This window comes from Pantherophis guttatus, chromosome 4 (genome assembly GCF_059756535.1).
Source record: "Pantherophis guttatus breed Tessera chromosome 4, ASM5975653v1, whole genome shotgun sequence".
NCBI classification, from domain to species: Eukaryota; Metazoa; Chordata; class Lepidosauria; order Squamata; family Colubridae; genus Pantherophis; species Pantherophis guttatus.
The window spans coordinates 33,432,896-33,504,497 of NC_142066.1; the positions used below are offsets into that span (position 1 = coordinate 33,432,896).

Genomic DNA, 71,602 nt, shown 5'->3' on the forward strand with positions numbered 1-71,602 from the left:
TCCCCAGCAGTGTTGTTGAAAGCAACACTTCTCAAAAAATATTGGAACTAAATTGAAAATAAAAATGCAAGAATTTGGGATTACAGACTCCATGGAGATAGAGAACTGAAATGCAGATATTTAGTCACATTTTACTTCTTTTTCATGGTATTGCAATTAAAGAAAAGATATAGTCAAGGGTATGAATTAAAATAATTTGTTTATTTAAAACAAGGCTAGTAGGATAGAGACCTTTCAAACATCAGGGCAGAGAATGTTCCAAAGGACAGGAACTGCCATGGAAAAGGCAAGCTTCCTAGCTTCCAAAAGATGGCAATATTTAGGGGAAGGAACTAGGAGTGTCCCCACCCTATGTGACCTGGTAGGATGAATAGATGTCCTCAGGGAAAGCGGCTCTGCAGATAACCTGACCCTGTACCATATTGGGCTTTACCTGATGACCAGTTTTAGTGCATCTGGAAGGAAACTGGAAGCTAGTCTTAAATGGCCAAACCTAAAGACTCTCAGTACTCTCCATTCAGATTCTTAGAGCCCTAGATACCTGGTCAGCACCACCACAGTATCATTTGTCTGGTTATGGGTGGAAATTCTAAATAGGAGCACATAGCTCATCATTTTTGGTGAAAATGAGATAGAGTTAAGAGAATTGTTTTGTACCTTTCCACAATCTCTTGCTTAATGGAAAGAACAGAAAAAACAAACTAGAGTGATTCTGACTTTTATGCTTATAAAAATATAGCTAAACAGATATATTTCCATGTGAGATTCGTGGGGGATGCAAAATAGGTTTCTAAAGTTACAAGTTGTCTAATATAGGAGGAGACACAATAAAAATCAATGCATAATAGGCATGTAGTAATGAATAATTAAGACCGAGAAAATCAATAATTAAAGAAGCACAACATTTTTATTGAAGCATATTTTCCCCCCAATTCTAGGACATGGGAAATAATCAAAATACAGATTCCAGGCTGCTATCACGCTTACTCATAATACATTTCCAGATGAGGATATTACCTGCCAGAAGTCTTGATGATAAATGTTTCTTTCTACTCTACCCACCATTGATCTCTCAGTATTTCTAGAGGACAAAAGAGCATGTAAAGCATGAGCTATGGCATGAACAGCATTGTAGATGCTGTAGCTGTGGCCAGTCATATCCATTTCAAAAAGAGTCCCAGGAAGGCTTTCCAAATCCTCTGTACCACTGCAAATATTCTCAGGCACATCACTCATAACAACATTTGGGAATACACAGTTAAAGGCTTCTTGCCAGAACTGTCTGATAAATCCATCTCCCTTTGCACGAAAAGGGTTTTGTTTCCCAGCAAATGATCTGAACTCTGGTAGAGCAGTGGAATGCATCATGAAGGAAAGAGCACCATCGATTATTTTTATATCCCAAGTACATTGAAAAGAGATTAAACTGAACTCCATCTGTGCTGTTATTATCCACACAATACTTTTTGGTTTACTTCTCACCTCTTGTATCTTTGGAATATACTGCAGCCATAACAAGTAATTCATAGCAAAGGATTCTCCATTGTAAACCAGTACATTGGTATTACCACCCATGATATGATCATAGATGTTTTCCCCCCGCTGAAGCATGTCATCAAGTCTAGTGAAATCAGTAAGTTTGGGGACTTGTTGAATGAAAGAAACACAAATTCCATTTTTGGATAACAGAGGAACCATTGTTTCTACAAATTTTTCTCCCTGGTCATTGTCCATGATAAGGAATGCAATCCATGTCCAATTAAAATGCAGGAGTAGTGAAAGAATCCCTTTATGCTGAAGAGCTTCTGGAGGAACCATCTGATAAAATGAAAGTCCTGGAGTTTTATCATTCATTATTGGAGCAGAGCCACAAATGAGCTGAGAGGAACAGGAAAAGAAGATAACAGCAGTATCTAGATAAGATTTTCAAGTGTTCAAAACAATCAACATATATTGAATTAATGATCATTATACCAACCCTTCAAAACAGCCTTGAGTACCAGACTGAGATGGGAATTCTGGAAAGGAATTCATTGCCTTCTTGATATGAGAATTCCATTGAGATGGTGGTTCTGAAAAGTTTAATAGCATGGAAGATGTTGTAAGTCTGATGAATGGCATTCAGTGATGCTCCAGATCTGGAGGAATTATTGATATGAATTTATCTAAAACCAAGGAGTAGATTCTTGGTAATTGCTGCTTCATATTTTCAAATATCAAAATAGGATATACTGTATAATCCTTGTTTGTCCATGTTTTGATTACATGCACAGAAGAACAAGTAATTTGTATGTTGATGTAAAATTTTAAAAGGTTAAATTTGTAATGCTGAAGGTGAAACAAAACTTCAAGAATAGTTACAGATCTTTTATATTAGCTGACTTCATGAAAATTTATTTTGTTGCAAAAATTTTCACTATATAAGAATAGAAAATGTAACTGATAAAGAAATGTCTAGCCACATAACCAATCACAGTGCAGTCTTCACAGGCCATAAAAAACAGCTCTGCCATATGTCAAAAACAGTTCAGAAACACTAAGAACTTACTATAAACCTTTGACATCTCTATAAGGCACAAGGCAGCAAAATATATTCAGCGCATCATAAACCTAACCAAAGACCTTTAGTTAGAACAGATAAAGCATTCATTTGGAATATATAATTTAAAGGCTGGTCTATAACTGGAACAAACTTTTGATTTGATTTTGCAGGACAAAGATATACAAGATTTATAGAAACATACCAATGAAGGTTAATTGGCAGTCAAAAGACATGAAATTTCTTTTAATTTCAGAACAGAGATGGTTTCAACTGGGAAGGGATACAAATTTTATATTATACCAGGTTTAAGAAAGTAAAAAAGCGTCTAGAAGAATTTAGTGATTTCTAGAAGACTGGCACTGACAAATTAGCTGTCAGTAAACATGTAGAAATAAATTATATAGCTTATGAAAAATGATGCACTCAGTTAAATGAATCACCTATTTATGGCATTATTCATGCAACTTTCTAAGATGATGATTGGATTTTGAAGAAATCACTGAACCAAAAAAATTGCATACCATTTTTGTTTAATTGTTTAGCTACCCAGTTGGGATCCACTTCATGAAATTATTCTTAATCAGACTGCAATTTATAAATATTAAAAAAAAAACCAAATCAAGATCCAGAGCCAGCAAACCAAGCTTTTTACAATAATTTTCAAAACATTGAATAATTGGGCAATATGAGCCCAAGTTACAGAAGAAAAATAGTTTGACTTGTCTGCAACACAAAGATGTCAAATTTCAGAGGAGAGTTATTTTTCTAGTTAAGAAGTATTTACTATTTGACTCCAAATACTATTTACTATTTGAATATATTTAACTCTGAAAAACAAAATTGCATTGTGAAAGTATGACACTATAGGTAGCATCACATTTGCATGCAAGGATGTCCAATCTACCTGTGGAAGTTTAACAGTTAACAGTCATTAACAGTCAATGAACATCTAAATTATTTACTTGAATAGACTGCACATAACACTAAAAAACAAAACTCAATTGTAAAAGTGGGACAATAAAAATAGGATGATATTTGCATGCAAGGTTGTCCAACCTACCTGTGGAATCTTATAGATATCCAAGAGAGTTGCCATATGAAGGGAGATTTTAGCATCCAGTCCTCCAATAACAGCTATGACTTTATTCTGGATGTTACATAAGTAGTTGGGGACAAGTCTCTCAGTTGCTGATAGGAGTAGCATGGTGGCCTGATAGGTTCTTTGAGCAATGTCATAGCTGTCATAAATATGGAAACCCAGGGTGAGATTGGGTAAGATTTGTGGGTTTTCATTGATCTCCTTTACTGCAAATGCCAAAGCCAGTATGTGCTGGTAATTCTTAGGAATTCCGCTACAATGAGAGTTGCATTACATATCAGAAGGACATTCTAGAGGTTTGTACATTCTAACATAGTCTAACAGGCCAGCCCCTTCTATAACAAGTAATCCTATCCTTCTGACATGGTAAAACTCAGCTATGAGGATGTAGAATTAATCTGTAGATTGTGGAATGCGCTGAGATGGATAGACTTACCAAGGAGATCCAAGAAAAGGAAGAATCTGAATATTATCTGGTCTGGCAAAAATGGTATAAATGGTTAGAGGGAAGTGAAAAAAAAAGAGAAGAAGAAAGAAAGAAAAATTAAATAAAAGAAAAGATATCAATAGAGTAAAATAAATTTTTACATCAAATGAAATTTAAAAAAGAGACACGAGATATCAATAAAATAATATCATTATATAAGGTGAGAGAAATATTGTATATTGAAGAATATAGGATATTGATATTGTAACAATTCAGATATTATAGATAGATGTTATTAAGATGATGCTTGTTGTAAATTGTTTTACTTGCATTTATAAATGTATTATGTGGTTTCTTAAATTAATAAAAGTTTAAAAATTTTTTTAAAAAAGAATTAATCTGTAGGCAAGTGCAGGCATAAAGGATTCAATATCTATTGTCAGAATACAGACATTTCTGCAAGAAATTTGGGCAAATAATTTCAGATATAAATGGAATGTATGGAATGTACATATATAATGTGGCTTTCAAAAAGGTAGACAGTCTTCTGGCCCAGAGCTAGGCTTGTAGACACTCCTGTATTGTTAGTTGGAGTAGAAGAACTTGCAGTGTGTTTGAAGAATGCCATTGTTTTATTAGATACAAGGCAAATTAATATATTTTATTTAGGAGGATTATGTAGAAAAATGAAGAATCAACCTTCCCCAAGCTATCTCCCCAAAGTGGACAATGTGGCAATGGCTCAGAATCATACTGGTAGGTGTGCAAGCCCAGCTCTTTGAAGATTCTCAGTCTTAGGAAATTTGATTTAAAAACTTCATTCATTACCACAGTATATGTTGCTTGGTTGATTTAAAAAGTGGTATTCTTAGCATCTCTTTAAGTTTACCTCAGCTATTATTTTCTGATGGAAATTCTATAATTATTTATTTTGACAGTCATAAATGCAGGAAAAATATAAATAAATAATTACATTCCTTACACAAACTGTCCAGGCAATACTGGAGGAGGATGACCTTCAAAGGTGATTTTTTCAGTGATTGGACCAACTTGAGATGAAATTCCACCAACCATAAGATCTCCTGGATGATGGTACTTGTGATATGGAGGATATGGATGAAAGATGCTACATCTGTGAATTATGCATGCCACATGGGAACTCAGCATTAGCATTAAGACTAGTAAAATTGTCCTCCCCATTACAAGGGCAAATTTCAAAGAATCTCTCTTATTCTTTAGGATAAAGCCATATGCACATCTACAATGTCTACATTTAACAGATCCTGACTCTTTTTAGTCTAAATCTTGGAGTATCCAGAGTCAGACCTGGAGCTCCTTACCCATCCATAAGCCTACCATGTTTCTCTCCAGCTCTAAACGCTATTAATTTTTTAAAAGAAACAGAGGGAAGAAATTTACCACACCTGTCTTTTTAGCTAATAGTAAATGGGCACTAAATTCACTGGGATTTTGCAAAACAGTAGAATTAATAATAGTAATCTAGATGCACAAGCAAGAAGGTGATTATTAAATCAGAGTTCAGTTCCTTAGGGAAGTCCTGAAGAAATTATCTTTTTCAGAGTTGAGCTATTGTTTTCTCTACTATTCTGATAGGAACTAGGATATTATTTGGCAAGGATCCTTAATGGGGAATATTTGAGTGATTAAAAGACAGTCATATTTTGGGAAAAGGTGGATAGTGACGTTGAGCACAGTGACCAAACCAAGAGAGATTTTCATCAGTTTGTGGCAGAATTCTGAAGCTAGTTTGCTATGATATGACTACCTTGGAATAGCAAGACTCAAACTTTACATAAATGGGGGACCACCAAACAATTTACTAAAGGATAAATAGGAAGCATTTCTGTTAAAACTAATAAAAGGTACGAAGTCATAAAACACAGTCAGCTCTAAACATACTGTATACACAGACACAGAGAAGGACCCAAAAGAAATAGATTTCTGATAGAATATTTTGATAGAACTCTTTTTACTGAAGATTTGTCTTAAATTCTACCAGCAGCATTTAATTATTTTCTTGATATAGCACTGCTTTAAACATGAAATGTGGACTATATTTTATAACTCAGTCTGTTTCTCTCCTCTCAGGAACAGCTTCAGTAGTTTAACAGATCCCTTTGTAAATTCAAGATATATATTTTTTCTCTAAGTCACTCTTCTGATTTATCTTTTGTGTGTCTCCTTTAATTATGACATCAGTTGGTTTCACTTGTAAATCTGTTTGGAATCTTTTTCCATATTACTGGTGTAGTCTGGCATTTTAAAATCCATTTTCAAGCCTACCTCAGTCCAAGTCTCTATTTTGCCTGAGGTTTTTTTTTTTTGTACAACATGGGTGCTTTTATGACTTGTGGACTTCAACTCCCAGAATTGGCTGGCTCAGGAATTCTGGGAGTTGAAGTCTACAAGTCATAGAAAGGTTATCATTCCCCAACTCTGTTCTATAACCTCTGTTAAATTCATTTATGCAGTGGCAGACAATCTTAAAAGTAATTTGAGTACATTATTCCTACATAGTCTTAATATCTTCTATTGTCAAAGAATATAGCTCCACTATATTAATGGGTTTCTTCTCCTTTAATTGTAAAATGAATGTTCTAAGTCCTCCTTTTGCAGTTTTGCAAAAAATAAAATATGTCCATGTAATCCTTAAAATTACATGAAATGTCTTTCATCCTGGAAACAAGGAAACAGAATAGCAGGGACCTTGTAGATCATCTACTCCAAACCCACCCACCCCCCACCCTACAGGAGACCCGATACCATTTCTGACAGATGGGAGTCCAGTCTCTTCTTGAAAGCTTCCCGTGATAAAGCTCCCACAACTTCTGAAGGCAAGCTGTTCCATTGGTTGATTGTTCTCACTGTCAAAACATTTCTTCTTATTTCCAGGTTGAATCTTTCCTTGATCAGTTTCCATCCATTATTCTTTGCCTGGTCTTCTTTGGAAAATAGTTTGAACCCTTCTTCTCTGTCACAGCCCCAAAACAATGGAACACTGGTCCTTCTCTTCACTAGACTAGCCATGCCCTGTTCCTGTAACCAATCTTCATATGTTTTAGCCTCCAGTCCTCTAATTATCTTTGTTGCTCTTTGTAACAGGGGGGTCTTAACACATGGGCCTGATGGGCACTTGCCTGTGAGCCTCATGAGCATAGGGGCCCCATACTAATCTGTGTATGTTAACCCTTCAATGCATCTTGTATCATATAAATACAAAAACTGTATGGCTTACTGAGTATTATTGTGTTTTTCAACATGAATTTTGTTGGAAGTGCCAATATGTGTTTAATTTTATTGACCATTTACATTTTTTATTCCTGTGAGTAGTTGTCATAGGGGCCCCAGTACACTGTTTTGCCCAGAGCCCATAATGCTGTTAAGACGGCTCTGCTTTGTACTCTTTCCAGAATCACAACATCTTTTTATAATGTTGTGACCAAAACCAGGACACTTCTGGTTTCATAAACATTATCCTTCATAACACCTTTAATAAGTAATAAGCAATTTCCCAAGTATATTATGAAAGGAAATAAGCAAACCCACTGTCCAAATACAGGCATCCAATTCAGATCCCTCCTAGCTCTGTGGGCGTGGCTTGGTGGGCATGGCTTGGTGGGCATGGCAGGGGAAGGATACTGCAAAATCTTCATTCCCACTACACTCTGGGGCCAGAGGTGACATTTGCAGTTCTCCAAACTACTCAAAATTTCCACTACCGGTTCTCCAGAATCTGTCAGAACCTGCTGGATTTCACCCCTGCTTAGAAGCCTACACCTGCATCCTCCTGCCAGTGCTGCCAATACTGTCTCTGCTATATGTGCCAAGGAATTTTTTTTTAAAAAAAATGAGACTACCCATTCATAATAACCATCTCTACTGGAAGACAAGTGGATGCAAGTCAAGGACAATTGGTACAGGAACATACATTTAAATACAGTTAAGTTGCAGAACAGAAGCCAAACTATGTAGAAAATTTAAAAAAATCATACATAGAAAGACAAAAGTGTACTATCTATGGAATTTTATAGATAGTTGCTACATGTAAATAAATTTGGAAATATCGTTCCCCAACAATAACGATTGCATTATTTCTTGTATTACATACAGTATGTGTTTGGAAGTCAATGTCATTGTAGCCTGATAGGTTTTCTGGGCATTGTCATAGCTGCCTGTCACAGATGTAGAAATGCAATGTGAGATTGGATCTGTAAGTTTTCATTGATCTTCTTTATTGCAAATAACAGCTTCTGATTAACATTTATCTCATTTGGGATTGAAGGCAGAGTCACCCAGCACTTCCAAACTTGTCATTTCGAAAGTTTCTTGCAGTTGAGAAACATTAATGAGAAATTTCTGAAATGATTAGAAAGTGACGTTTGTATAATTAGTGTCCATTAAAAATATATGCCGTGTTTGCAAGTAAAGTGGCTAATCCACTTTTCTCCAGGCATTCAAACCTGCAAAACCACCCCCTGTCTTATGATCTCCTCATGTAGCCATCTGGAGTACTCTCCCTACCTCCTTATTCCAAAGAATTGGTCTATTCACAGGTTGCTGCAGTCACTCGTGTCCTTCACTTCCCCAAATTTCCCCTGGAAGTCCACTAACACAAATTAAGCAGTTAACAGTCTAAGGGTTAACACAGAGTTTTTAGATTACAGTGGCCAATGTCCCAGATAGCACCTGCTAGTGCAGCTGGCTTTTCTAGTGGAATGGGATGGGGGTGGGGTGAGGGTAGGAACTGTTCAGGTGGATGATTTTGACCCATCTGTATAGCTAGATGGTAAACAGTTATAGGCAAGAGATCCATTTGCATTTCTTTCTGAAATGGTAGGAAGTAACCAAGTAACTGATAATGATTGGCAGCCTCTTTGAATGATAGACAAACACTAGGTCTACTGTAAATGGAAAGAGGACATTCTATTGATACTGAACAATTATTTACAAATATTAACGATTATTAAACTGCCAGAGTGCATGGATACAAGGACAAACATGATGAGATCATCCATAATTTAGAATTTAAATCCAGATATAAAACCTTTCCTACTCCTTCAAGTTTTCACTAAGCCTGGAATCTATTGATGAGACATATTTCTTCATATTCTTGGATCTTTGCACTCCTGTTTAAATAATGATCTTCCACATGAACTGACTGCTGAAAATATTAGACCATTTATCCACTAGTCTCATTCAAGATTTACTTACTCATGTAACTTTCTCACCAATTAGTTTCTGAAAAACTCCAGAAAGGAGGTACATAATCCTAGATTAACAATGTAGTCACTGAGATTCCTTCTCATCAGAAAGTAACTAATAATGGGACAACAGTGAATATGCTTCAGAAAAAATGCTGAAAAAGAGGATAAAATCTCAAGAACTGATAAGAAAGGGTAGGATGCATCATCGCCCTTTAGTAAAACCTTAGAATGTTTGGAAAATGCACACACATATAAAACAGTTAAATGCTGGGAGGGAGGGAGGAAACTGGATGCATGGGGTGTTGAGATTGAATTTTAATTCAACAACCACCTCCAGTGTGATCCTGCCCCATTAGGGCTCCAAGCCACCTGACAGAGCCAGATCTTTAGGCTCCCGATCAAAAGAGTGAAAGCCACTCTCTGGGAGTAAAATGTTGCAAAGGGCAGGAGCCTTCCCTGACAGAGAAGGACTTTCTCCTGGACCACATCTGCCAGAATTCCTTGAATGATGGGACCTGCAGCACACCTCCTCTGCTGGCACCGGTTGGGCAGGCCAGTCCCAATGGGTTGAGACAGTTCCATAAGTAACCTGGACCTATGCCATGCAGGGCTTTAAACTAATAACTAATACATTGAAACTAAAAATGTTGACAGAAGAAGAATGAGACGGATTATTAATCAATCTTCTTTCTCATTAGTTGTTCCCTTTTGTTCAACTCAGGCCGAAAGACGATGATGTAACATTTGGGGAAAAAGATACAACCCAGAAGCCCAGCACCCGAAGCTAAGATAGAAAAGATCTCTACAGCCACCATGTACTTCCCCTTGCAGCTCAGGTATGCTGGAACAAACGTCAACCAAACACTACAAAAGACCAACATGCTGAAGGTGATGAATTTGGCTTCATTGAAACTGTCAGGTAATTTCCTGGCAAGAAAAGCTGTGGTGAAGCTGATAAAAGCCAGGAAACCCATGTAGCCAAGGACACAATAAAACATGGTCACAGAGCCTTCATTGCATTGAAGGATAATTTCTTCAGTCACTGAGATCATATCAGCCTCTGGGAATGGAGGGTTAATTGATAGCCAGAGAGTACAAATGCCGGCTTGGATCAGGGAGCAGGAAACAACAATAGAATTAGTTAATTTTTTCCCGATCCATTTTCTCATTCTGGATCCTGGTTTGGTGGCCATAAAAGCCAGAACCACTGTGATGGTCTTTGCCAAGACTGAAGAAACAGCCACTGAGAAGACCACACCAAAAGTTGTTTGTCTCAGGAGACAGGTAAATTTTCCTGGTTGGCCAATAAATAGCAGTGCTGAAAGGAAGCAGAGCAGGAGGGAAATGAGGAGAGTGTAAGTCAGATCCCTGTTGTTGGCTACCACAATGGGAGTTTTGTTGTGGCTCAGAAATGCTCCAAGCACAAGAGCAGTAGTCATTGAAAAAGAAAGTGTAATACAGGCTAAACTGATCCCTAAAGGTTCTTCATAAGTCAAGACACTAATACTTTTGGGAATACAAAAATTGTGTTTCTTGTTTGGATAGTATTTGTCTTTGCATCTGGAACACTCATTTCTATCTGAAAAAGAAGAAATAATGTAACATTATTATGTCACACATATTCTGTATGGCACAATCATATTCTAGTCCTAAAGCTAATTTGTAAGTATTTAATCTTTATATTTTTTATAAAATATGATTATCAAAATTTCTGCTAAATTTAATTGGCACATAATTTTTATTTGTTTTAATTAACATTATCTCTCTCTCTCTTTCTCATCTATCATCTGCCAAAAGGAATTAAAGATCTATAATGCTGGTCAAATCATAGGATAAATGATTGAGAGAATTAGTACAAATAGAATGTTTATAGCTGAGGGATGAACTGTGTATTTATCCATCTGGATTTAGTTGTTTTCTTGCAGATATTTGATTATTAAACTAGGTAACATCCTCAGTGCTAGAAGGGACTTAGGTTTGTTTCAAAATTAGTGAAGGGTACTGAATTTATGACAGATTCTGTTTTGATAGTGTCAGGTAGATATTGGACATAAATGGATTAGGTTGGAAAGGAGTAAAAAGAAAAGTAAAATAAGAACAACTGAAGAATGATTAATACAAATACTATATATCAAACTGACAGAAGAGAGATTATTTTCCAAGCCAATTAATGGGAAGTGGAAGGAAGAAAACATTACCCAGACTGCCACAGAAATATGTGCCTTCGAAAATATGAGAAAGGATGTTTGAGGGAATGATAAGTGAAAAAAAATGTAGATGGAAATAAACACATCCAAGAGATTGTGGGAGGAAAAACAGTTGAAAGGGGGTTACTGCAGATTGTGTACAATGTCATATTCCTTGCACAATGTACAAGGAATACAATGTCAAAAAAATATAGTGAAGGGAGGATAGGAAGAATTAATATTCAACAGAAAAAATGCAGATATATTTTGATGGAAGGAAAACATGCTTTGGATAGTGGGAAAGATGTCCAAACAAGGAATCTCCAGCAATACAAATGGAATTAAACATCAGTGATAAAATGATTTCAGATAAATCTGAATTTAGGGAATGTTTTTGAAAAGTATTTCATAGATTTTTATGGGAATAATAGTGATTTGTTGAAGAATAGACTTGAAATGAATCTAATACAATAGAAGTAAATATATTTTGTGAGAATTTTTTAAAAAGAATGTAGATATTAATATTGATATTATTAAATTAATAATTAATTTAATATTGATATTATTAAATACAGGTGCAGATTGCTTGTGGAATTGTGGCACAGCTTGTTTCCATTAGTGTGTATCTATGAACAACAGTTGGAAGAATGCCATTATTGTTCAGCTACATGGAAAAAAATAAAAGAAAAATGAAGGAAAAATTACAGGATGTAATGGTATGTGAGAATGAATTTGGGAGATTGAACCCAATGGTGGAATTCAGCCGGTTTGGGCTGGTTTGGGCGAATCAGTAGTTAAATTGCTGGCTGGCCTCTCCCCTTCCTGCCCTGCTCCTTCCAGGAATCCCAATGCACCCCATTTTGGCACCCAGGTAAGTGCAGGGAGGCCTATTAGGCCCAAAATGGGGCACGGGGTGTGTGTGACATGCCTCCCACAGCCCGTTTTTGCTCCCAGGCGGCTTCAGGAAGGCCTTCTAGGCCCAAAAGGGGGAGTGGGTGTGGCGCGGCCCCCCGCAGCCCATTTTTGCTCCCAGAGTGGTGCAGGAGGCAGAGTGCTGCCTGTCACACCCCCTGGCTATGCCCACCATAGCTTCACCCACCCAGCTGGTCATTAGGGCAGAGAACTAGTTGTTAAATTATTTGAATCCCACCACTGAGTGAACCCATAGTCTGTACTTAGGATCAGATAAAAGTCAGCATAATTGACAGGGCAATAGGCTCAGAAGAGAATTTCCCTAATTTCTTGGACTGTAAAGATAATGGAGGAAGAACTGTACTTTCAGGCTCATGAGATTCTGTTAATATAGCCTCACAATAAAGTAAAATTAGTTTATCTGACAGAAGATGTTCAAATTGTGAAGTGTGCCTGGGATGGTATTTGGCAGAATTTTGATAAAATGCCAGAAAAATGTTTAAGAACATTTGTGACATATGGAATGGTTTTTTTTTTTTTGGTTTTTTTTGCTTTGCCATTGTACTGCTCTTCAGACCTGCTCTTTAGCCAGTAACTGACTGATCTGTGAATGTATCCTGGATTCTAGATGCAGGAAGAAGAAGTAAGAATAAGTGCTTCATTATAAGAGCTTCTCAAAGACTGGAAAGCAATGACAGTTGTACATGTGGTCTGATCCATTTGCCAGTATATTTATTTATTTAAAGCATTTTGACACTACCCATCTTTAGCCGTGAGACTTTTGGTGACATACAAAAATAGAGGAAATGTCAAAGATAGCAAATCCTCCCCACTACAATAAATAAATAAAATAAAATAATTAAAACCAAGTAAACAATAAATGTCAAACATGGCTAAGAAATACTACAGCATCTAAAATGGGGACTACTTATTCTGGCCCAAGGCCTGGGGAAAAGCTGGATCTTAATCAGTTTCTTTAAGGCCTGTATTTTGGGGGAAGATGATTCCAAAGTTTCATGTTATATTTCCACCCAAGATTTGTTTTCCTTCAAACTCCTGCTTCCTGCTTGGCAGATTTGATCACTAGAAAGAAGAGAATTCTCTCTAGTGAGAATTGCTCCCCACCATGCCCATTTTATAAGTTGGGTTTCAACTCAGGTAGAAGAAGGAGGAAAGTATATTCAGTTGCTTCCCTTTTAGCTTCATTTGTTCTCCTTGTCTTCCTTTGCTGGGGAGAGGTAGGGAATCATTGCTCTCAGTAGGTTTCATAGTGGAGACGAAAGTGAATCGAATGAGGAAGGTAGTGATGACCTCCCAGGATAAACCAGATAGGAATCACAACTTGATGAATTATTTCTACTTTATTGTGAATCTACATTCACAGAATCTTGCAACCCGAGAAACTGGGGAGGGTCTCTTCTGAGTGGCTTGTCCCACCTGTTATCCAGCTGCAGGCTATGCTGTCTCTTATCTGATCATTTCCTTCACAATTACACAATTATTTGTAAATGTTCAGGTCAGAGGTGAGCTTCACATATTGTAGCAACCGGTTCACCCAGCACCAGAAATGTGAGCATGTGCGCATGCTCGCACCATCCATGCATGCATGTGGCATCACAAAACATGGCAATTCACTTTTGCATGCCATCCGTGCATGCGTGTGGCATCACAAAACATGGCAATTCACTCTTGCGTGCCATCCGCGCATGCGTGCCATATCAAACAACACGGCAATTCGCTCTTGCACACCGTTCACACATACATGCGGCATCAAAAATACAGTGATATAGGACGGGATTGTGCCCAGGCGGGTGGGCAGGCCCACCCGCAGGTCTCCACTACCAGTTTGCCCGAACGTTCCAATCCAGCTGAATACCAATTCCGGTTCAGGTGGTGATGAACATCTCTTACCATTCTCAGTTGAAACTCTCCCTTCTGGACAGGGGATGCAGTCATAACAGCAAAATGCCTTTCCTTCCTTCACTTTTTTGCTGGAACCAGGATAACAGCTCTTGCTGCAGACAGAGATGGGTATCACCTGGAAATTAAAGAGGAAACTTATACATCTGGAAGCTTTTTAGTCTATTGTCGTCATTTAAAATGATGAAAGCATATCATGGTCATATCCAGTTTAGATATAGGAATAATAGTTTGAAAAAGATGTTTCCATTGTAAAGCTCAGTTAAATATACTTGTTTTAAGATTAAACAAGTGCAATCATGAATTCTGAAAAGAAAAAACAACAACCCTGGATTTAAGATAGGTGTAGCATAGGCCCACAGTGGGCTGAAACAAATTGTTGTTTCTTTATTATATTATATAATTGTATTGCATCATGGAGACATGATGTCCTACTTTAACCTAAAAGCTGTTAATGGTCATCTTTACAGATGATCAGATATGAAATTGTGCTCTACAAGTTGGTTATAGGGAGATAACTTTATGTAAGAATTTCCTTTTGTCCAATAATATGAATTGATGTATCAAATTAAAAAAAACAGCATGTTTGTTCAGAATGAAGGACAATAATTAAATCCTACCTGGTTAAACCAGCTGTGCCATGTAATCATTTCATCATTGATGGTTAATAGTTTATCTGAAGGAGCTGAATGGTCCACATTTCCAACTTTCACATGAAGAATGGACTTGTTTCGGAAAGCAATCAAGTTGATAATATCAAATCCAGCTGCTACAATCCCATTCTGATCAAAGGAGACCAGTTCCCCAGCAGTGTTGTTAAAAGCAACATTTCTCAAAAAATAGTGGAACTAAATTGAAAAGAAAATGTAATAATTTAGGTTTACCAGACAATCATAAAGATGCAGAAAAACAGATATATTTCCAAATGATATTCATGTAGGCTGTTAAATAAACTTTCTGAAATTATCATTAAGTATTGTACCTTATGATTCTTGATGAATGTATCTTCCTTCCTGTACACTGAGAGCATATGCACCAAGACAAATTCCTTGTGTGTCCAGTCACATTCAGCCAATAAAAAATTCTATTCTATTCTATTCTATTCTATTCTATTCTATTCTATTCTATTCTGTTCTGTTCTGTTCTGTTCTGTTCTGTTCTGTTCTGTTCTGTTCTGTTCTGTTCTGTTCTATTCTATTCTATTCTATTCTATTCTATTCTATTCTATTCCATTCCATTCCATTCCATTCCATTCCATTCCATTCCATTCCATTCTATAAGTTAAGTAGCATAGGTGGAGTCCCAACAGAAATCAATGGGCAATAGTCATATAGCAATCAATACTTAAGATAGTGGAAATAAATAGATACACAGCATTCTAATTGAAGCATTATTCCCCCCCCCCCGAAATCTAGGGCATTGGAAGTCAGTCATAGTACAGATTCAAGGTTTGCATTAAGCTTACTTTAAAAGTATTTTGCTTAACGAGGATATTACCTTCCAGAACTGTTGACTACGAATCTTCCGTCCTACCCTACCTGCCATTGATCTCTCGGTATCTCTTGAAGAGGACACAGCATGTAAAGCATGAGCTATGGCATGTACAGCATTGTAGATACTATAACTGTGGCCAGTCATGTCCATTTGAAAAAGAGTCCCAGGAAGGCTCTCCAGATCCTCTGTACCATTACAATCATTCTCAGGCACATCACTCATAACAACATTTGGGAATACACAGTCAAAGGCATCTTGCCAGAACTGTCTGATAAATCCATCTCCCTTTGCAGTGAATGGGTTTTGTTTTCCAACAAATGATCTGAATTCTGGTAGAGCAGTGGAATGCAGCATAAAGGAAAGGGCACCATCAATTACTTTTATATCCCAAGCACGTTGAAAAGGGATTAAACTGAACTCCACCTGTGCTGTTATTATCCACACAATACCTTTTGGTTTACTTCTCACCTTTTCTATATTTGGAATATACTGCAACCATAACAAATAGCTCATAGCAAGGAATTCTCCATTGTACACCAATGCATTAACCTTACTATTCATGACATGATCATATATTTTTGCCCCCTGTTGAAGCATGCCCTCAAATCCATTGAAAACAGTAAATTTGGGGAATCGGTGAATGAAAGAAACACAAACCCCATTTTTGGGAAAAAGAGAAATCACCGTTTCTACAAATTTTTCTCCCTGGTCACTGTCCATGATAAAAATCCCAATCCATGTCCAATTAAAATGCAGGAGCAGTGAGAGAATCCCTTTATGCTGAAGTTCTTCTGGGGGAACCATTTGATAAAAGGAAAGGCCTGGAGTTTTATCATTCATTATCGGCGCAGAGCCATAAATGAGCTAGAGAGAAACAGGAAAAGGAGATAAGAGCCGCATCTAGGAAACATTTTCAAGTGTTCAAAACAATCAACATACAGTATATTGAATTAATAATTCTTATACCAACCCTTCAAAACAGTGTTGGCTGGCTCATTGAAGTAGGAATTCCAGAAAGGAATTTGTTGCCCCTTGTTGATATGGGTATTCCATTGAGATGGTAGTTCTGGAAAGCATAACTGCATGGAAGGGCTCGGACGTCTGTTGATTGCCATTCAGTGATGCTCCAGATCTGAAGGAATTACTGATATGAATTTATCTAAAACCAAGCTGCAGATTTGTAAGTGATGGATAATTGCTGTTTCATATCTTCTAAATATCAAAAGAGGATATACCATCCCTGTTTGTCTTCATGCATAGGTATACCTAGTAGTTTTGACTACATGCACAGGTAGACAAAGGGATTTGTATGTTGATATCAAATTTCAAATGGTTAAATTTCTACAGCTGAAGGCGAAATAAAGTTACATTTATTACATCAGCAATAGTCACAATTTACATTTGCAGATTTCACCTAAATTCATTTTCTTGCAACATTTTTTGCTATATAAACACAAAAAAAATTATAAAGAAATTACTAGCTGCACAACTAATCATAATTTTGTTATCACAACCATGGGGGAAACATCTCTGCCATACACTAGCACTGATGATGTTACCTAGTTTGGGTAATAAAATGTCTGCAAGAAAACAAGCAAGCTCAGAGAGCATCAAGGACATCATACAACACATTTAAGAAACAATTTGAAGCTTAGCATAATTTACTGCCATCTCAATAATGTACAAGGCAACAAACTGATTCAAAATTTATAAATTCAAAGTTCATAAACCTAATCAAAGACTCTTTAGGTTCAGAAGACAAAGCTTTCATTTACAAAACATAGCTTAAGGATTGATCTATGACAGTAATAAAGTTTTGATTTGGCTTGAAGGTGTAGGACAAAGAAGCGTAAGATTTATAGAACACACCCAATGTCAAGGAATAGTCAAAAGACATGATAAAACTTGCTTAATTTCATAACAGAGATGGTTTTAACTGGGAAGTGGTACACATTTTACATTATCCCAAGTTTAATAAAGTAAGAGAATTTTCAGACTGGAACTGACAAATTAGCCTTGCTGTAGACATGTACAAATAATTTAAAGCATTTGTGAAATATGATACATTCAGATTAATGAGCCACCTAATTATGGCATGCTTCATGTAATATTTATTAATATGAAAACAAAACCAAAAACCAAATTAGGACCCAGAAAAGAGGAAACCCTTCTTCTTTCAATAATTTGCAGTAAATTTAATAGTTGGCCAATGTGAGCTCAAGGCACAAAAACAATCACATCAGTTTTTAATTGAATAAAGTCAAATTTCAGGGAGGCATTTTTCAACTCCTGAACCATTTATTTGAATATACCTAATGCTGCAAAACAAAACTGCATTGTGAAAATAGGATTCTACAGGTCGAATGACATTTGCATATAAGGTTGTCCAACCTACCTGTGGAATCTTAAAGATATCCAAGAGATTTGCGACATGGAGTGAGATTTCAGCATCCAATCCTCCAATAACAGCTATGACTTTATTCTGGAAGTTGCATAGGTAGTTGGGAACCAGTCTCTCAGTTGCTGATAGAAGTAGCATGGTGGCCTGATAGGTCCTTTGAGCATTGCCATAGCTATCATATATGTAGAAGCCCAGGGTGAGATTGGGTAAGATTTGTGGGTTTTCATTGATCTCCTTTACTGCAAATGCCAAAGTCAGGATGTGCTGGTAATTCTTAGGAACTCCGCTACAATGAGAGTTACATTAAACATCAGAAGTATATTCTACTAGTTCTTTTATTATAGTCAGTAGTTACAATATAACATGCCAGCTCCATCAAGCAATTCTACCTTTCTGATATGATAAATCAACACTCATTAGGATGCACAAGTGTATGTGAACAAGAATTCATATTTATTGTCAGAATAGTGGCATGCCTTCAGGAAAATTGGGCAAATAATGTTAGGTATAAAACACAGGGATGTCTGGAATCCACATATATAATATGACTTAAAAAAGAAAAAGAAAAAGAAAAAAAGGAAGACAGTCCTCTAGCAGAGAGCCAGGGTAGCAGACACTCTTGCATTGTTAATTGGAGTAGAAGATCTTGCAGTTTTTTTGAAGGGATAATTGTATTAGATACAAAACAAGTTAATTTATATTATGTAGGAGGACTACGTAGAAAAAAGAGCACTAAATCAGACTTCACCAAGCTACCTTCCCCATAGTAGTGCCCAGGCAGATTAGCAATAATTGAGATTTAGAGGCATGGAAGCCCAGTTATTTGGAGAAAATTTGGTTTTGGAAGTTTGCTTTTATCTCATTATATTCCACACTATATTTTGCCCGGTTGCGAAAAGAATGCTGTTCTTAGCATCTAATTTCAACCCAGTCAATTAACTATTGCTTTGTGATGGAAATGCTATAATTAATTATTTTGGCAATCATAAACACAGGAAAGTATAAGCAAATATAAGTACAGTCCTTACAAAAACTGCCCAGGCAATACTGGTGGAGGATGAACTTGAAAGCTGAGTTTTTCAGAGACTGGACCAACTTGAGATGAAATTCCACCAACCATAAGGTCTCCTGGATGATGGTACTTGTGATATGGAGGATATGGATGAAAGATGCTGCACCTGTGAGTCATGCATACAACATGGGGACTCAGTACTAGCATTAAGATTAGTAAAAATGGTGTCCCCATTACAAGGGCAAGTCGCAAAGAACCCCCCGTATCCCTAGGATAAAGCCATTAGCTGTTCCGCAGTTAACACCTCCTGATTTGTTGTAGCTGAATCTTGGTCTATCTAGGATAGATTTCGGGATGCTAATCGATCCATAAGCCTGCCATGTTTCTCTTGACCTCTAAAAGGAGCTAATATTTTAAGAGAAAGAGGGAGAAGCAATTTCCTACATCAGTACTTTTTAAATCTTTCTAATAGGCACTGAAATTCAGAAGGATTTGAGAAAACAACAGAATTAATAACAGTAATTTAGATGAAGAAAGAAGAAGGTAATTATTAAGTCTGAATTCAGTTCCCTAGGGAATACCTGAAGAAATTATGTTTTCAGAATTGAACTATTGTTTTCTCTCCTATTGTAATATGGACTACTAGGACATCAGGCAAGATCAGGAATAGGGAATATCTGAATGACTGAAAGCCACATACATATTTTGGGGGACAATGGTAATAATGGGCAACTGATGAAACCAAGATAGGTGCTTTAGATTTTCATCAGTTGTTTGTGGTGTTATTCTTGCTCGCTATTCTCATTTGCTAATAATATGAGCCAATTTTGTACGGACACATTTTTTGTAAATTTTATGTAAATTTTATATACATTTTATGTAAATGGGTGTGTGTCACCAAATGATTTGTTGAAATATAAATAAGAAGCATTTCTGTTTAAACAAACATACAGTTTGAGGCTCCTCTTCTTGTTCATAACAAATACCCCAAATACTTAGAAGTTATACTCAACAAGACATTGTCCTTCAAAGAACGTTCCACCCAGAAAGAAATGCCCACAGAGTCATGGAACAATCTGCAAGAGTGCTCTGAAAATGCTCAGGATCCTTCAAGGTAAATTTTGTTAATGAGTGCTTTTCCACAAGATCGTCATATCCCAAAATTCTCCAGAAGTCAGAAATGATCTGCATGCCAAAGTTCATGAAACATAGGCCTAAGGAAAACCTGGATATTGTATATGCACTCTCATATGCGTAGGCCCTTAATAAACTTATTCTATGGCTACCATGCAACCATGACTTAACTGTGTCAGTCCATGGTTGCATGATAGCCACAGAATCCTGGACTAATCCAATCCACTCACCAAGGGAAAGTTGAAGTCTTCCAATTTAACAAAATGGTGGAATATCACCAGCAGCCAGAAAATTGGTTGGAAAGTATGGTAATGATATAGAAACAGCAAACTGATGCCCCAGCTGAGCTGAAGCAGCAAGCCTCAGCAAGCTGAGTGAAAAACTCAGCTCTACAAAGAAGGTTTGTATCTTTTTGCCTGTGGACTAGAAGCATAGGTGATGCCAGCTGACTGAATGTCTAACAGACCCTGGAAATATGGATAAGACAGAAAGAATTACAGAAGAAATTCCTTAGTCCAGGAAGTAGGAAAGATGAGAAGGAGGCTGAGCTACTTTGTGGCCCTTGCTTTTTGACAATATCCTTAATTTTATGAGTTTCACAGCAAAAGGAAGTATGGAATTCCCCAGAGCAACTTGCAAAAGCTACCTAAGTGCATGGCATGGGATATTTTTCCTCAGATGTAATATTGGAGAGTGTTCTCTGCATTTGCAAGTTGGAATGTAGTCTCTTTTATAACTGCAAGATATCTTTAACAAAATATGAGATCCCTTTAATCTGTGAAAAGACAGCAGCTAACCTCTTCCTAGAACATTGCTATAGCTGATGCTACATTTTTCCATTTCTTTAGCGAATGTCATGAATGTCTTTTCTTCAGAGCTCCCTTTGCTTGCTGATGGTGATTTTGACCTAATGTATTGCTGATTTGTGACATATATGGGGCATCCTCATTTGTGGAAGAGGGAATATTGCCTAACTGCTGGTCCCTTGTTGTGTTAAACATTGTTTCCTGACCACTTTTTTTTTTTGTATTTTGACAATTTCCTTAGGCCTAAACTAAATGCATCTGCAATGAACTTGGCATTCTAGCCTGAACAGAGCAATCTTTGTAAGTTCCAGGATTCAGAATTCCTCATTTTTCCCCCAGTTTGGACTTGAAAGGAAGAATAGCCATGAATGACTTGGGAACTTCTAAGACTCATGCACATGATAAGAGTTTCTCATCACACTTCAGTTCTTGCTATTCTTGTCTATGTTTATTTTTTCCTGTTGGGAAACTGAAACAGAGACTCTCTCATTCATTCGCTCGCTCCCCCTCCACCCCAATTTTTCATTAAAAAAGGTAAACTGCTAGCTAGATCCATGGAGTGTTCCTTTTCTTATTCTATATGCCAATTTAAACAAAACATATTTAGGTTGGGTTACATTTTGTATAGAATATTGGTCCAATATCTGTTACCTACAAATAAGTAGTTTTTCTGTTATTGTAGGATAATACTCCCCTTAACTTTGCTTGCAGCTCATGTCTGCCAATTCTCAACGTCAAGTATGAATGGACAAACATATTGCAATCAAATGTATTGTGTCTATTGCCACGAACTAAGGATTTTTAGAGTGGCAGTACAAATAGCATCAAGTGCTATGGATTTTTAAGAAGACATCCATTTGGAGAATCCAAAATGAAACTTCAATTAACATTCAATCAATAGAATTTATTAAATAATAGTTGAAGTTGCTGGTATAAATAAATAGTTGAAGTTGCTGGTATAAATGACAACCAAATAATCTTTTGCTGTTCAATACCTACAATGAGTTTACAAGCTAATGTGGATGCTTTAAGCAATTAACACTCTAAAAATTAACACAGAGCTCCTAGGCTACATGGCTAATGTCCCAGATTGTGGCTCCCATGGTTTCATGTATAGCTTGTTCTCCTACTGAGAGCATGGGGAGGCAGGAGTGGAACTTTATAGATAAATGACTCTGTCCTATTGGTACAGCTAAGTGATATACAGTATTAGGCAAGAAATCCATCTGAATTAGTGTTTATTTCTGAAGTTGTAACAGGTCAGAGAGAAAAACATGACTAGAGAAGCTAATTCTATTTTATTATAAGACTATGTGATTAGAACTTTGCAAATATGAAAATACAATTCTTCTACCATCATTTATTATTTTATTATTTATTTATTTTTATTATTATTTATTAGATTTCTATACCGCCCTACTCCCGAAGGACTCAGGGCGGTGCACAGCCAAACAATAAAAACACATACAATACAAAATTTAAAAAATAGAATAAAATCAAATTAAATAATTTTGGCCCCGACAAATTTAAAACCCCAAACTTTTAAAACCAATTTAAAATTGAATATATAAATACTAAAAATATTTAAAATTTTAAAAATCTTTTATAAAAGAGGGGGAAAATTAGGCCAGGCCGGCCTGGTGAAATAGTAAGGTCTTTAAGGCGCGGCGGAAGGTGCGCAGATCCGGGATTTAAGAAGGGTTCCTTCCTAGCCTCTTGCTCTGCCTACTGTGTAGCTGTGAGCTATGCTATCTCTTATCTGACCATTCCCTAGGCATGTCTTTGCCACGTCAGTCTTTCCACATTCCAATAAAGCTGTAACTAAGTAACTAATAATGATTAGCACCCTCTTTGAATCTGAAAGCAAATTGTCAAGTCCTTCCAGCTACTACATACAGAGAGAAGACAATGTTATTGCTGAGAAATTATCCAGCTGTCAGGCTGTCACTGATACAGCGAGAATCTTGTATTGATTATACTCTCGGCAATAGCCATGTTGATATACTTCATAGTTGATAGTTACAGAATTAGTATAAATGATACATTAGGCTTTAGATCCAGAATTTAAACCATTTGGAACTCCTTTGCACTTCTCAATAAACATCATGCCATCTATTATTGACAGATATTTATTTATTTATTTATTTATTTATTTATTTATTTATTTATTTATTTATTTATTTAATTAGATTTTTATACTGCCCTTCTCCTACTGGACTCAGGGCGGTGAACAGCCAAGAATAAAAACATCACATACAAAATTTAAGATTAATTTTAAAAGAATTAAACAACTTTTGGCCCAATATAAAATTTAAAACACCCCAACTAAAATCAATTAATAATTAAAAATATCTAAGGGGTGGGGGGGGGGTCAAGCCAGCCCAGCTTGATGAAACAAAAAAGTTTTAAGGGCACGGCGAAAAGCACAGAGATCTGGGATCCTACGTATCTCCAGAGGTAGGTTGTTCCAAAGGACAGGTGCTGCCACAGAGAAGACCCTCCCCCTGGGGGTCGCCAGTCGACATTGCCTGGCCGACAGCACCCTGAGGAGTCCCTCTCTGTGGGAGCGTACTGGCCGGTGGGAGGCTATCGGTGGCAGAAGGCGGTCCCGTAAGTATCCAGGCCCTAAGCCTTCTTCACAGTTCTCCTGTTCAAATAGCCCCAGTAACTGAGGTATGATCTTCCAGTCACTAATTGACACTTGAATCTGGTAGACCATTTATCCACTAATCTCATTCAAGGTTTACTAAATCATGTATCTATCTCAGCAATTGGTTTCTGACAAATTCAAGAAAGATGATACATGATTCTATACTGAAATTCTATACTAATACAGTCACTGAAATTCCTTCTTATCAGTAAATGGATGTTTATGAGCTGCACTGGCTCCCAGTGGTCTTACAGGTGCGATTCAAGGTGTTCGTCATTACCTTTAAAGCGCTCCATGGCATAGGACCCGGATACCTTCGAGAATGACTTCTGCCACCAATAGCCTCGCACCGGCCAGTTCGCTCCCACAGAGAGGGTCTCCTCAGGGTGCCATCAGCCAAGTTATGTTGGCTGGCGACACCCAGGGGGAGAGCCTTCTCTGTGGGAGCCCCAGCCCTGTGGAATGAACTGCCCCCTGAAATTCGTAAGATCTCCGACCTCCGGGTATTTTGCTGTGCACTGAAGACCCTGTTGTTCCTCTAGGCCGGGCTATCAATATAAAAATTTTAAATTGGGGTATTTTAAAGTTTTGGGGTTTTAAATGCAGCCGAATTTATTTAATAATTTTAAATTTTTAATTGATGTTTGTCTTGTGTTTTTAAATAGGCTGTACATCGCCCTGAGTCCCTCGGGAGAAGGGCGGTATAGAAATAAAATTATACTATTATATTTATACTAAATAAGTAATACTCGGAGAAAAAGTTATTGTTCTTTAGAACAGATACTGAAAATAAAATAAGGCATAAAAAACAAATAAAAACATTGGGTGCATCATTCTCTTTTAATTAAATGTTAGAATATTTAGAAAATGCAAATAATTATATAAATCACTATCTGAAAGGCACAGTTTATGAATATTCTATATTGTATAAGAATGAAACATTTATATTAAAATTTGAAAGAGAATAAAAGAGTGATTATATTAATCAGTCCTTTTTTCTCATTAGTTGATCCCTGTTGTTCAGGTCAGGTCGAAACACAATGATATAACATTTGGGAAAAAAGATGCAACCCAAAAGCCCAGCACTAGAGGTCAAGATGGAAAAGATCTCCACAGCCACCATGTATTTCCCTTTGGAGCTCAGGTATGCTGGGACAAAAGTCAACCAAACACTACAAAAGACCAACATGCTGAAGGTGATGAACTTGGCTTCATTGAAACTGTCAGGTAATTTCCTGGCAAGAAAAGCTGTAGTGAAGCTGACAAGAGCCAAGAGACCCATGTAGCCAATGACACAATAAAACATGGTCTCAGAGCCTTCATTACATTGCAGGATAATTTCTTCAGTAATTGAGAACATATCAACATCTGGGAATGGAGGAGCGAATATCAGCCAAAGAGTACAAATGCCTGCTTGGATCAGGGAGCAGGAAACAATAATGCAATTAGTTAATTTTTTCCCCACCCATTTCCTCATCCTGGATCCTGGTTTGGTGGCCATAAAAGCCAAAACCACTGTGATTGTTTTTGCCAAAATAGAAGAAACAGCCACTGAGAAGACCACACCAAAAGTTGTTTGTCTTAGGAGACAGGTAAATTTTCCTGGTTTGCCAATGAATAGCAGTGCTGAAAGGAAGCAGAGCAGGAGGGCAATGAGGAGAGTATAAGACAGGTCCCGGTTGTTGGCTACCACAATGGGAGTATCGTGATGCTTTATAAATGCTCCAAGCACAAGAACAGTAGTCAAAGAAAAAGAATGTGCAAGACAGGCTAAACTGATTCCCAATGGCTCTTTGTAGGTCAAGAAACTAATACTTTTGGGAATACAAAAATTGTGTTTCTTGTTTGGATAGAATTTGTCTTCGCATCTGGAACATTCATTTCTGTCTGAAAAAGAAATGATGCGATGTTTTTCTCATACATATTCTGTATATCTATCCTAGATTGCATAATAATAAAGTTAATTTATAATAATTATAATTATATAATCTTTATGTTTAGTAATCTGTGCAATAATCTTATTTATCAAGATATTCTTTAAACGTAATTCTCATACTAGTTTTTTAATATTCTCATAACATAGGAATTCTAATCATTCTAGTTCAATGTCTGGGGATAAGCCAGATCTTTACCACTTTCTTGAAGGCCTGCAGTATCCTGCATCTCTCATATGCTGGAGAAAATGATTCCAAAGTCCCATCTGAAATTTTCTTTAACTGCCCCTTGCCTTGCCAGATTTTGATTATCGGGGAAAAGAGGTTACTTTACTTGCTGCCATATCTCCATCGTATAAGTTTCTGTTTCAAACTCAAGTAGAACAGTCCAGGGATGGGTTCTATTTACCTTTACTACCGGTTTGCAATGGGGCCATGCACGCATGCACAGAAGCTTCCTGATGACATCGGGGTCGGTGCATGGAGCCTCCCACCGGTTTTACTACCGGTTCAATAGAATCTGATTCTCTTGGCTTCTAAGGGTTTGACAGTATGTGAACAAGAGTGTTTATCATCAGTTTGTTGATTGAAAAGAAGTATTTAATAAAAAGGTTGAATAATGGAACACCTATAAAAAATAGAACTTAAAGTTTGCTTGCTAAATGTGAGAACAACAGTGTATGATTGAAGTGAAGCATTTGTGAAAATAAATAGATGTTTCTATTTAGTATTCAAATCCAGCCAGTATTCTTGCAGTAGCAAATTTTTGTGCCACTGCAATGATAATAAGGAAAGAGCAGTTAAAGAACTAAAGATCCTTATTCTTATTAATACTTTGCTTAGTTATTTTCTAATAATTTCTAGAGAACATATATTTTAATGAATTGTAGTATTGTATTAGTTTTATTAGTATTAGATTAATAATCAGGATATTATGTAGTAAATTCATTAGAGTGTATCACATTTGATTTATTTTATAATTTCTAATATATAACTTCACCCACTTCTTTTTCTTGATCCCGATTGCATTTACTATTTTTTATTGCTCATTTTATTATTTAATGTTGCTGGTCATAAATAAATAACTTTAAATTTCAAATTACATTCCAGATCTACTGGACTTCAGTCAGTTTCACAATAATAATTGTGTATGATTATAATTATAGTTCAGCAGATCAGGACTGTAGAAGATGTGGAAAAATGATCTAAAATGGGTTCAGAGATTAATACACAATTGTGGTAATGTTTCATAAAATCCTGGATGACAGCCCATGTGTAAATGAAAAGCTGGTAACCATCATCCTCACTGAAAATTAATGATAATTTTTTAATTGAATATTTCCAAGAACTGAAATGATGAACCCACAGGTTTAGAAAGTATCTTGTGCATATTATAGCAGCTCATGCCATGTTCAATTTCATCAAAATTTATTCCTTTCTTTCTTTAGAAAAAAAAAATCAAGAAGTGATGTATATCTCTTACCATTCTCAGTTGAAACCCTCCCTTCTGGGCATGGCTGGCAGTCATAACAGCAAAATTCTTCTCCTTTCCTCATCTTTTTGCTGGAACCAGGATAACAGCTGTCACTGCAAACAGAGATGGGTATCACCTGGAAATTAAAGAGGAAATTTATACATCTGGAGGCTTTTTATTCCAATGTCCACATTTGAAATGATGAAAGCATGTCATGGGCATCATCCCATATTAGGGATAGGAGTAATCATTTGGAAAACATTTTTACATTGTACAAAATCAGCGGAATATACTTGTTTCTAGATTAAACAAGTGCAATAATGAGTTGGGCAAAGACAAAAAACCCTGGATTCCTAAGTGTGGTAGGGGTACAATTAGGCTGGGAATAAAACATTATCATCTTATTATTACATCATGAAATATGATGTTCCACAAGCTAACACCTAAAACTGTTAAATATTTATTTCACCAATATTCACATATGATAATGAGACCTAGAAGTTGCTTATATGAAAACTTTATATAAGAATTTCCTGAATGACTGAAAAATAAGGAAATAAATTAAAGGAATGTAGAAGGAAAAGAGAAAAGTGTGATAGATCAATTAACATGTTAGTAGACATGAAATATAATAGGAGAAAAAGGCTGAATAAGTTAACATTATAATATCTGTAAGTATTTATATATAGTAAGAAATGGATCACTGTTATGTAGCTGAAAAAGAAATTAAATACAAGAAATTCTTGTATATGTTGTATGTCTACGTATGTCTTTTTAACTATGTTTAAAATAAAAAACTTTAAAAAGTTTTTTGTCCAATAATTGATGTATCAAATTAAAAAACAGCATGTTTTTTCAGAATGAAGGACAATAATTAAATCCTACCTGGTTAAACCAGCTGTGCCATGTAATCATGTCATCATTGATGGTTAATATTTTATCTGGAGATGCTGAATGATCCACATTTCCAACTTTCATGTGAAGAAATGAATTGTTTGGGAAAGCTATTAGGTTTAGAATATCAAATCCAGTTGCTACAATCCCATTCTGATCAAAGGATACTGGTTCCCCAGCACCATTGTTAAAAGCGACATTTCTCAAAAAATAGTGGAACTAAATTGAAAGGAAAAATGCAAATAAGAGCCGAGGTGGTGCAGTGATTAGAATGCAGCACTGTAGGCTACTTCAGCTGACTGCTAGCTGCAGTTCGGCAGTTAAATCTCACCGGCTCAAGGTTGACTCAGCCTTCCATTCTTCCAAGGTGGGTAAAATGAGGAACCAGATTGTTGGGGACAATATGCTGACTCTGTAAACTGCTTAGAGAGGGCTGTAAAAGCACTATGAAGTGGTATACAAGTCTAAGTGCTACTGCTATTTGGAAAGACTAAATTACCAGTCTCCATGTTGATAATTTTCACAATAGATTTAATTGTATTGTAGGTCCTTTTCCCCACCACATTACATTGAAATTGAAGAGAAAATAGAATCAAGGATATGAATTAAAAGAATCAATAGGAAAAAAATCCAAATTATTTTTTGTTTAAAAGTGAGACAGAGCTAAGGGTTATGATTAAAGCTCCCCTGACTTTCCCTTAATATTTTGATTAACGGAAAAAATGTTTGCCACACTAGAGTGATTCTGACTTCTAGATCAGAGAATCCTAAAGACACATAGAAAAACATATATATTTTCAAGAATCATGGGAGTTGGAAAATAAGCTTACTAAAATCTCATATAATTATGAGATAAATAACAGAAGAACAGTCCCAATATAATTCAGTAGAAAATAGTTTTATAGTAATCAATACTCAAGATAGAGAAAATAAATAAAGTTCAGCATGATGAAGGAAGCATAATTTTATTTTTTAATTGGAAAATATGAGACATAAGTCAAAATTAATTTCAGGATTCCCATCAATCATAGTATTTTTCCTAATGAGAATATTACCTTACAGAAGTCTTGACCATGAATCTTCCTTCCTCCTTTACTCATCATTGTTCTGTCAGTATTTCTAGAGGAGGACAGAGCATGTAAAGCATGAGCTATAGCATGAACAGCATTGTAGATGCTGTAGCTGTGGCCAGTCATGTCCATTTCAAAAAGAGTCCCAGGAAGGCTCTCCAAATTCTCTTTACCATTGCAAATATTCTCCTGTACATCACTCATAGTTGTATCTGGGAATACACAATCAAAGGCTTCTTGCCAGAACTGTCTGATAAATATATCTTTATTTGCGCTGAATGGGTTTTGTTTCTTAGCAAATGATCTAAAGTCTGGTAGAGCAGTGGAATGCACTGTGAAGGAAAGGGCACCATCAATTATTTTGAGATCCCAAGCACGTTGAACAGGGATTAAACTGAACTCCATCTGCGTTGTCATAATCCAAACAATACCTTTTGGTTTACTTTTCACCTCTAATATATTTGGAATATGCTGAAACCATAACAAATTTCCCATTGCAAAAGATTCTCCATTATACACCACTGCATTCGCCTTATTATCCATAATAACATCATAGATTTTTCCTGCCTGATTAATCACGTGATCAATACTACTGAAATCAGTTACTTTGGGGAGTCTGTGAGTGAAGGGAACACAAACCCCATTTTTGGAAAAAAGAGGAATCACTGTTTCTACAAATTTTTCTCCCTGGTCATTGTCCATGATAAGAATCCCAATCCACGTCCAATTAAAATGCAGGAGCAGTGAGAGAATGCCTTTATGCTGAAGTTCTTCTGGGGGAACCATCTGATAAAAGGAAAGGCCTGGAGTTTTATCATTCATTATCGGCGCAGAACCATAAATGAGCTAGAGAGAAACAGGAAAAGGAGATAAGAGCAGCATCTACAGATCATTTTCAAGTGTTCAGAACAATCAACATACAGTATATTGAATTAATAAACCTTATACCAACCCTTTTAAAGAGCCTTGCCTGCCTCGTTGAGCTGAAAAATTCCCTGAAATTCTGTTCCTGGAATTTGTAGGTGTGGAAGGCATAAGTGCATGGAAGGTGTTGGAAGTCTGTTGATTGCCATTCAGTGATGCTCCAGAACTGGAAGAATTACTGATATGAATTTATCTAAAACCAAGCAGTAGATTTGTAGGTGATGGGTAATTGCTGTTTCACATTTTCAAAATATCAAAAGAGGATATATTGTTACAATCCTTGTTTGTACACATGCACAGGTATACATGGTAGTTTTGTCTACATGGAGATGGACAAAGGGATTTGTATACTGATGCAAATTTTTAAAAGTGTAAATTTCTGTAGTTGATGGTGAATCAAAACAGTTCAAGTTAGTTTTTTCCAATATCTTTTAGTATATAAGAATAAAAATCAGACTGTACGTGATTATAGATTAAAACATATAGAGTGATAAATGTATAGAGTGTTTTGGTACAACTATGAAAATAATGGTTATAACTATGATGTACAACATTATGTATTTAAAAGAGACTATATTGTATGACTATGGGAATAATTTATTTATTTATTTATTTATATGCCGCCCTTCTCCGGAGACTCAGGGCGGCTTACAGTGCGTTAAGCAATAGCCTTCATACTTTTGTATATTTATACAAAGTCAGCTTATTGCCCCCACAAACTGGGTCCTCAATTTACCTACCTTAGAAAGGATGGAAGGCTGAGTCAACCTTGAGCCTGGTGAGATTCGATCTTACTTTAATTGCAGACAGCTGGTGTTAAATTACAGTGCTTCTGTCTGTTGAGCTAAACCAGGCTCCTGGTTTATGGATATACTCAGGGAGTTTAATACTATCTATACTTAAAGAGGACTTGATACAGCCAGTACACTGTCGTTGCAAAACTGGACATGTGATTATAATATGTATAATGTATAATAAAGGAAAATGTTTAATAAAAATATTTTTTAAAAAAGAATAAAATTTTTAATTTCATAAGGAAATGTCGGAGAGAAAAACGCTCTGTCATACATTTGAAAACATTTGATGAAAACATTTATTTATTTTATTTATTTATTTATTAAATTTATATACCGCCCTATTCCTAAGGGACTCAGGGCGGTGAACAGCGAACGATAAAAATACATGTAATACAAACGTTAATAATAAAAAACCAATTAAAATATACTAAACATTCTGGTCCTAGATAATTCAAGACATCCCAGTTTAAAATAAAATCAAAAAGCAATATAAAGGGAAAGTTAGGCCAGGCCGGCCTGCTGAAACAGGAATGTTTTGAGGGCACGGCGGAAAGTGCGCAGATCCGGAATCTTCTGTATCTCTGGGGGGAGCTCGTTCCAGATGGTGGGTGCCCTCACAGAAAAGGCTCTCCCCCTGGGGGCCGCCAGTCGACATTGTTTGGCTGACGGCACCCTGAGAAGCCCCTCTCTATGGGAGCGTACTGGGCGGTGAGAGGCTATTGGTGGCAGAAGGCGGTCTCGTAAGTACCCTGGTCCTAAGCCATGGAGCGCTCTAAAGGTGGTAACTAAGACCTTGAAGCACACCCGGAAGACCACAGGGAGCCAGTGCAGCTCGCGCAGGAGGGGAGCCACATGGGAGCACCATGCTGCTCCCATAACTACCCGCGCGGCCACATTCTGGACCAACTGGAGCCTCCGGGTGCTCTTCAAGGGGAGCCCCATGTAGAGAGCATTACAGTAGTCCAGGCGTGAAGTGACGAGGGCATGAGTGACCGTTTTTAACGAGTCCCGATCCAGAAAGGGACGCAACTGGCGAATCAGGCGAACCTGATAAAAAGACCTCCCAGCCACAGCCGTCAAGTGTTCTTCTAAAGACAGCTGTGAGTCCAAGAGGACGCCTAAGTTGCGAACCCTCTCCATGGGGGGCAATGACTCATCCCCAATAGTCAGTGATGGCACCAATTGACTATATCGGGACGTCGGAAACCACAGCCACTCGGTCTTGGATGGGTTGAGCCTGAGTCTGTTCCTCCCCATCCAGATCCATACAGCCTCCAGGCACTGGGACATCACTTTAAGGGCATCATTGGGGTGGTCCGGGGTAGAGATGTATAGCTGAGTATCATCAGCATACTGATGATACTTCACCCCAAAACCACGGATGATCTCACCCAGCGGCTTCACATAAATGTTGAACAGAAGGGGTGAGAGAACCGACCCCTGTGGCACCCCACATACAAGGGGCCTCGGGGTCGACCTCTGCCCCCCTGTCAACACAGACTGCGACCGATCAGATAGAAAGGAACAATTGTTAAGAAACAATCAAAAGTTTACTAAAACCTTCTGGCATCTCTATGAATTTATTTATTTATTTATCTCTATTATAGCCTATGAATGTATGTAATAAAGATTGAATCTGATTGATTTGACTTGACCATGTATGACAAAATATGACAAAGCATAAGATTTATAGAACATACTCATGATTGTCAGCTGGTAGTCAAAAACATGAAATTCTTTTAATTTCACAACAGAGATAGTTTCATCTGGGAAATAGTACACATTTTATATTATGCCAAGTGTGAGAAAGCAAGAAAGCTTCTAGAAGAAATTAGTGATAAATAGACATATAGAAATAAATTCTACTTATATACCATTCAAAAACAACAATGGAACGTTAAGATAAAAAAATCAACTTTAAGAATCTCTTCTCTTCGCTTGTTCCTGTTAACCAACATCCAGTTAAGCAACACAGATGAGCAAGGACAACCAATACCAAAAACTGATAGGTCAAACTGCTATATATAAATATCCACTAACTCTCCATACATAGAAACCATACACTGATGGTTCTCTCTGCAAGATCATGTATGTGGATGCTTGAATTACTGAAATGAGGATAATGGCTCTTGCTGCACATAGAAACAGGTATCATCTGGAAATTAGAAGAAAATGCTTTTTTGAACATGTATTAAAACATGTGATTCCTGGGCCAAAAACTCTTTGGTAAGGAGCTACATTTGAAAGGATGAGTGCAAGCCATAGGATTTTTCAAATTTGAAATAAGAATAATAGTTTAGAAAATGCTTTCACACTCTAACATCTTAGCTAAATATAATAGCTTGTAGATTAAACAATGCAATCATCAGTTGAGAAAATAGAAAAAAGTCTGAATTGAATCATGGCAGATCTGTTATCCTCCCTTACATAATGGATATTTGGGATTGGGATTCATGTCCACCAACAAAAACTTTGACATTTTTCTGGATATTTTGTACTTAACTGGATACAATAATTATTTATTAATGTGCAATTAAATTTTACAGATAATGAAAACACTGATAGTTTTCCAAAACATTTGTCTTTAACCATCAAAAATCTTTCTATATGTAGAGCTTGATTCATCTTGTTGGAAGGAAATTTCTCTTTAAGTTATCACTAAAAACATTACAGGTTATACTAATCATTGAATGTTGGTCCTTTTGGTTAGAATAGATCTTAATTTATTAAAGATTAATTTCTGAGATAGATTTTGATTGAATCTTATTGAAATTTAAAGCCTTAACACTAAGACCAGGCTAAAAGGATTGTTATACTGTTTGTGAAAATTGGGGCATCGAAATAAATGAACCAACTGTTTATGGTATGATAGTACCACACACTTTGCTAAGAAAATGGCAGATACTGAATCACAAAAATCTGCATATCATTGTAGTCTAATCCATGCGATTATTTAGAAACAGAAAAGCCAAAGTTTTTTCAATAATTAGAAATAAATGAAATAATTGGGCAAGTTAAGCCCAAACCTAAGCCAAAAACAAATGTTTTTAAATCAAAATTTCCAACTCCTGAACCATTTACTTGAATATACCTAATGCTATAAAGCAAAATTACATTGTGAAAGTAGATCACTATAAGTAGAATGGCATTTGCATGAAAAGTTGTTCTACCTACCTGTGGAATCTTATAGATATCCAAGAGAGTTGCCACGTGAAGGGAGATTTCAGCATCCAGTCCTCCAATAACAGCTATGACTTTATTCTGGATGTTGCATAGGTAGTTGGGGACAAGTCTTTCAGTTGCTGATAGAAGTAGCATGGTGGCCTGATAGGTTCTTTGAGCAATGTCATAGCTATCATAAACATGGAAGCCCAGGGTGAGATTGGGTAAGATTTGTTGGTTTTCATTGATCTCCTTTACTGCATAAGCCAAAGCCAGGATGTGCTGGTAATTCTTAGGAACTCCACTACAATTAGAGTAGTATTGCACATCAGAAGGATATTCTGTTCTTATCAGTACTTTACTATAACAGCCAAACCCCATCAAGTAATTCTGTCTTTCGGATATAGTAAATTAACAGCCATCAGGATACAGAATTGATATATGTACAAGTGTACATTGATAAAGAAGTCAAGATTTATTGTTGGAACTCAGATATTTCTGCAGAGAAATTATGCAAATGATTTCAGACATAAACACAGGGAATGCCTGGAATCCACATATATAATGTCACTTTGTAAAAAAAAAAAATTCAGTCCTCTTACAGACACTTTTGTATTGTTAGTTGAAGATATTGTAATGTGTTTGAAGGAGTTATTTGGTAGAAGACTAATTGATGTATATTTTTTAAGAGGAGTATACAGAAAAATGCAAAAGAGCTTTAAATCAGCCTATCACAAGCTGTCTGTCCCACAATATTGCCCAGAAGGTGTAGCAATCACTGAGGATTATAGGTGTAGAACAGTGGTGGGTTGCTCCCGGTTCTGTCCGGTTCTTTAGAACCAGTAGTAAAAGTGGGAGGCTCTGCCCACCTGCCTGGACGTCATCATTGACAATATGCACATGCGCAGAAGCTTCTGAGCATGCACAGAAATGCACATGTTCCCATTGCAAACTGGTAGTAAAGGTAAGTAGAACCTACCCCTGGTGTGGAAGCTCACCTATTTGGAGGTATTCTGTTTTGGAAGTTTGCTTTAAACAACTGATTATATTCCATACTCTATTTTGCCTGGTTGAGAAAAGAATGCTGTTCTGAGCATCTCCTTAACTTCAACAAAGTCAATTAATTGTGATGGCAATGCTATAATCTATTATTTCAGCAAATACAAATGCAGTAAATCAGAAACAAATAACAATAACATTCCTTACATAAACTGTCCAGGCAATACTGGTGAGGGATGATTTTCAAAGGTAATGTCTTCAGAAACTGGACCAAGTTGAGATGAAATTCCACCTACCATAAGGTCTCCTGCATGATGGTACTTGTGATATGGAGGATATGGATGAAAGATGCTGCACCTATAAGTCAGGCACACCACATGGGCACGCAACACTAGCATTAAAATCAATACAATTTCCATCCCCATTACAAGGGCAAAGCTTAAAGAATCCCTCTTATTCCTAGAATAAAGCCATTAACATTTCTGCAATTTACACATCTTGACTCTTTAAGTCTGAATCTTGATCTATCTAGGATCAAACCTCGGAATCCTTAGCCATCCAGAAGCCAGCCGAGTTTCTCTTGATCTCTAAATAATATAATTATTTTAAGAGAAAGAAAGAGAAGCAACATCTTACATCAGTCTTTTTTTGTTGGTTTCGGGCACTGAATTTCCATGGGATTTTGATATATAGTAATTTAGATGCATAAACAAGAAGGTAATTTTTAAGTCAGTCCCTTAGGGAAGACCTGAAGAAATCATGCTTTTTAGAGTTCAACTATTGTTATTCACTTGAATTCTTAAAGGAACTAGGACATTTGGCAAGGATGAGTGATGAGGAATATTTGAGTGATTTTATAACTCAGCCTTTAAGCCATTAAAATAAATAAATAAAAAATAAATAAACCCCCACCTACTTCAATGTTTCTTTTCTTTTTAAATGAGAAATAATTCATCTATTGTTTCTTTTAAAATATCAGGTATCTGCATTAACATAAATGCAATATATATATATATATACAGGTATTCTCCAAATATAATAGTTCATTTAATGACCATTCAAAGATACAACGGTACTGAAACATGTGACAATTTTTCACACTTATGATCGTTGCAGCATCCCCATGGTCATGTGATCAAAATTCTTGGCAATATACTCACATTTATGATGGTTGCAGTGTCCTGGAATCATATGATCACCTCTGGCAATCTTATGACTAACAAAATTAATGGGGAAGCCAGATTCACTTAGCAACAGTGAACAAATGCAACATTTCACTTAACAACTATGGCAAGAAAGATTGTAAAATGGAACAAAATTCATTTAACAACTCTCTTGCTTAGCCAAATAAATTTTGGGCTCCTTGTAGTCATAAATCGAGGACTACTTATATAGAAAAAAAAAATTAAAAAACATACTCAAAGATATCTATTAGCATTTAAATAAAAAGTCAGGTACTTCACTTGTGAAAATTTATCATATATAAGAAGTATACCAGATTATAATTTATTGATATTAAAATAAATCATAAAATCCAACCATGTTTGATAAAAGTGTGGTTCCTGTTTATATAAATCTTCAATTCCTTAACTTTCTCTGTAATTTTTTCCCCCAATGTGGCAATTGAGGAGGCTTTGTATTATCTAAAGTTTTCCAGTGTTGCACAATTATTATTTTGGCTTCTATAATTAAATAAATAATCATTTTTTTTATTTTTAAGCTTAAGAAAGATAGTAAAAGCCATATCTCTATAGTGTTTTCAAGTATTTATAGGAATGTGCATACATAGCATTAATAAGCCTTATATGAATCCTGTAATGCACATACAGTAAGCAGAAACAAAAGAGCAGACTAAGATAAGCATTGGTCAGGAGTTTTGTTACACCCTTAGATTCCTTAACCTTAAACAAGATTAGTAAGATGTTTTTTTCCTTTACGGACAAAGCTAATTAAAATTATGCTTGAGATGTTAATTCATTTTTCCATGTCTTTTATTTCATAAAACTACATAAAACCCATGAGATAATGCTGCTTTGAACAGAATCTTTGAATTTAATCTGAGAAATCAGAAGTGGGATGGAATTGTGTTCCTTTCAAAATATCTTGAAGATTTGAAAGAATTGCAGATTCAGTGGAATTTATACCTTTGAAGAGAATGAAATGTGTTTGCAATTTTCCTGCATGCATCAGAGACCAGAGAGAAATGTGGCTTTGATGCTTGTAGCTTACTCGTCTGCTGGAGTCTATTTAGGCAGGTTTATTTCAAAGAGCTGTCTATTTTTCTCTTTCTTATCTGATAATTTCACTTTTGACATTCTCATAACAGTCTCGTCTTTTTTTAAACCACGTATCTTTGTTCACAGTTTTTTTCAATTGTCCTTTTCTTTTCTGCTCTCCTATTACTAGTAAAATCCTAATTTGATTGTGTTATTGTCTCTTAATGTTTTGTTTTAGCCTAGATAAATCTTCATTATTTTAGTATAGCAAGCTGTGTGGATTAAATCATGTATTTTAATCCAATTCACAGAAATAAAGAGTTTATAATGGAACTAGCAATTTTATTAAAAAAGAGAACTATAACTGATCTCTTCCATTAACTGGTATCATAAAAATTATCTCTATGTGTGTGTGTGTGTGTGTATGTGTGTGTGTACATACATACATACATGTATGTATGTATGTATGTATGTATGCATGTATATGGATATATATGTATATATACTGCCAAAGAAGTAAAGGGAGACTAGTATAGATCTATTTCAAGCTATTTAGCTCTCATCAGGTAGCTATACTCTTCTGAGATTTAAACCTGGGCTTACTTGCATATTAGGCAGATGTATTAACCTCTAAACCACTGGTTCTCCTTGCTTTGTCAGTTTGTACCAGGGAAGATTAAATTTTATTTATTTCTTTGTCAGTGAATATAAATTTAACACAAAATAGTTTGTCGTGAAAGTGACTGCCTGAGGGCTCCTGGATTGGGGCTGAAAGGCAAAAAGGAAGCAGTATGCTCCTTCCCAAATTTGGGTAGACCAGGTTGCTTCAATAGAACACCCATTTAATCTTCCCTGATACAAACTGACAAAGCAAGGACAACCTGTGGCTTAGAGGTTAATACATCTACCTAATAAGCAAGGAAGCCCATGTTTGAATCCCAGAAGGGTATGGGCTAGCTGATGAGAGCTAAGTAGCTTGAAATAAATCTATACTAGTCTCCCTTTATTTCTTTGTCAGTAAATATAAATTTAACACAAAATAGTTTGTTGTGAAAGTGACTGTTTGAGGGCTCCTGGATTGGAGATGAAAGGCAAAAAGGAAGCAGTATGCTCCTTCCCATATTTGGATAGACCAGGTTGTTTCGATAGAAAACCTGTGTATCTATAGGTATAGATATATAGATATAATTTAATTTGCTAAAAAAAATGAGGTTTATGTCTTTTTAAAGATATAAATTCCATTAGCCTCTACTAAAGGGATATAGTAAAGGAATATACAATCCCAAAATGATATTTTGAGTAACTTCTAGAACTACAGAAATATATTCCTTATGCAGATCCAAGGCTATATTTGGGCACAGTTAGAATGCAGTACAAAATCAAAGGTGAAGGAAGAAATTGAAAGTAGTGTTTTGCCTGGGTGTTGATAGATAATTGAAGGATAATCCAATCTGCAGAATCTTACAAATGTCCAAAATAGTTGCTACATGAAAAGAGATTTTAGAATCTAGTTCACCAACATCAGCTACTATGTAATTGTGCATATTGCATTAGTAGTTGGAAATCAATTTCTTCATTGATGATAAAAGTAACACGGTGGCTTGATAAGTTCTCTGGGCATTGTCAAAACTGTGATAGATGTGGAAATCCAAGGTAAGAATTTTGGGTAATGTTTTTGGGTTTTCGTTTATCTCCTTTACTGCCAAAGTGAAGATGTTCTTGTATTTCTTAGATACTAGATGACAACAAAAGCGACATTCTGTACTAAACAATATTCTACATTTAACTGCTCTATTATCAGGAATAATACAAGGAAGTAAATTCAGCAGGCTAGCTATACTAGATATGCCCATATTTCTTTGAATTGACAGACAATCTTATAGTACATCTGACATGCATACATGTCCATGTGACAATGGGATGTGCAACCATGCAAGCTGGTTGCCAAATTCCTAAAATGAAATCACATGACTGTAGGAACTTCAAGGAGAGGTTATAGGTAGCTTTTTTGAAGTCCGTAGTAAATTTGAATGGTCATTAAGTGAGGTCTAGCTCACTTAGTACCATGTTGGCCCCAGAATGGAGAATAAAAAGTTCCAGTTTAGTTACACTACAGGATATTTCTATTGGTTTTGTTTTTAGGTTTATCCTTTCATACCAATAGCTTTCTAGTTGGCTTATGATTACTCAATTATGATTAATTCTAAACAAGTGCCCTACTGCCCTAACCATGACTGTTATATTTCAGTGTCATTTGTTTCCTTCTACCTAATAGGAAGTGAAGCAGTCTAAAAACTAAATGTGCTTTGGGAAAAGAGTCTGAAAAAAAAAAAAGACCAGTTTCAAGAAATGATCAGAAGAGATGAGATGCATGAAGGTTCATTTCATTTTGTCAAAATCTGATAATATTCTACATTGCGTACAGAGAAAGAAGACTAAATTAAAAACATTGAGAAAAGAGGGAAAGGCTTATTTTTGTCTTACTAATTGTTTTCTGATGTTTAGATCAGACCTGAATACAATGATATAACATTTGGGGGAGAAGATGCAACCCAAAACCCCAGCACCAGAGGCTAAGATGGAAAAGATCTCCACAGCCACCATGTATTTCCCCTTGGAACTCAGGTATGCTGGGATAAAGGACAACCAAACACTGCAAAAGACTAACATGCTGAAGGTGATGAACTTCGCTTCATTGAAATTGTCAGGCAATTTCCTGGCAAGAAAAGCTGTAGTGAAGCTGATGAGAGCCAAGAAACCCATATAGCCAAGGACACAATAAAACATGGTCACAGAGCCTTCATTACACTGAAGAATAATTTCTTCAGTCACTGAGAACATATCAACATCTGGGAATGGAGGAGCCATTGCCAACCACAAAATACATATACTTGCTTGGATCAGAGAACAAGAAGCAACAACGCTATTGGTTAACTTTTTCCCCACCCACTTCCTCATTCTGGATCCTGGTTTGGTGGCCATAAAAGCCATAATAACCATGATAGTTTTTGCCAAGACAGAAGAAACAGCCACTGAGAAGATGATGGCAAAAGTTGTCTGTCGGAGAAGGCACACCACTTTTCCTGGTTTACCAATGAATAGCAATGTTGAAATGAAGCAGAGCAGGAGGGAGATGAGGAGTGTATAGGTCAGGCTCTGGTTGTTGGCTCTGACAATGGGAGTGTTGTGGTTCCTCATAAATGTTCCTAATATAAGAATTGTAGTTAAAGAAAAGGTAAATGCAAGAGATGCTAAACTTATCCCTAGAGGTTCTTCATAAGACAAGAAACTTATAACCTTGGGAATACAGAAATCCTTTTTCTTGTTCGGATAGTATTTGTCTTGGCATCTGAAACATTCATTTTTGTCTGAAATAGAAGAAGTTGTATAACATTAGTATTTCATGCATATCATAAATCTGACCAATATATTATCATATTATTTCCTATACTATTAGAAAGCTACTTTGATTAATGAATATATAGGAAGGTCTATATACTCAGTATAGCCTTCTAACTTTTGCAGATTGTATTTAATATTAAGATTAGAAGCTTGATATACTGTATATGAGATACAAAAGGTGTGATAAAGTTAAACGCTTTAGTAAATTTAATCATTTTGTCACTTTAAAACTATTTGGAATTTTGAAGTTACAACAGTGCCCCCAAAAGGGAGAACTTATGATTCAGTTTCAAAGTTGCATCTGCTACAGCACCCCTGTAATTATTCATCTTTATGACTGAAGTATGTCTCCCTGACTATTTCGCTCTTCATCCTGCCCTGCTAGATCCCTGCTGGTGCTGGGCTTGCTTTGTCACACCACTGGGTTTCACACACTTTTCTCCACCTTGGTCATCAATCACTCAGTTACCTTTTGAAAATTTCCCGTGTGCAAGAGACAAGGGTATGGAAAGAGGACAGGCTGTTTTGTTGTTGGACCACACAGCACAATCTCACATGTGACCATCTTTTTTTCTGAGTACAGCCGCAAATTGCTTCAACCCAGAAACCCATTGCAACATGGCAATGAAGCAGTTTGTGACTGTGTAGCATGACTGCAGAAGCTTGGAAAATGACAGCTGTTTATGGGACTAAAGCAATGGAGCAGTTTGTTTTACTTACTAACACTAGTATTAACGTCACCAGCATTAGTAAGGAAAAACAAACCATTCTGTGTTTGCTTTCTCTTGTTAATGCTAACATTAGCATCCCTGTATTAACTTGTGCCTGTATTAGGCTCCCCATGGTCTCCCCCACTCTTGAAACTCCCTGCCATGTTCCACTTAATGATCCATACTAGTGGTGGATTGCTCCCAGTCCTTGCAAACCAATAGGAAAAGTAGCGAGAGGCTCTGCCCACCCACCCGGATATCATCATGGATGATCTGCGTATGTGCAGAAGCTTCTGTGCATGCATAGAAGCGCATAAACATGCATGAGCAAAGTGAGAAAGCGGCCACGCTCCTGTTGTGAGCTGGTAGTACAGGTAAGTAGAATCCACCCCTGATCCATACATGTGTTTAACAATTGTATTGGGGACAGCAGGGATGGGGGTTGTTAATTGAGGTAGTTCACTTAATGGCCATCTCAATTACCTATATAATGGGCAAGCTCCATTTTAGTCATAACTCAAGGCCTATATATATTATACAGTATATATCTATTTTCCCACCAAGATTGGAAGGCAAGATATGTTGCAGGTCCCATCTATTAAGGAAGTACACCGTACCATATAAATCTGTTTAATAAATGGATTAATAAAATATTTCTTACCATGTTAAAAGATCTCATCATATTATTTTACATTTCTAAAAACTTCTATTTACTTATGTTTTGCAACTTTATAATTTTGAGATTCAGATTTAATATAGAACAAGTGAATCATAATGCAAAATGAACCTATATGAAAGAATGTTATAGTAGTTCCCAATGGATAGCTTCATATGTAAATGATGACTTCATTTGACTATTTATCAGGAAGCTCTTTTATTAAATAAACTATGAATTAACTTTTTCAGGATTTTTTTAAGGATGAAATGTGAATTAAAAGCTGAATAAAATCAGTAATTATGTTCTGATCTTGTCATTTTGCAATCTGCTTGTAATCTGTTTCCTAGATGCCCTTTTGATCTGAGGGATCTTCTGTACCCTTCAAAATTACTTCAGTGATGTTAAAGACTCCAGATGAGAAAAACTTGGAGAAAACTGATCAAAAAAGTGTTTGAGATAAGTTAGCAATAATATTTCATAGATGCTTTGATGGCGCAGTGGTTAGAGTGCAGTACTGCAGGCTACTTCTGCTGACACCGGCTGCCAGCAGTTCGGCAGATAGAATCTCACCAGACTCAAGGTTGACTCAGCCTTCCATCCTTCTGAGGTGGGTAAAATGAGGATTCAGATTTTTGGGGGCAATATGCTGACTCTGTAAACCCCTTAGAGAGGGAGGTAAAGCACTATGAAGCGGTAAATAAGTCTAAGTGCTATTGCTATTGTTAGATCTATAAAAAAAGTTGGCAACTTCTACCCATTGATCTACAGTATGTACATACATACATACAAAATTAGGTAATCTTTGTTGTTAATGCATTGAGACTGCTCAACATTCTGGTAAGTAGAAGTTTTTAATCCTCGCATTTAAAAATGCTTTTTTAAAAAAACTCTACTTCTTACAATACATTATTCTTTTTATTGCCTGAATTTATTTTGAACAAGCAAGGAGATGTTAACCATTCTCAGTTGAAATTCTCCCTTCTGGGCAGGGAATGCAGTCATAGCAGCAAAATGGCTCTCCTTCCTTCACTTTTTTGCTGGAACCAGGATAGCAACTATCACTGCAAACAGAGATGGGTATCACCTGAAATTAAAGAGGAATGTGTTACATTATAGAATGATAAAAGAAAGGCTTTAATTTGATGCCTATTTAAGTTCAAAGGGCCTGCTCAAAATGGCTTACTTGATATGCTAGAAATTGTTGCTACTGATGGATAAATTGCTATTATCTCAGTAGCCATATCACTTTTGCATATCTTCACTCTACACACTAAGGTGAAAAGTTTCCTTGAAATTGTAACTTGTTTCTCCCAAATTTTCACTTCTAAATGTATTTTCACCTACAATTAAGTATGACTTTCTTTAAAAATATATAGATTTTTGTTCCCTTGGAAATGCAAGTTTGAATAACTGCAATCCATAAGAAATAGAGAAGCTTCTCAGCTTTTACATACATATATCCATCTGGGGGAAATTTATAGAATAATCTATGACATGGTGACTCAGTGGCTAAGACACTGAGCTTGTCGATCAAAAGATCAAAAGTTCAGCAGTTCAAATCCCTAGTGCTATGTAATGGGGTGAGCTCCCGTTACTTGTCCCAGCTTCTGCCAACATAGCAGTTCGAAAGCACATAAAAAAAAATGCAAGTAGAAAAAATAGGGACCACCTTTGGTGGGAAGGTAACAGCGTTCCATGCACCTTTGGCATTTAGTCATGCCAGCCACATGACCATGGAGATGTCTTCGGACAGCTCTGGCACTTCAACTTTGAAACAGAAATGAGCACCGCCCCCTAGAGTCGGGAACAACTAGCACATATGTGCTAGGGGAACCTTTACCTTTATAGAATCATAGAATTGAAAGAGGTAATGTAAACCGTCAGCAAAAACTCATGTTTTAAGAATTAGCAGCAAGATCAGGGGTGAAATGCTCCTGGTTCAGACCGGATCACCTGATCTGGTAGCGATGGCGGCAGGTGGTTCGGAGAACCAGTAGCAAAAATCCCTGCCCCCCCAAGTCCAGCTGAGCCGCACGATCATCAGAGGCTTTTTTTTTTACTTTTAAAAGCATTTTTCCTACAACCTCTTCCGAAGAAAAATGCCTTTAAAAGTAAAAAAAAAAAAAAGCCTCTGGTGATCCCACGGCTCAGCTGGAATCATCAGAGGCTTTTCAAAGCATTTTTTTCTGCAACCTCTTGGCCGATGAGATGGTAAAAAAAAATGCTTTGAAAAGTTTCTGGCAACTCCCAGCTCAGCTGCCTGATTGATAGAGAGGTATTTTTTAAAATGTCTCTCTGACGATCCCAGCTGAGTTGCCTGATCGGCAGAGGCTTTTCAAAGCATTAGAAAAAATGCTTTGAAAAGTAAAAAAAAAAAAGTTGCCCACCCCTACCCAGTCACATTAACCACCCCAAGCCACGCCCACAGAACTGGTAGTAGCAAATTTTACATTTCACCCCTGAGCAAGATGCTTACTTGACTTGTTCAAAATACCTCTCTCAACAAGTATGTCTATTTCTGACCCTTATCAATTTGCATATACAAATTCAAAATACCATTCTCTTTTCTTTCTCTGGATTTCAAAGAACCCTGTTAAATTATATGCATCTGTTCATGGAAACTAGGGAAATTGTATTCAACTACAGAAATATGTACCCTTGTATAATTTGATATTCTACATTTCCTTTTAAATTGGGATTTTAATTCATTATGAATATTAATAAAAGAAGACAATGGCCACTGGATGGAACAAATAAATTTATGCCAAAACTTCTCACTAGAAATTAAATCAAATATGCTTTTTAGGTTAAGCAATGCAGCACATTGCTTTCTAAGTTTTATAGCATAATTTTCTAACCAGTGCTGTTGCATTAATATTTGCAGTATGGATGACATGTCACTTTAAACATTAGCCTCAAGATTTCTTCTAGAAATGTCCCATTCATCAACTTAAAATTTTAGCATAAACGTTAGTTACACTTTTTAGTAAATTTAAAGAGATGTAGTTTACAGGAATATCTGATTTATAAGAGAACTATCAATGCTATAACTCTATACTTTGGTCCAATGGTTAATATTATCAATTGCAAAATGTCTACCCTGGCAATTAGGGTAGACATTTGTAATTTAGAGGGGCAGTTATTATATAAATTCATATACTGAAATTAATTCACCTATTTTTTCAAAAGATTGTTTAACATGAGGAATTTCCATATCATAATAGAGACACATAATTCAAAATCATGATAATTAGATCTGATTATTAGGCTGATAATTAGATCCTACCTGATTAAACCAACTATGCCATGTAATGATGTCTTCATTAATGGTTAAAAGTTCATCTGGAGAAGCTAAGTGATTCACCTTCCCAACTTCCACACGAAAAAATGATTTGTTTGGGAAAGCAATCCAGTTGATGATATCAAATCCAGCTGCTACTATTCCATTCTGATCAAAAGAAACCAAATCTCCAGCACTGTTGTTAAAAGAAACACTTCTCAGAAAATAATGGAGCTAAAGCAAAAAAATTAAACACCAATTTTGAGAATATTTTCCTCATCATGATGGTGGCAGATAACCATTCTAGGGTTTTCTCTCTCTCTCTCTTGAGTGGAAATCATTTATAAGGCTCAGTGGGAGAAGCCAGATTGGTATGCATTAGGGAAGAAACAAAATTACACTAGTCCCCTAAATTTACCACAAAATTTGAATAATAGAACTATTAGAAAAATAATCTGATTCTATTACACCAAAAATTATTTAAATTCTAGAGTCAAACATATGTTTATTACAATCATATTAATAGATGTGTCATTAAAATCCTAAACATGGAAAAGTGCCCAGCACAAATCAGTGTACAGTACTGCATTTATATAGTATGCTCAATAATAATTAAAAGGAATTCTGATAAAAATATGAGCTTTTGTTACATTGCTAAGAGATGGGAAAACTGCTGAAATTCAGACCTAGTTTTGCCATCACACTTATGTACATGATGCTCCATTAGATGAGGATGTTGGTGCCATTACCTGCCAGAAGCCTTGATTATGTATCTTTCCTCCTTCTCCCTCTGCCGTAGTTTTGTGTTTATGTTTAAAAGAGGACAAAGCATGTAAAGCATTAGCTATAGCATAAAGAGCATTGTAACTGCTGTAACTGTGACCAGTCATTTTCATTTCAAAAAGAGATCCAGGAAGGCTCTTCAGATCCTCTGTTCCATTGCAAATATTGTCAGACACATCGCTCATTGCCATATTAGGAAAAACACAGTTGAAAGCTTCTTGCCAGAATAGACTGATAAACCCATCTTCTTTTGCACTGAAGGGATTTTTTTTCTGAATAAATGATTTGAATTCTGGTAGATCGGCAGAGTGCATTGACAAGGAGAGGGCACCATGGATTATATCTGTATCCCAATGGAGTTGAAAAGCTGATGAAGTGAATTCCATCTGGGCTGTCATTATCCACACAATACCTTTTGGTTTACTTCTCACTGATTCCAGCTTTGGCATATACTGCAACCATCTCAAGAACATCATGGAGAAAGATTCTCCATAAATTACAACTGCATTAGCTTTACTACTCATGATACTTTCATATACTTTTACTCCCTGCTGAATCATACCTTCAAGTTTAGTAATATCACTAAATTTTGGGATTCTTTCAATAAAAGAAAAACAAATCTCCTTTTTTGAAAGAAGTGGAATCATAGTTTGTGCCATTTTTTCTCCATGATCATTGTCCATGATAAGAAACCCTATCCAGGTCCATCTGAAATGCAGGAGCAATGAGACAATTCCTGCATATTGAAGGGGTTCTGGGGGAACCATCTGGTAGAAAGAAAGGCCTGGAGTTTTATCATTCATGAGGGGAGAGAATCCATAAATCAGCTAAAGAGAAGTGGGTAAAAAATAATGGACATATGTATATAATACTTTCAATTATTCTCTCAATCTGCATAGATTAAATTAACAAACCTCATACTATTTGTTTATTGAATATATGATCACTGTTATATATGATGTTCATTCATATATAACAGCTTTCAACATTGCTACTTGAAATTATGTTTGTGGTTTTACTAAATTTCTTATATACTCAATTTCTACATAAATGCTATGGATGGTCATTGGAACCATTTCTTTAAACTGAGTTGAATCACTCAAGTGATTTAATGTATAAAATCCAGTTATGTTCCCTTGGAGTAATTTGAAGAGATTCCAAATATGGGTTTTCTCTCTCTGTCTCTGTCTCTGTCTCTGTCTCTGTCTCTGTCTCTGTCTGTCAGTCTCTCTCTCTCTCTCTCCCCCTCCCTCCCTCCCTCCCTCCCTCCCTCTCTTTCTCTTTCTTAGATTTCCTGACTTTGTTGCAACTTAAACATTTTATAGATTAAAAGTAAAGGTTCCCCTCACACATATGTCCTAGTCGTTCCTGACTCTACGGGGTGGTGCTCATCTCCATTTCAAAGCCAAAGTGCCAACGCTGTCCGAAGACGTCTCCGTGGTCATGTGGCCAGCATGACTAAATGCCAAAGGCGCACAGAACGCTGTTACCTTCCCACCAAAGGTGGTCCTTATTTTTCTACTTGAATTTTTACGTGCTTTCAAACTGCTAGGTTGGCAGAAGCTGGGACAAGTAATGGAGCTCCCATTACCCTGTTTTGAAGCACTAGGGATTCGAACTGCTGAACTGTCTTAGCCACTGAGCCACCGCATCCCTTTTATAGATTAGAACACTTGAATAAGTAATTCTCCACTATATATAATTTACTGTTTTTTGTAAATGTATCTATCTTCCATTATCTGTTGACTATCCCCTAACCCTGTTATTTGACACAAATAACCTATTACACCTTGTGCTTCTTTTCTGAAAATTAAAAATCAAAGCACAAAAAATAAAAGTAAGTCCAGTGGTGTAATCTCCTGTCCGTGCCCTGTAGAGGAACTCCCTGTAGAGAATTCAGTCTTTTCTCCCTTTTTGGAAGATAACAAATGTCACAAGTGAAAATAAAATAATACTTCATTAAAAAAAGTTAAAATCTTAACTCTCTTCTTAATTATAATATGCACACATATAACATTAAAAATACAGTACAGTTCAGATGATGAGACAGATAAAAGGAATTAGACAAAAAAAAAAGACGCAGACATTACAAATGTCTGTTTCATTAAAAGATATTGGAATAGTTTTAAAAATATTCTTATAGGACTTCATGAACAAGTCTCAGGTTTGAATAAAAAGTTGAAATTAAACAAATAATTTAAACTTCCCCTAAATGTCCATTTCTGTAATTCCTTTCCAAGAATTTCCTATTTTTAGAGGGTGATGGTGGTGGATGATGGCTGGGTAGGAAGGATTCCAAATAATATTCAGAAGCCCAATTCTTCCCGAAACTCAGTTCATAGCTATACATATTTCCCAATAGTATAAGAGATGTAACATATCTCTTATTCATGTTGCAAATTTAATTTATAATAGCAATCAGTAAATCTCTGAATTTTGAATTGAATTGAATCTGGCAGATTTATGCTGTAGTACTAATTAATATTAGCTCTTTATTTTATTCAGAAACTTTATTTTATTCAGAAATCTTAATTAAAGCAGACCTACAAAATGTGTGACTGAATCTGTCCTGAATTCAACAGGGCTATATATTATTTATTTATCAGATTTCCAATCAATAGATTTGCCCTGATAAGATGGTAATTATGTTCAGACTTAAACACAGAATACAATTGTCAAATCAATACATTATCTTTGATGCAACAATTCAGTTTTCTTCTTTAATTAATTAGAAATAAAATGAAACAGTTTTATTATAACACATACAATATATAAACAAACAAAAAAAAGTTATCCAGTACCTGAAAGTACATAACACTATTCCTTCAAAGGTATAAATTCCACTTACATAATGCACTATAAATGGATGGAGGATTGAAACTAAATAGTGATATTTACAAGAATGTGACTCCTGGAATTGCAGGGATAAATTTCTTTTTCCATTCAGGACTTTGTATTCCTGAGTGGAATACAATATTCAAAATATTTTTTAAAAAATAAAAATTGTATTAATTTAGCATACCAGATAGATAAATGTATCTTACCTGTGGTTTCTTATAGGTATCTAAAATAGTTGCCACATGAAGAGAAATTTGTGCATCCAATCCTCCAATAACAGCTACTACATGATTCTGGATGTTACATACATAGTTGGGGACCAATTCCTCCATTGATGATAGAAGTCGCAAGGTGGCTTGGTAAGTTTTCTGGGCGTTATCATAACTATCATAGATGCAGACACCTAAGGTGAGATTGGGTAAGATCTGTGGGTTTTCATTGATCACCTTCACTGCAAATGCCATAGCCAGGATGTGCTGGTAATTCTTAGGAATTAAGCTACAATGAGAGTTGCATTCCATATCAGAAGGCCATTCCGCATTGAACAGCTTTTGTGTTTTAATAGGAATTCAGCAGGCTGATTGTATCATTTCTCTCACATTGCAAACTCATAGCCACCTGCATGTGCTATTAACATGCATGGAGATGATTTGCATTTTTGCAAAAACTTTGCATACTATATTTGTATTTTTTAAAGAATTAAAATATGTTTATGTCAATTCTTTCACTATGCACATTAGGGAAGAAATATGTAAATATTAGGTACTTCAAAAGTTTTTTTTTTTTTTAAGTCATGATATCCAATTTCAAGCTATATTGGAAATAACCTTAGAATTCTGTATGGTATTTTCATATACATTGGTCCAAATAATTTTTACTTGCAAATATTTGCAAATTTGCCCAATATACATAATTTTGAAAAGAATATGCAACTTCACATTCATGTTTACCTTAGTGTTCAGATAAATACAGATATCCCTAATACAAATGTCTTGATTATTCTTGATTTACAAAATGATAGAGATGAGATTATATATGGTGAATTTTGTAAAATAATAGATTTGTAATACTGTAGAATTGAAAGCAATTTTAAAAATTGTGACTTAGATAAAAGTGATACAGATAAAACAGTGGCTATCTTTAACATTTTAAGGATGAAGCAAATAAATTTATTGATAATTCTTTGAAAGAACAGGGATGTTACAATGTTTCAGTGTAATAAAGGAATTATCACAAAATCTGCAAAATAAAAGCATAACAGACCAAACATGATAAAGAGTAAGGAAGGTTGTTAAGGATGAAACTGGTTTAATGAAGAGATTTTGCAGGAAAAAAAAATACTGAAAAGAAGATAGTGAAAGCAAAATAGAAAGAAGTTAGTCTTGAAACCAGCTTTGTCCAGTCTGGGTCCCTGCAGGAATGGGTTCAATTCCCAGGGTTTCTCAGCTGGTTAGATATTTCAAAGAATTATGACAGTCAAAGGCTACATTTTGGAGTGGGGGGGGGGAATTTTGAGGAATGCTGCTTTAAAATTCTGAATATCTTAACGTAATGTATTCTTCCTCAGATGATCTTTCCTCAGTATCTTACTATCACCCAAGTATTGAGATGATATTGCTCATTTTGCTTAGACAAGTGACCAAAATGATTTAAAAATGAAACAATTATCCAGTTTCTTACACAAACTCTCCTGGTAATACTGGTGAAGGGGTTTCAGTGAAGACAACTTCTTTTGGTAGGATGCCAGTCTGAGAAGCAATGCCACCAACAATGATATCTCCTAGTTTTTGGTATTTATGATATGAAGAATATGGATGGGTGATGCTGCATCTACGAGACTTGCAGACTATGTGAGGAAGCAGTACTAGCAGCAAGAGCAATAAAATGATATCCATGCTCCGGATATCAAAGAACTCTTTTACATCTATGGCACATCTATTAGCATTTCTGCGATTAATAGTATCTGGTCTTGAATGGTGGTTGCTAAAGTCTGAATCTTGGACTTTGGAAATGGTATTGGAAAATAACACTCTTCATCAGTCTTCATTTTAAGGTTCACTGAAATCCACAGGGATTTGAAAATCAGCAGAATTAAAAACAGTCATTAAGATAGACAAACAGGAATTTAAGTTATCAAATTAGTTTGATTCCTTAGGGAACTGCTGGAGAAGTAATGTTATCCTGAGTTGAAAAGTTTTTCCTCAGATAGAAAGTGACATTCTAAGTGGGCTTAAATTTGTAACGATGAAATTATTGGTGAATGAGGGCCACATTCATAATTTGGGAGTAGTTTGATGGTGACAATGAGGGAATCATGCAAATGATGGTTGGGATTGCATGGACTAACCATTCTCAAAACATTTAGTGGGGTCAGACATAAACATAACATGAATGAAAGCTAAAACTCTCACTGACATGACATTAACTGTGTGAAATGGGGTATCATAGTGCAACAATTTTTGAACCAAGATACCTCAAATGGCTAACTTACAGAATGTGTCCAAATTCTATGCTCATGACTCCCAAGGGAATGAAATTTGGGGACGCTGTAGTAAATACATTGCTACTGGCTGCTGCTGAGTTGCTGCCACAATTATGTGATTTTTATTTTCAATGTTCCATGCCAGTTTCTCAGCCAGTCTCACAATCCTTCACTTCCTCCTCCACTCAGTAACAGCCACTTATCTGTCTGCGGAAAAGAAGGGGGAAGGAAGGAAGGAAGGAAGGAAGGAAGGAAGGAAGGAAGGAAGGAAGGAAGGAACAACTGGTGTGAAAGAAAGTAAGGAAAGAATGAAGGAAAGAAAAAAGGAAAAAAAGGAATGGAGAATGGAAGGAAGAGAAGAATGAATTAATAAAGGAAGGAAGGAAGGAAAAAGGAAGGAAGGAAGGAAGGAAGGAAGGAAGGAAGGAAGGAAGGAAGGAAGGAAGGGAAAGTGAGAGGGAGGAAGGAAGATTTGTGATAATCCCTGACAGCTTCCTACAAGGAGGAAAGCTGGCAGGTAGTTCAAAGCCCACTTGTTTTTTGCCCACCTGTGGTCATTCTGTTTAGATAAATAAATATCTCTGAAAAGATCAACCAACAGGGCATGGTTGGTCTGGTTTATTTATATACCTGAAGAATAAATCAATCCCTGTTTTAGAGTGGTAGATTCTTATGTATGTTGTTTGTTAACATGTGGATTGACCAGTAGAAAAAACTGGGGATTTATGAATAATTTGGTCAAATGATTTGAAGCTACTTTATTTATGGTAGCTTCTCTAAGTGCTTTAATATTTTTTTTTAAATTTTAATATCATTGCTCACTTCATTCAATAATATATACTGCAGAAACATTTCTCTATCAGCTAGTTTGATCTAAAAAAATTTTCAAGATAAGAATTAAGGGAATGAAGTCACACACAATTCAATTACAATCACTGCTTAGAGCAGATGCATCACATGCTGGCCATACTCACCCTGGGTTTAGCTATGGGAAAAAAAGTCACAATACATCATGTGATGCTGCCGTGACAACATGAGTTTGACCCACCTGGTTTAGAGTTTGACTAAAAATGCACTCACACATGGATGCTCCCAAATTCCAAAAACTCATTTTGTGCTGAGCATTCATTTTTATTCTCCATTAGAAATTAATTATTTTCCCTACATTGGTGCTGCTTTCTCAATGAAAAGTGGGCTACATTTTTTATAAGTACCATATTTTTTTCAAATCATCAATGTCTTATAAAAACTCAGATATATGTTAATTTCTTACCCAATACTGCCCAAACAAGTTGAACTGCCGTACCTGCCAGAAAAATCATATCTACTAACATTATAATTAAGTTTTTGCTAGGATCTTCAAGTTGCTAAATAAGAATGTGCTTTGCTGAACAGATGCTCTGCATGAATGAGATGAGCAATGTTGAGCAAAGACTAGAATCATTTGGATACCAGCAGATGGTCAAAGAAAAAGAAGAACAAAGAAAACCTGGTGCCAAACATTTCAGGAAGATCTGAAAAACATCCTTAAATGGAAGAAAGAAGAGATTGTAGATGTGGACTGAGAACTGTGGAGTATGCTTGTAGCCCAATGTGCTTGGCATAGCATGTGAGAAATAATAATTCCCCAAATGAACTATTAAAATCACATGTCCAATTACATTTTGATCTTAATACTTTTTCTAAAAAAACCAGCAAAAATACATAACCTGAGTGATAACTTTAAAGTGATATACTTTAAAACCAGGTAAATCAAAACTACCATTAACAAAAGGAAAAGCAGATTCTATAAAAGAGAAATCCTAATGGATTAATAAAATTTTCCATTATCTTATCAATTTGCTTAAAACAGTGAAGCAGAACTAACATTGGCAACATATATACTAATCTGGAACCTACATCCATTTTTATTTATTCTTCCTAGCAGACTCATAGGTATCTCCAATCATCCCTCTAGATCTCCTTTTATCTAATATGCCTTAATGGATATATATGTACAGTATAAGAAAAAACATTTTTGTATTTGCAAGACCATTGAGAGCTCACAGGGGAGAGTAAGGAAAGAGCCAGTCCAGATTCTGCAAACCCAAGCAAGAGGGTTTGTAAATCATAGCAAGGCCACTCTGTGCAGTAACCCAAGTGCAGAACTCCACAAACCAACTCCAGAAACAATGGAGAGGAAAAGGGCAGAGAATAGCCTATTTGCCTCAATTTCTGGCAAATAGATGGGGAAGAAATGGAGGTAGTGACAGATTTAATTTTCCTGGGCGCCAAGATCACGGCAGATGGGACCTGCAACCAAGAAATTAAAAGATGCTTGCTCCTGGGGAGGAAAGCTATGGCAAATCTAGATACCTAAAAAGCAGAGACATCACCCTGCCAACAAAAGTGTGTATAGTCAAGGTTATGGTATTCCCAGTTGTAATGTATGACTGTGAAAGTTGGACGATAAGAAAGGCTGAGTGCCAAAGAATTGAGGCCTTTGAACTATGGTGCTGGAGAAGATTCCTGAGAGTCTTACGGGACCGCCTACCACCACAAACAGCCTCCCACCGGCTGGTACGCTCTCATAGAGAGGGGCTCCTACAGGTGCCGTCAGCCAAACAATGTCGACTGGCGGCTCCTAGGGGGAGGGCCTTCTCTGTGGGGGCACCTACTATCTGGAACGAGCTCCCCCCCGGAGATACGGAGGATCCCGGATCTGCGCACTTTCCGCCGTGCTTTGAAGACACTCCTATTCCAGCAGGCCGGCCTGGCCTAATTTTTCCCCCTTCTTTTAAATTTTTAAACTCAAATTTTAATTTGTTTTAAATTATTGGGAGTTTTAAATTGTCTCGGGCAAAAATTATTTAATTAGGTTTTAATCATGTTTTAACTTTCGTATTTATGTGTTTTATTTCGTGCCTGTTCACCGCCCTGAGTCCTTCGGGAGTAGGGCGGTATACAAATTTAATAAAATGAAAAAAAAAATGAAAAATGCCGAAGAGTTTGTAGAAAAAATGCTTTTTAATTTTTTTTTAAAAAGCCTCTGATGATCGCACGGCTCAGCTGGGCATGGGGGGTGGGTGGGGGGGTGCGCAGGGATTTTTGCTACCGGTTCTCCGAACCACCCACCTCCATCGCTACCAGATCAAGCAATCCGGTCTGAACCAGGAGCATTTCATCCTGGATTAACTCCAAGATTAATATCAGTCCAAAGATCAAGTAAGCAATACCCCAATAGAGAAACTGCCAAAGAAGCCAATTAGTAAACAGCCCCACCAACAAATCTCTAAGACCACCCCCACCAACACTGACAAGACAAGCCATTAAAATATAAACTGACAGCAAACATTACTAGCATTGATGATGTTACTTGATTTGGGTAATTAAACGTTTACAAGAAAACTAGCAAGCTCAGAGAGCACCAAGAACCTCTCACAAACTCACCAGGGAGGTCCTAGTTTATATACAAAAGGACAAGCTGTTCTGTAGGAGATTAGTACCATGAGAAGGCCTTACTAAAACAATTACCTGCAAAAACAATTATCTTCAAGTATTTACTAGAACTTTTTAATCTAATAAAAAGATTTTATTAGGGCACTTTTAATGTTGACACAATATTAGACTTAATATTTTTGTATGCATACAATTTTTGTATGCTGAAAGTATTTGCCACGGTACTATACCATTTCCACAAATCTGGGTAAAGATTTTGATAGTAAAAAAGAATAAGATATTTTCAGTGCATGGCAACAATCTATGTTCAGTTTTGCAGCATAAACAACCTAAAGCAACCTAAAGAACAAAGCAGATGAGGGATACTCTTAAGATACTCAGATCACACACTGATTGCGTACTAATTTTAAGGGAGACACAGGTAGTCCTTGATTTACAACTACAATTGAGCCCAAAATTTCTGTTGCTAAATGAGACAGTGAAGTTAAGAGAATTCTGTCCCATTTTATGACCTTTCTTGCCATAGGTGATAAGTGAATCACTGTAGTTGTTAATAACATGATTATTAAGTGAACCTGGCTTCTCCTTGACTTTGCTTGTCAGAAGGTTACAAAGACCCTGGGACATTGTAACTGTCTTAAATGTGATCCTAGAAGCTGTGGTGGTGCAGTGGTTAGAATGCGGTATGCAGCATTGCAGGCTAACTGTGCCCACTGCCAGGAGTTTGATCCTGATTGGCTTTAAGGTTGACTCAATCTTCCATCCTTGCAAGATCGGTAAAATGAGGATTCAGATTGTTGGGCACAATATGCTGACTCTGTAAACTATGTAGAGAGTGCTGCAAAGCATTATGAAGCAATATATAAATCTAAGTACCATTGCTATGAGTCCGTTGCCAAGCATCTAAATTTTGATCAAGTGACCATGAGGATGCTGCAACAGTCATAAGTCACTTTCTTTTTCAGTGCCATTGTAATTTGAACAGTCACTAAATGAACTGTTGTAAGTTGAGAATTACTTGTAATATAATTGATAGTTCTGCAGGCAGAGGATTCAATTTTTTTAAAAAAAATCAATTTTTCTTCATAACTTATTGTAAATAAGTTTACAAGTTTTTACAATTTATAGCAATAGCACTTAGACTTATATACCGTTTCACAGTGCTTTACAGCCCTCTCTAAGCAGTTTACAGAGTCAGGATATTGCCCCCAACAATCTGGTCCCTCATTTTACTAACCTCAGAAGGATGGAAGGCGGAGTCAACTTTGAGCCTGATCAAATTTGAACTGTCAAATTGCAGACAGCCAGCAGGCAGCAGAAGTAGCCTGCAGTACTTCACTCTAATCACTGCACCACCACGGTTCTTATACCATATCAAAAGCTTTCTCTGAATCTAATGAAATTACAATGACTGTTTCATTTTTAGGTATCATGCTGTTATATCTACTGGTGCAATTATGGAAGGCTTGACATCCTTTCATGAAACCAGATTGTTCTGGTTTTATGGCAATAACATATGCAATGTTCATGACAGAGTAGCTGTTCAAATCTTAACATCAAAATTTATTAAGAATATTGAGGAATGACACAACTTTTTTTTTTATTTTCAAAATAATGATTATACAAGACTTATGGTGTTCTACCAATAGTAAAACAAGAGTCAGATCTAATGAATTACTACTATGTATGATAAGGTGGTTAATTAAAAAATACTATACTCCTACTTATTTAGGTATCACAATATGTCCACTAAAAATGAAGAATACTCCAAGTCTATGAATTTTTTAAAAATATCTTATTATAAATTTTAATTTAATTTCTGTAACCAAATTAAAGTCCCTAGTTAAAATAATCCAGCTCTCCTATCAACCAAATATGTTGGTTTATCTGTTACTTACAATTTGATTCAGTTTTTTAAATAAAAAATGAGTGGTTTTGGAGAATAGAGGAAATTTATATAAATCAGAAGCTAAAAGAGACATTTTTGTAAATAATTTACAGTGCCTACAAAGAAATATAGATTTAAAATGTTGAGAAAGTACATAGACACTTATTTTTGTCAGTCTTTTCTTCTTATTAGTTGTTCCCTATTATTCAGTTCAGCCCTGACCACAATGATATAACATTTTGGGGAAAATATGCAACCTAGAAGCCCAGCACCAGATGCTAAAATGGAGAATATCTCCACAGCCACTATGTATTTCCCCTTGGAACTCAGGTATGCTGGGATAAAGGACAACCAAACACTGCAAAAGACCAACATGCTGAAGGTGATGAACTTGGCTTCATTGAAGCTGTCAGGTAATTTCCTGGCAAGAAAAGCTGTTGTAAAACTGATAAGAGCAAGGAAACCCATATAGCCAAGGACACAATAAAACATGGTCACAGAGCCTTCATTACATTGTAGTACAATTTCTTCAGTCACTGAGACCATATCAACATCTGGGAAGGGGGGAGCCATTGCCAGCCACAAAATACAGATGCTTGCTTGAATGAGGGAGCAGGAAACAACAATGGAATTAGTTAATTTTTTTCCCACCCATTTTCTCATGCTAGATCCTGGCTTGGTGGCCATGAAAGCGAGAACCACTGTTATGGTTTTGGCTAAAATAGAAGAAACAGCAATTGAGAAAACCATTCCAAAAGTTGTTTGTCGGAGAAGACAGGTCACTTTTCCAGGCTGGCCAATGAATAGTAGCACTGAAAGGAAGCAAAGCAGGAGGGAGATGAGGAGAGTGTAGGTCAAGTCCCGATTGTTAGCTTTGACTATGGGAGTGTTGTGATTTCTCATAAATACACTTAGCACAAGAACTGTGGCCAAAGAAAAGGAAAGTGCAAAAGAAGCTAAACTGATCCCTAAAGGTTCTTCATAAGACAAGAAACTAATTATTTTGGGTATACAGAAGTCCTTTTTCTTGTTGGGATAGGTTTTCTCTTTGCATTTGGAACATTCAATCCTGTCTGAAAGAAAAAGAGATGAATGTTAATTTAACATGCAAATCAAAAATTCATCAATATGCTATTATTGTAATTCTAATTGAAATGAAAAGATTTTAAGGATTTTGATATGGAAAGCGTCAGAAATTACATGAACCACCTTCATTTAGCTGATATCAAAACATCCATATTTTTTAGATTTTATTAAGAATTAATAAATAGTAGATTTTAAAATAAATAGAAAATATGAAAACAAAGGTATGCTAAATCTAGACTATAATAATACTGTAATTCCTATTATGTCCCTTTGTTTTATTAAAGTTAAAATATTTTGTTTTAAAACAATTATTAGCCTATATATTCTATTAAAATTGATATTTCTTATTTTTCCTTTTAGGTTGTCTCAATAAACAATGCTGTCTTATTCTTTGATGTTTCCAATATGAATCACCTTTATTCCACTTCATTTGTATGCGTGTAATTATCGAATGGCTGAGTTTAAGTATATGGTAAATTAAATCTATTAGTTTATCTCATAAAATTTGTAATTTCTATATATCATATTTAGATAGCACTAGCAAAAACACTTAGACTTATATACAGCTTCACAGTGTCTTACCGCACTCTCTAAGCAATTTACAGAGTCAACATATTGCCCCCAATAATCTAGATCCTCATTTTACGAACCTTGGAAGGATGGAAGGCTGAGTCAACCTTGAGCAAACAAGGATCAAAGGAATTAAACTCCTGGCAATGTGAACAGAGTTAGTAGCCTGAAGTACTGCATTCTAATCACTGAGCCACCACGGCTCATATGAACCATGGCTCAGATGAAAGTAGATTTATGTAAATTTAGGTTATAATAATGAAGAACTTAGATTACCAATTTCAGTTGAAACTCTCCCTTCTGGACAAGAGACGCAGTCATAGCAGCAAAATGGCTTCCCTTCCTTCATTTTTTTGCTAAAACCAGGAAAACAGCTCTGACTGCATGCAGAAATAGGTTGCACCTAAAAATATAAAAAAGAAAAGAATGTTCTGGAGTAGGGATTTTGAAACTGCTTGTCCAATGGGCCTATTAGAAATTTAGAGAACAAATTGTAAGCATTTTCAGAGCAAGTATAGAATGTTTAAAGTTATGTAGTCAATTAAACATCTGATGATAAAGTAGTAAAGGCTACTTGACATGCTAAAAGCTTACAGGTAGTTTAAATTAGTTTATTTCTCAACCATATTATTACAACATGTGTTGTGTCATAAACTCATTGTGTCCTCTTTCAGTACTTAAAAGAGCCTGGAGAATATTATTACATTTCACATAATGGAGTTGGTTGAGATTATTGAAATAGCAACAAATTCCAGTGAGTTTTGTTGAAGTATTTCCTATGCCATGTGGGTAATAATGCTCAATTTGACATTTAATTTTTTCCCTATAAGTCCTACTTTATGCAATGCATCAAAGCAGGCCAATAAAAGTGATCTCTTATATTTGGGGATTATAATCTTTCCAAGACATCTTGCTGAAACCTTGGTGGCGCAGCAGACTAAAGTGCTGTTAAGTAGCACCAGCTGCCTGTAATTACTGCAAGTTCAAATCTCACCAGGCTTAAGGTTGACTCAGCCTTCCATCCTTTCTAGTTGGGTAAAATGAGGACCCAGTTTGTGGGGGCAATAAGCTGACTTTGTATAAAAAAGAACACCGCTGGGGGGGGGGCGAAAACCCTACTAAGCAGGTATATACAAAAGTATGAAGGCTATTGCTTAATGCATTGTAAGATGCCCTGGGTCTCCTGAGAAGGGCGGCATATAAATCGAACCAATAAATTAATTAATTAATTAATTTTAAAAAAACATAGATCTAACTCAGGGATGGGTTCTACTTACCTTTACTACCGATTCTCAATGGGATCGCACATGCGTGCTCGCTTTGCTCGCTTGCACACCTGGCCTCTGCACATGTGCAGAAGCTTTTGCGCATGCACAGATCACTGATGATGACATCCCGCCAGTTTTACTACCAGTTCTTGCAAACCAGTCTGAACCGGGGGCAACCCACCACTGATCTGACTTCTCAAAAAGGGGGAAAAGTTTAGTTAAGAGATTTCTATTTGTTAATCCATATCCCATTCTTAGGAATTTATTCACCTTTGCCTATTCTATTAAAACAATGAACTGACCATAGTAATGTAGTTACTTCTGCAATCAGCATTTACTTCTAGATGGAAAATTATCCAATTCTACACAAATTTCTAAATTTCTAAGAGAATACATTGTCCATGATTGGTCTATAGGTAGAAAATAAATGATGATTTCATTTCAAACATCTAAAGGAATTATGAATGAATGGAAAGCATCTGGATAATGGAAATCTTGCTTTGGATAGAATTGATGAGATGCTCAGAAAGAGGGAAATGAGAAATTTGAAGAAGAAAAAGCAGTATATGAATTGGGCTATGTATGTGGTAGAAGCAAATACAAAAAGCAAAAAGAAAGAAATAGAAAAATAAAGTGAATGGTGTAGGTGAGAACTATATTCTCACCTACACCTAACTATACTCAGAATTTTATTTTCTCTTATGTTATGCTTTTATTTCTTTTGTTTATTGATTGTTAACTCTTTTGTTGTGCTATTACCAGAAAGAAATATGATGGCTATATTCTGTAGGTATGGAACCTATAGAATTATATGCAAATTAAGGCCTAGTAACATAAAACTTTGTCTGATTTATTAATTGAGATTGATGTTGCTACAAGATCCGATCTAGGACAATTTACTTTAATATGGAATTATTAATTAAAAGGCAGCCAACTGCAAGTTGTAAGAAAAGTTCACATACCCAGGTTGCTTAACTTTCCTAATATTTACTAAATACAATGAAGTCAAATTTTTGAATAGAGAAAAATATAACTCAGACTGTGAATTCAAATAAATAAATATTGACAATATTTTTATTGATATCAATGAAATCAATAAATCATTCAACCAATAAATAAAATTCAGTTTTACCTGCTTAAACCATTTGTGCCATGTAATGTTTTCATTATTGATGGTTAACATTTCATCTGGAGGATTTAAGTGATCTATATTTCCAATTTTCACTCGAATAAATGATTGGTTTGGGAAAACAATCCAGTTGATAACATCAAATCCACCTCTTACTACCCCATTCTGATCAAATGAAACAAGTTTTCCAGCACTGTTGTTAAACGATACAGTTCTCAGAAAGTTATGGAGCTAAATCAAAAGAAAAATGCAAGAGGGTTAAATTATTCCTCTCCATGATGGTAATTTTCAGAAGAGACAATTGGATATATAGTTGCATTCTATGTATATTATTTCTCTTTCTAGTAGAATTAAAAGAAGAAGAGTTGAGAATATAAATTATAAGGATTATTGGAAGAAAATTAGGAAAATGTATGATAGGCGAGATGGAAGATAATGGATTTCACTAACCTCTTTATTTTGCTAACCACTCTTTTATAATTTGAATGCTACTTAATATAAAATTAACAAGATCCAATACATTAAAATCTGCATGCTGTTCAGAGTCAAACAGTTACACATACAAATACAGATCCATGTGAGATTTGCGAGGGACAGGAATTAAGGAAATGCAGCCTTGCCATTATAAAACACTATTGCTCCTCAACCAAATAAGGTCCATTACCTGCCAGAAATCTTTTTTATGGATCTTCCCTCCTATTCTGTCTGTCAGACCTCTTCTTTTATGTTTTGAGGAGGACATGGCATGTAAAGCATGAGCTAAAGAATGAATAGCATTATAGATGCTGTAGCTGTGGCCAGTCATTTTCATTTCAAATAAAGGTCCAGCAAGGGTCTCTAGATTCTCTTCCCCATTACAAATTTTCTCAGACACACGACTCAGAACTGCATCAGGCAAAACACAGTGAAAAACATCTTGCCAGAACAGATCGATAAATCCATCTTCCTTGGTGGTGAAGGGATTTTTCTTCTTAAGAAATGATTTAAACTCTGGTAGATCAGCAGACTGCATTGTGAAAGAAAGAGCACCATTGATTATTTCTGTATCCCAAGTAACTTGAAATGCTGATGAACTAAATTCAATCTGGGCATTCAGTATCCATACAACTCCTTTAGGTTTATTTGTCACAGTTTTGAACTCTGGTAGATACGTGAACCATCTCAAAGTCCCCATAGTGGTAGATTCTCCAAAGACAATGATCGCATTAGTTTTATTGTCCATGATAAGCTCATAAACTATTGCTCCTTGATCAATCATACCTTTCAATCCACTTACATCATTATATTTTGGGAGTTTTTCAATAAAAGAATAACATATTCCTTTTTTGGAAAAAAGTGGAACCACATTTCGAATAATTTCTTCTCCATGTTCACTATCCACTGCAAGGAGACCAACCCAGGTCCAGTTAAAATGCAGGAGCAGTGAGACCATCCCTGCATGTTGAAGGGCTTCTGGTGGAACCAACTGATAAAAAGGAAGGCCTGGAGTTTTATCATTCATCAGTGGAGTGGAGCCATAAATGAGCTGATGAGACATGGAAGAGAAAGTAGTCAAAACTGTACAGCCTTTTCAGATTGTCATAGCAAGCAACATAATGTAGATGATAATAATAACAACAGTTACATCAGTCATACAAGGCAATTTTCAACATTGCTAATACAAATACTCTACATTTCCGATATTACTATTTCTATGTGAAATCAGAGGGATTGCTTTAAATTTAATAATTGCTTAAAATTAAATACTGAGCATTAGTCAAAACTGGGCATAGCTAGTCTAGTGAAGAGAAGGACCAGGGGTGACTTGATAGCAATATTCCAAAATTTGAGGGTCTGTCACAGAGAGAAAGAGGACAGCCTATTTTCCAAAGCACCTGAAGGCCAGACAAGGGACAATGGGTAGAAACTGATCAAAGAGAGATTCAATCTAGAAATAAGCAGAAATTTTCTGACAGTGAGAACAATCAATGAATGAAACAGCTTGCTTCAGAAGTTATAGGTACTTCATCACTGGAGGCTTTCAAGAAGAGATTGGACAGCCACTTGTCAGAAATTATATAGGGTCTCCTGCTTGAGCTGAGGATTGGACTAGATGATCTTCAAGGTCCGTTCCAACTCTGTTATTCTGTTATCTGAATGTTTGGGTAATTCAAGATGATGTATTGAATCAAGTGCCATGAGATGATTATGATTTGAAACTTCAGGCGGGTTCCAGGTTCCTAATGGCTCAAGCATTATTTCCAATGTCTTTCCATATAGTGTATTAGAATGTATGGGAAATACTTTTTGGTGCCACTTATTTTGATAGAATTTGTTTAAGAAAATTCCATTGAAGGGAAAGAAATACATAAATTTATCCTGCAACATCCCCCTCCCTGCCAAATAGTATATGTGCTATCAAAGCAGGCACTTTTGTAAATAAATAAATAAATTTGATAATTTTGTATGGATGGTCTCCTCATCTTTAAATCTACACCCTTTTATTTCTTATCTTTTTTTATTTCTCAATCTTTTGTTTGGTCTTTAGCTTGTCCTGTTGACGCTGTCCAATTTCATTACACCCCAGTTTCATTTTCTGTGGTCCCCTCTCAAAGAAAAATAATGTTTTCTTTCTGTTATTTGTCTGTTTCTGTCTTGTCTTATTATGGCCCAAGTGAGCCTTCATCATTCTGCGTGTAGATTTGAACTAATGGCCTTGCTATAATTGCATATAACACAAGCTGCTTCTTTATACAGTACCTGATGATCATACCCAGTGGCTTCATAAATAGCATAGAGAGCAAGAATGATTCTTACAGCCCTCTATATCTAATCATATAGAATAGAACTAGAATCTCCCAATAGTATTTTCTGAAACCCATCCTTGAGGTAGAAACAATATCATGAGAGAACCATATAGTCTATCTTGCATTCTCAAAGGCATTCCAAAAAAGAAACTCTAGTTGGTGGTACTAATCATCATTGAGATATCCATAAGCCTGAACTAGGACAAGTTACCCATCTTCTGCTTCCTTCAGAGATTACTTTCAGTGTACCAAAGTGTCTCTATGCTATTGTCAAGTCCTAATTGGTAGCATGGAAGCTCCAGTTTTCCAGGGATCCCTATGGCCCCAATATGGCCCAACGATCTCAGCACCGCAGTGGGGGCTAATCCAGCAGCCGGGATCCAGGAGACAATTTGAACTAAAATATATTTAAACCTTCTGAAGCACTTGTAGTTGTGTGTAAAGATAGTATTATGTGTAGGCTTATTTGGAAGTTTTTTTAAACTCTTGCATCAATTTCTTATGGATCTCATTGAAATTAAAGGACTGAGTTAACACAATTAAGCAATAGTTAGTGTGGGTAAAATTGCTGTGCTCACGAAATATATTTTATCCAACCAAATAAACCATGTTATTATTTAATATAATAGCTTGGCTCACACAGTATGCTAAGCTAACGTTTGACTTTCCCATTACACATTGAACCATGAACTACCCATCTGGTTTTAGTTTAAGCTAGCAGGTTATGTGAAAATAGCTACCTAGTTTGTATCCAGTGCATAAATATAGCCACTGAGCAATTCATAAGACTAAGAATCAGAATAATTCTTATTGAATAGTTCTGTTCATTGATTTACAATAAATAGAGCAGGTTTGTTGTATGGAAATTAAATGCAACAACAACAAAAAAACAGTTAATGTCATTCAGTAAAACTCTAGTTCAACATCTCTTAAAGTCTTTACAGGTACATATGCCATGTACTCAGTGGGCATAACTGCAAGTAAATATATGAAAGATTAAATTCAAATGGACTACTTATGATACCATGACTGTTGGAAATACAGACATACTCAAATATAGTTTGGAGTGCAATACAACATTCAGAATAATCAAGGAACTGAAAACATTATTAAATTGGCATATAGATAAAAGTATCTTACCTGTGGAATCTTATAGATATCCAACATAGTGGCCACATAAAGGGAGATATGGGCATCCAATCCCCCAACAACAGCTATTGCACTGTTCTGGATGTTACATATGTAGTTGGGGATCAACCCCTTCAGGGATGATAAAAGTAGCATGGTGGCATGATAGGTGCTCTGACTATTATCATAGCTGTCATAGATGCGGAAGCCCAAGGTGAGATTGGGTAAAATCTGTGGATTTTCATTGATCTCCTTCACAGCAAATTCCAAAGCCAGGATGTGCTGGTAATTCTTAGGAATTAAGCTACAATGAGATTTGTGCTGCATATGAGAGTGCTATTCCATAATGAACTACTTCTGGTTTCTAGACAGGAATTATTGAGATAGAAAAATTGAGCAGAATAGTTGCATTATTTGTCTGATGTTGTAAGCTAGTAGCCACAGGCATATACTGTTAAGATGCAGTGAAGTGGCTCTCCCATCTAAATTAGTAATGGACAAATATTAATTTGATCACCTATTATCATATTACTAAGAAGTTGGTTTTTTAAAAAATAAAACATGCACACATTCTCTGAATATTTGTAAAAAATGCATATTTAAAATATATTTGTCAAAAATTGTCATTTTGCAATTTTATTTGCAATTTTGGACAGTGTGCATAATTTTGTAAAGAATTTGTAATTCACTTTTTCATTGATGTTCACATTCCAATTATACAGTATTTATATTATACTATACTATATTATATTATATTATCCAATATTTAAATGTCTATACTATATAGATTTGAGCTTAAATGGTCTCCAGGGGATGGTAGAGAGCAGGAAGGCCTGGAGAAAAGTTGACCATGGAGTCGCAATGGGTCGGACACAACTTTTCAACTAACAACAACTATAGATTGTTTTTTGAAATCTAACGTATTACTAATATATTGATAGATATGGAGTAATGCCTAACAAATTTACTTACTTAAAAAAGTTGAGTATTGCTAAACAAAATAATTGTTCAAATTCATGATACAGGAATCCCCATTTCTGGTAATAGGTCTTGTTAAAATATGGCAACTCAAAATTAACACTGTGATCCAGCAGAGTTCAACATATGTATTTAACATGGACACACATAGTTGTGCACTCAAGCATGTAACACTAAGAACCTTCATGAAACCTGATTACCAGGTAATTTATATTTCAATATTGTAATATTAAAAAAAGGCATAGTTCGGGGTAACAAACATCAACTTATCTTTTTAAATATAAAAAATGTAAGCAATGAATGTGGTCATATAGAAAGTATTCTTTCAAAATATTTTAAATCAGAAGAAGAAACTGGACAACATTGAGAGTACTGTAAGAAGTTTCTGAGGGAAAAAAATATGAGACAGAGAAGGATAGAGAAGTCTGGAAAGAGTTCAAAATTCAACAATAGTGGCATTTGCAGGGATAGATACTCAAACTGCTGTTTTATATATCTCTACAAATATCCCTCATATGTGTATGATTTTATTATGAAAGGGAATTAAATCTCTAAATTATCACATAATATTTTCCAAAAGGACGACAGTGATAAAACACAATATCTGGAAAATAATTCTAATTAGTAATAAAAATTCTAGATCAACCTTCCCCAGACAGGTACTAAAGTGATGAATTTCAGCTCTGCGTTTCAACTCACCAATTAGCAGAGTGTTGCAGGAAGGAAATGGTAGCAGTTGAAGTACACATAAGAGTGCATTTCATTAGAAAAGGGTTACTATAAATTCAATTCCTGGAAATACCCATGTCATTATAGAAAAAAACTTGCAATGATCTAAGTGGGAGTGTCAGCAGTGTCAGCAGTGATAAAGCAATGCCCCTATCTGGCTGGGTCTTAGGAACATTTGTATCAATTTTACACACCAAGACAAGTTTAAAGACAGTGTTACATCAAAGTAATAAAATTGCCAATCTTTTATTAAGGATTATACAGGATATGAGAAATGTTTTTTTTTTATCCTTCAAGGTAAAAGTGAAATTTTAATTTCATTATTTTTTAAAATTAGAAATGAGGAAAATTACATGGACAATTGTAACTAGAAGACATAGACTGGAAGACTAGAAGACAAAGTCCAAAGCATGAAGAGGAGAGAAACTGCCATGATGGAGAGAATTGGCAGGAGAAAGCACTGAAAAGAGAAGAATAGAACAGTAAAAGAGCTTTAAATTAGTCCTCCTCGATCTGGGAATTTTCAAGCTGCATAAATTGCATTTCCTAGCATTCCCCAATCAGAATGGGCTTTGTTGAGAATTCTGGAAATGACACTTTGGATGGCCTTTAGTTTGGGGGAATACTACTTCCAATATTGGAATATATATTGTCTTGTCTTTCTTTTTTCTTTGTATTCGGAAAGACAGCTTTCCTAAGCATTTCTTTAATGATGCTCAAGATAGTCAGGGATTAGCAGTGCTACATTTGATTATTCCAGAGATCAAAAGCCAGGAAGTATTAGCAAGCAGTGATTTAATTCCTTACACAAAGCTGCCGGGCAATGCTGGTGGGGGGAAATTAAGGAAGGTGATTTCCTGGCTGAAGATGCTAGCTTGAAAAACAATGCCACCAATCATAAGATCTCCTAGCTGATGGTACTTGTGATATGGCGAGTGTGGATTACTGATGATGCATCTGTCAGTCTTGCACACCATATGAGGAAGCAATGCTAGTAGCAGGACTAATAAAATTGCCATTCTCAGGACAAGGCATTAGTCAAGAATCCTGTGTTTTTTCCCTCCTAAGGCATAGCTATTAACATTCCTGTGATTTACACTGCTTCACTTGAAAGACTTTGATCTGCTAGAATTTAATTAATTAAATTTAATTAATTAAATTTATATGCCACCCCTCTCCGAAGACTCAGGGCGGCTGACAAAAATAGAAATAGAAAAATCCGAACCCTAGACTATCCTGTATAGATATAGTTGATCTTACCTGACCATACCCCCCCCCTCTCCCCCCTCTAAATGATATTATTTGTATATATACATATATATATCTCCATATATTTCAAACGTGAAAAAGCAATTATCTCACAATTAGAAGTTTTGTAATTGGGCAGTGAAATCCACAGGGATTTGGAAAAAAGAGGAGAATTAAATGTAGTTATTTAGACTCCCGAATAGGAAGATAATTATTAAGACACGACTTGATTCCCTATGGAATTGCTAGAGAAGCTGTGTTTCTTACAGTTCAGCAAGTATTTTCTTTTCGACTCAGATAGGAAAGGCTATTTTGGCCTAATTCAAAATGGGCATTATTTTTTTGCTAATAAGCATCTGTGAGAAGGTTGAGGGACACATGAAGAAAATTGGTAGACAGATGGTTGGGATTAGGGTTTGTGTTGATGTGTTTCCAAAACAAAACAAATTGTTTTGTTTTCTTATGATTGGCTTTGTCTTGCTTTCTGAATTGCTATATATAGCAAGAGGATCGTCTTTAAATGTAAAAAGCAAACAAATAAAACTGAAATATATTATTCTTGGCCACAACAAGAATGTAGAGTATAGAATTAACAAAGTTGGAAGGGACCTTGGAGGTCAGCTAGTCCAATTTTAGGATTGTCTGCAACAATCTTCTGCAACTATTTCTTTAAAATCCCAGTGTGCTATCATCTGTGATCTTTCTTAGGGTTCCTCTTTTAAATATTAAAAACATTTGAACATGCATAATTAAAATACATGAGCAAATTTGAGAAAGACTTTTCTTATACGAACGTTTTTGATAAAGAATAAATATTTATTTACATGAATCTATTTTCTTATTCATGTCATATTATAATGCATAATTAGGTAGAAGAGCAGCCAACTATATCTGAACTTTAAATTGAGATGGACAAATTATCTCTAGCAATTCTGTATTTTCCACTTGCTCTTCCAATAGGTTCCAAGAAAGCATAACTAAGCTTTGCAAAGTATCCAAATATTACTTTGATTGAAAGTGTCAGGTAGTTTTCTGACAGAGAAAGGCACTGATATTTGGGATTGAAAGAAAAATTGCCAAATATGCAGTAGAATTACTTGAGGAAACAGGAAAAATTGACAACATAAATTGTCATTTTTTTCCATGTCTACTGCCTCATTATAGATCCAGGTTTGATGGCCATGAACGCTAGGATCACCATGATAATTTTTGCCACAAAAGAAACAGGAAAGGGAGATAATTCAAGGGAAGTCTTTCAGAGGACATAATTTTCAGAAGAAGCAGAGGAGGAGAAAAAACAAGAATTCATGCGGATTTCTGGTTATTAAGTAAAATGTTAAGATTGTTATGTTGTACCCAGAACTAAAGCAACGATCAAACAATAAGAATAAGAAAAGAAAGTCAAACCATTCACTAAAGTTCTTTGTGAAAACAAAATCTTATCACCAAATCTTGGTGATACAGAAATCCTACTTGGATTTCTACTTGGTTAGTTTCTGCTAGAACATTCATGACAGTCCTTTTTATGTGCCTTTTATTGGATTTTTTTGGAAATCCAGAATTTGGTTGGGATTATTATATTAAGGTACTGCATCTTTCAATTGAAGATTGCAGTGTGCTGTTGTCCTTGGCTCCTGAAGGACCTTTTCTAACCTATTATTAGCCATTATGGCCTCTTGGTATACTGAGGAACTTCAGTTACGTTGGTATAAAAGTAGAACAGAAGTGTGGAGATCTTAAAATTGATAAATTTAAGTACAGCTTAGCATCTGTGGGGACACTTTACTGATATATTTCATTGCCCAAAAATATAATAGTTTTTTCATGCACAAGGAAAAAGGCATTTGAGTGATCTGGTTAAATAAGTTGTAATTCTGTTACACATGTTTCTTGCCATTACTTCCTTCCAGTAATTCTCTTTTTTTTGCATTGTACTCATCATTTCTGCAGTAGATAGTGAATTTACCATCCCAATACCAACCAGGAATGACTGCCTATTTTGTTTTTCCTTTTTTATTAGACAGTGTTAGAACTACAAAATATGTTTAAGACTAATACTTTGTTTTTTACTATCTTAGCTTATTGTATATTAATTATGGGTTTTCAGAACCATACATGACCTAAGAAAGAAAAAGAGGAGACTTTCTGACCATGTTAATTGTTGTGATTCACCGAGGCTTGAAAACAAGAACGCTGACTAGGGATTGGCTAGGAGGAGTGGCTAAAAACAAGTGGGAGTTCTGACTGTTCTGATTGGGTAGTTAGCTGACAACTCGGAGTATAAAAAAGAGCTGTCATCTACAGACAAGCAGTTCTGTTAAGTTACTGTTGCTGTTGGTTCCTGTTAATAAATAACATTAATTCATGCCTCAGTTGCCTTGTCCTTGCCTCAGCTATACAACTTAACACTGGCGACGAGATATTTGGCTGAGAAATAGGATGGAAGAATGGCGCCACCTATGTTCGCTTCTTTCGACGCACGATCAGAGTCTTGGGATGCCTACATGGAAAGGTTTGAATGCTTCTTGGAGGCAAATGATTTTACTGACCTTTCCAGCAACAAAAAGAGGGCCCATTTCCTTAACTCTTGCGGCCCTGAAGTGTTCGCAACCATTTGGGCATTGTTTGCTCCTGTCCTAGTAAATACAGTCTCCTGGGACCTGTTGTGTGAGAAGCTTAAAGGCCACTACTCCCCGGCCCCTTCCCGGATAGCCCGTTGTTTTAAGTTGCAACAAGTTTTACAGGAGGAAGGGGAGTCAGTAAACCATTACATGGCTAGGCTGAGAACCACTGCTCTAGACTTCGAGTACAGGGACTTAGATGATGCTTTGGTGGAGCAACTAGTATGTGGGGTCAGAGACATTAGACTGCAGCGGCAGCTGCTAGCTAAAAAGACCCTTGACCTGCAGACCGCTCTTGAAGAAGCCCAAGCAGCGGAGATGTCCGATAAATCCACCGCGGACATTAGAAAGTTCTATCCTCCAAGGGGGCAGGTGACTACCACTGTTAATTTGCAGGACATTGCCTCTGACAGTGTTATGGATGAGGAAGGGGAGGCGGAGATCAGCCGCCTTCAGTCATTGAAACCTCAAGGAAAAGGACCACGGCTGAAGAGGGGCCCTCCAAACTGTTGCCTCAGTTGTGGGGAAGAACACCCAAGGGTGACCTGTCGTTTCAGGTCGGCAATTTGCCGTCGCTGTGGGAAACAGGGCCACATTGTTAGGGTCTGCCGGTCGCTGGCAAAGTCATTTGCTGCTCCAAAACCTCGCCACCCCACGAAAGAGGACTGCTTTTCCATCTCTCGTGACCGCAGGATTACTGAGGTGACCGCTTGTCCAGTTAAACCAGAGAGCGCTAAACTTTCCATGACAGTGAAAATTGAAGGCGCCTCCTGCCCCATGGAAGTGGACACGGGGTCTGCTAAGTTCATCGTTTCCTGGGGAGTATTGAAAAAACTTATACCAACACTGCGAAAGAGCCAGCTGCAACCATGCCCAATCAATCTGCGGGACTATCAGGGCAATTTTATTCCAATCCTGGGGCAGAGTCGTTTTCTTGTAGAATCAGAGGGATTTGTGGGGCGCCTTCCCTTGATCGTAGTTAAGGGGTTCCTTCCTAGTCTATTAGGAATGGATTGGTTTAGCTCTTTAGGATTGAGGATATCTGGTATTCACTCTATGTCGGTGGAGGGGTTTGATGGCCTGTTGGATGAGTTTGCCGATGTTTTCGATGGCACCTTAGGGAAATATGTGGGTTCCCCCATTTCTCTTAACCTAGACCCGAAGGTAGCCCCAATCCGGCTCAAACCCCGCAGAGTCCCTTTCGCGCTCAGGCCAAAGGTGGACGCGGAGCTGGACAAGCTCATCTCCCAGGGGGTCCTAGAACCAACTGACCATTTGAAATGGGAGACCCCTATAGCTGTT

General features: G+C 36.2%; 6 protein-coding genes across 6 annotated transcripts; all 6 read right to left on the reverse strand.

Annotated features, from left to right (window-relative positions):
- Nucleotides 1-894: 894 nt before the first annotated feature.
- On the reverse strand, nt 895-5,241 carry LOC148113963 (vomeronasal type-2 receptor 26-like). The gene is made up of 3 exons (XM_087893561.1): nt 5,051-5,241; nt 3,603-3,894; nt 895-1,917 (listed from the first exon to the last, which is right to left on the reverse strand). Exons 1-3 carry the CDS (start codon nt 5,239-5,241, stop codon nt 988-990), a joined length of 1,413 nt encoding a protein of 470 aa, XP_087749687.1. The 3' UTR covers nt 895-987.
- A 4,726-nt stretch (nt 5,242-9,967) lies between these two features.
- On the reverse strand, nt 9,968-19,395 carry LOC117669064 (vomeronasal type-2 receptor 26-like). Its single transcript, XM_034423184.1, has 6 exons — nt 19,235-19,395; nt 18,201-18,492; nt 15,809-16,669; nt 14,932-15,159; nt 14,303-14,429; nt 9,968-10,872 (listed from the first exon to the last, which is right to left on the reverse strand). The coding sequence occupies exons 1-6, from the start codon at nt 19,393-19,395 to the stop codon at nt 9,968-9,970; spliced, it is 2,574 nt and encodes an 857-aa protein (XP_034279075.1).
- Nucleotides 19,396-24,634: 5,239 nt separating this feature from the next.
- LOC148113964 (vomeronasal type-2 receptor 26-like) lies at nt 24,635-27,348 on the reverse strand. The gene is made up of 2 exons (XM_087894500.1): nt 27,226-27,348; nt 24,635-25,695 (listed from the first exon to the last, which is right to left on the reverse strand). The coding sequence occupies exons 1-2, from the start codon at nt 27,296-27,298 to the stop codon at nt 24,794-24,796; spliced, it is 975 nt and encodes a 324-aa protein (XP_087750626.1). The 5' UTR covers nt 27,299-27,348; the 3' UTR covers nt 24,635-24,793.
- A 172-nt stretch (nt 27,349-27,520) lies between these two features.
- Nucleotides 27,521-34,444, reverse strand: LOC117669065 (vomeronasal type-2 receptor 26-like). Its single transcript, XM_087893563.1, has 4 exons — nt 34,076-34,444; nt 29,166-30,026; nt 28,102-28,329; nt 27,521-27,595 (listed from the first exon to the last, which is right to left on the reverse strand). Exons 1-4 carry the CDS (start codon nt 34,442-34,444, stop codon nt 27,521-27,523), a joined length of 1,533 nt encoding a protein of 510 aa, XP_087749689.1.
- Nucleotides 34,445-39,642: 5,198 nt separating this feature from the next.
- LOC117669066 (vomeronasal type-2 receptor 26-like) lies at nt 39,643-50,844 on the reverse strand. The gene is made up of 6 exons (XM_087893564.1): nt 50,630-50,844; nt 49,156-49,447; nt 46,078-46,938; nt 45,335-45,562; nt 43,006-43,132; nt 39,643-40,646 (listed from the first exon to the last, which is right to left on the reverse strand). The coding sequence occupies exons 1-6, from the start codon at nt 50,842-50,844 to the stop codon at nt 39,748-39,750; spliced, it is 2,622 nt and encodes an 873-aa protein (XP_087749690.1). The 3' UTR covers nt 39,643-39,747.
- Nucleotides 50,845-56,455: 5,611 nt separating this feature from the next.
- LOC117669067 (vomeronasal type-2 receptor 26-like) lies at nt 56,456-65,051 on the reverse strand. The gene is made up of 5 exons (XM_034423188.3): nt 64,737-65,051; nt 61,475-62,335; nt 60,814-61,041; nt 58,690-58,816; nt 56,456-57,830 (listed from the first exon to the last, which is right to left on the reverse strand). The coding sequence occupies exons 1-5, from the start codon at nt 65,049-65,051 to the stop codon at nt 56,929-56,931; spliced, it is 2,433 nt and encodes an 810-aa protein (XP_034279079.2). The 3' UTR covers nt 56,456-56,928.
- Between the last annotated feature and the right edge of the window lie 6,551 nt (nt 65,052-71,602).

Bases quoted from the DNA above. Each gene is read 5' to 3' on its own strand.
- LOC148113963 (XM_087893561.1), bottom strand. From the start codon at position 5,241: ATGCTAATGCTGAGTTCCCATGTGGCATGCATAATTCACAGATGTAGC. The intron at 3,895-5,050 runs GTAAGGAATGTA...CTCTCATTGTAG, and splicing joins GTATTGCCTGGACAGTTTGT to CGGAATTCCTAAGAATTACC. The intron at 1,918-3,602 runs GTAGGTTGGACA...TGAAAATCTTAT, and splicing joins ATATCTATAAGATTCCACAG to CTAGATACTGCTGTTATCTT.
- LOC117669064 (XM_034423184.1), bottom strand. From the start codon at position 19,395: ATGACTCACAGGTGCAGCATCTTTCATCCATATCCTCCATATCACAAG. The intron at 18,493-19,234 runs GTAAGGACTGTA...CTCTCATTGTAG, and splicing joins GTATTGCCTGGGCAGTTTTT to CGGAGTTCCTAAGAATTACC. The intron at 14,430-14,931 runs GTAGGATTTAAT...TTTAATTTCCAG, and splicing joins GGCACAGCTGGTTTAACCAG to GTGATACCCATCTCTGTCTG.
- LOC148113964 (XM_087894500.1), bottom strand. From the start codon at position 27,298: ATGAGGAAAGGAGAAGAATTTTGCTGTTATGACTGCCAGCCATGCCCA. The intron at 25,696-27,225 runs GTAAGAGATATA...TTTCTTTTTCAG, and splicing joins GAGGGTTTCAACTGAGAATG to ACAGAAATGAATGTTCCAGA.
- LOC117669065 (XM_087893563.1), bottom strand. From the start codon at position 34,444: ATGGGGTTTGGCTGTTATAGTAAAGTACTGATAAGAACAGAATATCCT. The intron at 28,330-29,165 runs GTAATATTCTCA...CTTTCAATTTAG, and splicing joins ATGGTCAAGACTTCTGTAAG to TTCCACTATTTTTTGAGAAA. The intron at 27,596-28,101 runs GTAGGATTTAAT...TTTTATTCCCAG, and splicing joins GGCACAGCTGGTTTAACCAG to CCTAATTGTACCCCTACCAC.
- LOC117669066 (XM_087893564.1), bottom strand. From the start codon at position 50,844: ATGGATATCATTTTATTGCTCTTGCTGCTAGTACTGCTTCCTCACATA. The intron at 46,939-49,155 runs GTAAGATACATT...ACTTCTCTTTAG, and splicing joins ATACCTATAAGAAACCACAG to CTGATTTATGGATTCTCTCC. The intron at 45,563-46,077 runs GTAATGGCACCA...TTTTTGCTTTAG, and splicing joins ATAATCAAGGCTTCTGGCAG to CTCCATTATTTTCTGAGAAG.
- LOC117669067 (XM_034423188.3), bottom strand. From the start codon at position 65,051: ATGCAGCACAAATCTCATTGTAGCTTAATTCCTAAGAATTACCAGCAC. The intron at 62,336-64,736 runs GTAAGATACTTT...ATGTCTCATCAG, and splicing joins ATATCTATAAGATTCCACAG to CTCATTTATGGCTCCACTCC. The intron at 58,817-60,813 runs GTAAAACTGAAT...TTATATTTTTAG, and splicing joins GGCACAAATGGTTTAAGCAG to GTGCAACCTATTTCTGCATG.